Source organism: Neofelis nebulosa, chromosome 16 (genome assembly GCF_028018385.1).
Source record: "Neofelis nebulosa isolate mNeoNeb1 chromosome 16, mNeoNeb1.pri, whole genome shotgun sequence".
NCBI classification, from domain to species: Eukaryota; Metazoa; Chordata; class Mammalia; order Carnivora; family Felidae; genus Neofelis; species Neofelis nebulosa.
The window spans coordinates 13,745,310-13,802,418 of record NC_080797.1 but is presented as its reverse complement, the minus strand read 5'-3'; the positions used below and the strand labels follow the sequence as shown (position 1 = coordinate 13,802,418).

Genomic DNA, 57,109 nt, shown 5'->3' with positions numbered 1-57,109 from the left:
AGAAAGCTCCAGACCTATCCAGGGGCCAAAGCCCCCAGAGAAGGTGAGGCATGGACGTGGGGAGGCCTAAGCACCCAAATGCTGTGACAACCAGGCAGATGTTCCATGGGTGCCAGGCCCAGTGTCCTGTTCAGAGAGTGGGGTCTGGAGGGGCCCAGCGACCTCGGGGAATGGGACAAGAGGCCAACAGGGTCAGCCTGGGGTCAGGAGGCTCCTGGGAGCTGAGTAAAACCACAAGGGAACAGCTCTGAAGGGGTCCCTGGGGGCCAGGAGCCCAGGATGCTCCAGGTGCACCTGAGAAGGCATCTAGGAGTCACAGCATCCCTCCCCTGGGCAGCCCCAGGGCAGCGGAGTGTGCCGGTCCAGCCAGAAACCCCGGCCTGGATGACCAGTTGTCCTGGTCTGCCCAGCACAGAGGAACGTCCCAGGGTCCTGGTGATGAGACCCAGCCCCCACACAGGACTGACCCCCACTTGGTGTCAGGGAAGTGGCAGAACGTGGTGGGTGGCAGCCGCCTCGTTGGGTGGCCCTGGAACCAGGGAATGACTCCCAGCTGCCCGCAGAGAGCAGGGAGTCCGCAGAGAGAGCAGGGGGCCCCCCGAGAGAGACAGCAGGGGGGCCCGGAGAGAGCCTGAGCGGTTGCCCGGCTCCCTGGGCAGAGTAAGGGGAACTGCAAGGACAGAGGCCCTGGCCCTGGGGTCCCCGGGAGAAGCAGAGCCCTGGGGGGCCAGATTTGTATCCTGATGCCTCCTGAGCCCCCCTGCCCCCTGCAGTTCTGACCCCTGACCCTTGCCTGCTGTATGTCCCGGGAACCTCACAGACTTGGTCCTACCTCCGGCTGGGGCCCCCACACGTGCCCCCAGCACCTCACAGACAGCGGCCCGCTCACACCAGAGCCGGGGGGCAGTGTGGACGCCTCAGGAGCAGACCTGGGGAAGAGAGCCAGGAAATCAGGGATGCTCAGCCCTGGGTGCCAGGGCCTTCTGAGCTTGGCCCCCACATGCCCCATAATGACCAGAGCCTGACCCGCTCTCAGGCCTGGGTGGCCAGACCCACCCGGCCTTCATCCTATCGCTTTCCCTCGATGGCTCGGAATCTGGGTGTCCTTCCCCTGCAGCCAGTGCCCCCAGGGCCCCGACAGCCTGCACTGGAGGCCCTGCCTCTGCTTGTCCTTGGGGACAGAGGAAGCTGGTTCCAGACACAGAGCAGGGGACCACCCAAGCTGTGCATGGAGCCGCTTCACACAAAACCAGGGGGAGGGAGGGGCACAGGCCATCCCTCTATGTCAGTGTCAAGGTCCACTCTGAACCCATCAGACCAAACCAAGATCCTGAAGCCTGGAGGCCTCACTGGGGGGCAACCTCCTTCCTGGGCAGGGGGGCCCATGGGAGACGAGGAAGAGGAAGAGGAGGCAGGGAGGAGAAAGGGGATGGAGGGGGAGTGGCAGGTGCTCTGAGGCCACAGCACTGGCTTCCATGAGCCGGGAGGACCCCAGCCTGGGCCCAGCCTGACCTCCAGACCAGTGGGGTCAACAGTGGAGACAGGAGGAATGTTGAACTGTCTGGTGAGCACATGAAGACTGAGGGACACTCAGGGTGATGATGAGGTCCCTGGGCACTTAAATGCTATCCACTCAGCACCTTGACCTGCAAATGAAGAAACAAACCGCCAAGGTCAGCCTGGGCCTGTGGCAACATCGAGCATACTGTCGTGCCAGCTCGAAAAGCACTATCGCCCTGCCTCGGTCACCTCACCACTGCCCAGACCACTCCCACCCTGCTGTCCACCACAGGCTGCTTTGGGCTGCTCCTGGGCCTCTAGAAGCTTCCGGGACACTTTGCCGTGTTGGTTTTCCTTCTGGATGTGCTGACCCATCACCTGCCCTGATTGCCCATCCTGGAGGCAGGGTCTCTGTTCATGCTGAGCTCAGGCTGTCTGTGCTCTGGGGCCACAGGGTTTGGGACAGAACTGGAAAAACATCCCTCTGCAGTTCACCTAGAAACATGGTGACAGCAGTCAGGAAGGTGGAGAACAAAGGTGTCAGTATGATTTTCTCCAAGGCATTAAAACGTCCTCTGAGGCTGTAACCAGTCTAACAGGGTGGCCTGGGCTCAGAAATGAAAGAGCCCCGAGCTCAGGGTCACCCAGGAAATGAGGCGTCCAACACAGGATGGAGGTAAGGTCCACCGGGACTGGGAGAACATGGGCTGGGGCCCCAAGGAAAGTAAATTCAGGTGGAATTTTACGTGCAAATGTGAATCATAAAAGCATCTAAAAATGAAGAGAAAAATACTGTGAATATATTTCTAGAGACAGGAATGGCAAGGCTTTTGTAAGCATGATGTAGACCCAGAACCCAAGGAAAAGACAGATGGATTCAATCACATAGGTCATTTAAAATTTTGGGGCGCCTGGGTGGCGCAGTCGGTTAAGCGTCCGACTTCAGCCAGGTCACGATCTCGCGGTCCGTGAGTTCGAGCCCCGCGTCAGGCTCTGGGCTGATGGCTCGGAGCCTGGAGCCTGTTTCCGATTCTGTGTCTCCCTCTCTCTCTCTGCCCCTCCCCCGTTCATGCTCTGTCTCTCTCTGTCCCAAAAATAAATAAAAAACGTTGAAAAAAAATTAAAAAAAAAAAAATTCTGATGCAGAAAAATACATTTAAGGGTCAAGCAGAAATGATATCCTCAAGCATGAAGTGGCATGACTCATCAAGAGGCAGGTAAGCGTTTGTAACTCACGCTCTGATAACCCCACTTTCAGGATTTTATCCGAAATCCAAAAGCCAGATGTAGATAAAGATGCTCATTTCAGCGTTGCTGAAAGTCAAAGACCCCACGGAATGTACCACGGTTTTAAGTAATGATGACATGGCATTGAGGTGAGAAGGTTGTGGTCTCGGAGAATAGCAGTGACATCACTGAGTAGACCAAAGGCAGAATGGCGGGGAGAACAGAGGGTGAGACCGTCTAATGTAATCCCAGGTCTTCCTTCAAACAAACGGGAGCGTGCGTGTGGGTGTGTGAGCACACGTGCGCCCATTTTCGTAAAAGCTTGGCACAGATGCTTGAGAAAACCAACAGTGTTATCCCATGACCCAGGACAGGGACCCGGCGGCCGAGCCGCCCCACCCCTGTCCCGATGGGGCCCGGCCGCCCCAGAGTGCGGACCCTCCTGCCGTGGGCCCCAGAAGCCATGTCCTCACCCTCGTTTTCACAGGTTTCGCTGCTTCTCGGACTTCTCACAGAGGAGATCCGTCAGCTGGCCCGGGCCTCCATGGCGCGGTCATCGCTACTTTCTGCCGCTGAGGAGCACTGTGATGGAGGGATGGCCACCTGTTACCTCGGGTGGGCTCGTGCATCCAGTCTCGGGCCACGACAGACCATGCTGCTTCCGTCTCCCTGAGAAACTCCCAGAGACACGATTGCTGGGCGGTGCGTCACCAGCAGCTACCAGTGGTCCTGTGTCCGTGCCCCGCCGGGACTGTTTTTTGGGTGCATGTGGGGAAGGTACTAGAATCTCTGTGAAGCACGTCTGCCCGCAGATTGAATGTTTCATGAATTTGGACTTTGGTCTGCGGGGCTGGCTTGAACCTGGGTTAAGGGGGGGCCGGGGCGGGAGAGGACCTTGTAGGTGGGGGCTCACGCCCCCCCCCCCCGGAACAATGACTGGCTGGGATGGGGTGCTCATTAGGAGAGAGGTCGAATGCCAGGCCTCAGGGCTCTTCCCTGCCCTGTCTCATCCCCCAGCATCCCTCCCCAGGCCCCCCGTCCCAGGCCCCACTCAGCTCCTGAAGCAAATACAGGGAGGGGACAGTATCCCAGGCAGGCTGTGGGCCCCTGCGAACAGGACAGTGGAGGGTCCGGCACCCTCCAGTGAGGAATGAATAAATGAACGAACTATGTTCCTTGACCGGGGACCTGCTGCCCTTCCTTATTTCATTGTCTTCTGTCTTCCAGGAGGCGGTGGAGGGGGCTAGTGGGAGCCGGGGAAGAAACCAGAAGCTGGGAGATTTCACAGCCAAGCAGAGTTTTCGCTTCCCAGGAGGTGGCGGGCAGGCGTCCGGGCTCCGGAGCCCAGTGGGGATGATGGGCTTACCAGGCACAGGCGCATTCCTGCCCCTCGGTCTCCAGACAGCTCGGTTTGGCAGGGACTGGCTGCCGATCACCTCCGTGGCCGGGCCACAGGGCCTGGTGGGGTTTTTTCAGGTGCTCCCGGCCCCCGGAGGCCGGCCTGCGGGAGTCCCACAATGCCACCTCCCAAGGGTCCCAGTGGGAAGGGCAGGAAGAGCCAGCCTGGCCCAGGGAGCGTCGCCCACGGAGTCCGTGTCACCGGGAGGCACGCCCAGGGCTGCTGCACTTTGGAGGTTCTTCATCAGCAAGAAAGTCACACTTCAGAGTGCCTCCCTGAGTTCCTAATCCTTCCAGGAACTCCTTCTTTGGGAAGCGAGCTGCACCTAAACCAGCAGGCACCGCTGTTCACCTGCCCTGGCAGCTCTCTGCTGTCGGAGACCATGCTCAGCTAAGGGACCCTCGCGGGGGTGGGGGAGGGGGAGTGACAGTGCTCGTGAGGTGCCGCGGGTGGCCCCGTCTGGGAGGGCATCTGAGCGGCTCTCAGAGGCCTGAACTCACGGGATTCAACACCTGTGCACACCCAGCTGACAGGTGTTCCTGATCTGCGTCAGGTAAAGAGCCGGCCTTGGGGGACAGGACGCGGGGGCTCCTTTGTCCCCTGGAGAGAGCACCCAAAGAGCACCCCCAGCTGTGGGGCCACCGTCCCCCAACCCCCACCAGGCATGAGAAGGGAGGGGAGCGCAGCTAGCAGAAGCTGGGAGCCCTCATCCCCGTGTAGGGGGGGGGCAGGGGTGGCCAGAGTCCAGCCTGGGCCTCCGACACCCACAAACCACCAAACCAGGAATCCAAGAGCCCCAGTGCCAGGGCACATTTTTCCACCGGAATTCCAGACAGATGACGCGCAAGCAGGAAGCGATGCTGCCAGCGGCCCACAGCCAGGAGCCCAGACTTACTTCTTCCAGACCGGCCGGTGCCCGGCCCCACGTGGGGGGCGAGGGGCCAGTCCTCCCAGAACCGGCCCAGGCCCCAGAGGGGAGCCCCATGCCCTGAGCTGCCCAGGGCATGCCCCCAGGCTGGACAGCTCTGACCTGCCCCCTTCTCCCCACCCCCGGCCGGATGCTGACTGGGGTCAGAGCAGGTGGGTGGCTTCAGGCAGTCCGTGGCCTGGGGAACTCTTGTCTAGCGGGTCCGGCCCCACCCTGCCCTCCTTCCATGTGTGTACTTCCTGGTCCCCAGGGCCGCCCCCTCAGCGAGCACACCACTGCTCCCCCTTTCCATCAAGTTTTTATCCCTCTTTCACACCTGAGAAACGCAGACGTGGGGGTTGCCAGGCCGCGTGGGGCCCAGGTGGGGTTGAGCCAGGAACACCTGCCCCTCAGCCCCTCTTTGCCCTCTGTGGGCCCCAGGCCCCCTGCAGCAGGACTGAAAGCCCAGAGCCTGCGTCTCACCCCACAGCTACGTGTCAGCCTGAAATCCCGAGGCTGCCTTGAGCCAAGGGGCTTGGGGCCAAGTGGGGGCCGGGCCTGGGGCCTGACCGGGGAGGGCGCCTCTGTTTCTGCCCTCTCCCTACCAACGCACCCCCCCCTTCCTGTTCTGCGCCCTCCCTCCCCCAGCCCGTGGCCTTTGGGCAGAATGGAGGTGGACAGATTGTGCCCACTGCGCGCCAGTTTGGGCAGCATGCAGCTGGTAGCCAGGAGCCTTCTGGACAGTCAGGAGGGGGCCTTGGGGTGGGTGACTTTAGGGGTGAGGGAGGCGCTGACCGACGGCACGGGCAGGTGTGCCCACCTGTGTTGGGCAGGAGACGGAGGGGTGGCTGAGGCTGGGGTACCAGCTGGGGTCTCACAGCTGGGTCCTGACCCATCTGAGGGGTCTGGGCTTCCTTCTGAGGGGTATGTGCCCCAAGGCCCCCGAACACAGTGTGTCTGAGCCAAGACCCGCACGAGGCCTCGGCAATGGCTTGCGGACAGCCAAACCCACCCGCCCCCCTGCACTGGCCCACAGAGACAGGCACAGAGAGGCCCGCCATATGGCCAGTACCTCACCACCATGCTCCCTTGTCCCACAAAACCTGCCAGCCCCCGGCAGCCCCACAGGTAAGGAGGGTCTCGGCTGTGTGGCTGGGGTCTGTTCTGGGGACTGGGGACCCAGGACGGGGGGGCAGGTATAAACATATGGCCCACTTTTTCCTGGGGACAAAGCCTTGGTCCAGTAACCCACCCCGGGCACGTGGAGACCCTGGATGGCGCCCATCCCCTCCTCACCCTCATGGGCATTTTCCAGGAATAGGCCCCCCTCACATCTGTCTTCTCTAGCAAGGGGCACGAGAGGACAGGGAATGCTCCTGGGCCCGGGAAACCCAGAGAGCTCAAGCTGGCACCGGCCAGCTGTGTGACTGGGGCAAGATCATGAACCCCCGCCTCTTGTGTCCACAGGGATTGGGACGTCACCCATGATGCCCACCATGAGGCCTTCTCAGGATGAGGGACTGCCTGTACCTCCAGCTCTGTTGGGTCTGCTTGGCCTCCAAGGTGTGGACCCAGAAGAAAGGTCAGGGCAGGGCTGCAGGGGGAACAGGGCTCGGGCACCCGCTCTGGTCACTGGCTGCGGACCTTCCCCTGCCACTCTGTGGGGCACAGCACACAGCTGGTGGGGGTGAAGTGGGGAACGGAGGGCAGGTGGGAGGCTGGGACGGTGAACAGGAACCTGCAGAACCCCTGCCCAGGGAGGGGCTACCTGGATTCAGGGAGGGCAGTGGGCCAGCCCTACACTCACTTCTTCTGAAATTCAAGATCAAGTTGAACACCGGTATTTACGTCAGTCAGTCCAAAAGGGTCTGGACAAGCAATCAGTGACGCTCCTTCCTTCCCCGCGGCCCCCTGGAGCCTAGGGGCCTGAGGTTCAGCTGACGGTTAGTTTATTGGTGTCCTGTCCTCTGCTTGGCCTCAATCCACTGTCACGATGTCTGATCTGCTGCTTTGTACTTTGCCGGCGCTCCCCCAGATTATACGTGCCGTCTGGGGAATCGATTCCCGCTGCCCCACCTGGCCTACCCCCCACCCTGCCTTCCTATGCAGAGCATCACCGGGGCTCCTGCAGGGTGTGACCAGCTTGGTTTCTGGAAGATGCCGTGTCAGGAGGGACTCACATCACTGGTGTCTCAGGTCCTCGGCCCCCAACGTGTCTCCCAGAGCCGTGCACTCACTGGACCTTCTCTACAGGTCATGGCATCATCCACATTCAAAAGTCAGTCTTCGGCGGATGAATCTGGATGAGGCCCAGGCAAATGATTATCTGTTCACAAATGGGAATTTCCACCCAGGGCCCCGGGATCCCCTCTTGAGGAAGGGTCGCTGCTAGCTTCTGGGCCTGATGTCAACAGCACGCCGAAGCAAACACACAGTGCTTGGTGGTGAAAAGCTGCTTCCCCCTAATTTACTTACGGACGACAAATGATCGAAACATCAGGAAATCAAAATCCAGGGTGATTCATAAGGCACCTTGTTCAAAGGAAATGGGCTGAAATGGGGAGAGGAGGACGTTCTGTTCAGTGTGGCTGCTTCCCAGCGGGAGGGTGCCGTGAACAGGAGGGCTACGTGAACTCAGGGTCTGCGATCCCGTGGTCGGGGTTGCAGGTGAAGGCGATGGTGACGGCGTAGCGGGTGCCCCAGTGGACCTTCTCCACACGGTGCAGGTTCTCGGACCCTGAGGTAAAGAAGGACACCCGGCCTGGGACAGAAGAGAGAAGAGGGAAGTGACCCGGAGGCCACACACATGGCCGGCCCTGACACAGCAAACCAGGAAATAGGACAGGTGTACCCACCATGGGAACGGCTGCAGCAGGACACCTCCATGCGTGAGGGGCACCCCAGCCCCCGCCCTGGCCCTCTTTGTGGTGGGTGGGCCCAGATGTGGGGGCCAGGTCCTGCCAGCACCGTCCAGGGTGCCCCGACAGGCCACGTGACCTCCCCAGGCCCACCCCTCACAGGCTTTCAGGTTCTACTCCCATGTCAGACAAAACCAAACCCTGGAGAGTGATGGCAACGTCTTACCAAAGAATCAAGAAAGATATGTCAAGACAAAACACCCAATGCCTCGTCAGCTCCCTTCAAGTTGAGATAAATGGTCTTCACCTTTCTGCCTAGGGAAAGGCAGCTTCTGGGAGTCCAGAGTAGGGGCCCTTCCAACCTGTCCATTTTCAGACAATTCCATGTTCAACTGCTTCTTTCTTTAACTGGCCTTGCACACAGCACTATAGAATTTTCTACAAGCGAGCTGACCATTACCAATCCATGACGGAGGAACCTGAGATTCAGCAGGTACTATGCTCTGGTCGCGTGGCAAGGTCCCATGACAACCACATTTCCCTTCATAGTTACAGCTCAGCCGGTTGAGCGTCCGACTCTTGATTTCAGCTCATGTCATAAGCCCAGGGTTGTGGCATTGATTGAGCCCTGTGTCAGGCTCTGCACTAAGCATGGAGCCTGCTTGGGATTCTCTCCCTTTCCCTCTGCCCCTCCCCTGCTTATGCTCTCTCTCTCTAAGATAAAAAGAATTAAAACAAAACAAAACAAAACAAAACAAAAACCCACAACACAAAAAACAATAAAAAAACCCTACAAAGCCACTGCTGGACAGTTGACTGCTTCCATCAATACTTGCAAATTGACCGCAATCTTTGCAAAGGAGAGAAGAAGCCACCTCAGACACGCCCTGCTTTCTAGCTGTGAACAGAGAACCGGGCTCTGTTTGGAAACAACAGAGCAAAAGAAATGGTGAACACACAGGAAACCTATGAGTGTGAGCCTGGGGGCTCCTGGAACTCACACACAGTGCAGTCCCCTCCTCTGGACCAGCCCAGCCACCCCCATGGGAAGGAAACACTTTCCCAGAGCAATCCGGACCCACCACACTTTCTGAGAGTTACATTTATTTATTATTATTTTTTTTTTCAACGTTTTTTATTTATTTTTGGGACAGAGAGAGACAGAGCATGAACGGGGGAGGGGCAGAGAGAGAGGGAGACACAGAATCGGAAACAGGCTCCAGGCTCCGAGCCATCAGCCCAGAGCCTGACGCGGGGCTCGAACTCACGGACCGCGAGATCGTGACCTGGCTGAAGTCGGACGCTTAACCGACTGCGCACCCAGGCGCCCCTATTTATTTATTTATATATTTTTTTTTTTTAATTTTTTTTTTTCAACGTTTTTTATTTTTATTTTTGGGACAGAGAGAGACAGAGCATGAACGGGGGAGGGGCAGAGAGAGAGGGAGACACACAGAATTGGAAACAGGCTCCAGGCTCCGAGCCATCAGCCCAGAGCCTGACGCGGGGCTCGAACTCACAGACCGCGAGATCGTGACCTGGCTGAAGTCGGACGCTTAACCGACTGCGCCACCCAGGCGCCCCTATTTATTTATTTTTTAATGTTTATTTGAAAGAGACAGAGTGGAAGTCGGGGAGGGGCAGAGAGAGAGGGAGACACAGAATCCGAAGTGGGCTCCAGGCCCTGAGCTGTCAGCACAGAGCCTGACACGGGGCTCAAACCCACCAACCGTGAGACCATGACCTGAGCCGAAGTTGGATGCTCAACCAACTGACCACCCAGGCACCCCAAGACTTACATTTTTAAAACACATCTTGTCCTTGGTCTCTTGATTCAAACTTGAGACATGGGACAGCAGCCAGGCCTGTCTGCACAGTGGCCGCCGGCCTCCCGTGCCCATCCACCCCCTCAGCCCATGTAGACAGACGCAGTTCTCAAGTGTCTGTGGACGCACAGTAACAGTAGGGGTCTCCGTGTCCCTTCCAGCATTTCCGCACAGTTTGTAGACAGAGGTGCTGAAGAGCAGAGAAAAGGACCTTGGGACAATACAGAGCCTTCCACCACTCATGCTGTTGGAGCCTCAGAAGAAGTTAACATTGGGACAGAAAAAGAGAACTTGAGGAAACAATGACCCAAACTTTCCCCAAAGTCGTGAAAACCTGGCTTTTAATCCAATCCAATCCAATCGGTGTAGCCAATCCCGAGTGGGACGCGGAGGCCCATCACAGTCAAACAGATGAAATGAGTCATTTGGGAAAATCTTGGAAGCAGCAGAGAAAAAAGGCAGTGACCATGGGGACAGTGACCCTGACAACGACTCTCCCTCAGCAAGAATGGAACCTGAAAATAAAATGATGTTTCTACAGAGAAAGGAAAATTCTATCACTCCAGAATTTCACAGCCAGTGGAAATATGCTAGAAAAGGTGAAATGAGGGCATTTACAGAAGAGCCACAGCCGGCAGACCCATGGGGCTGGGAGTGTTAAGGCCAAAGAAAAATGGTCCCCATTGGAAACCCAGGTCTACGGAAAAGAGTGAGGGTTCTGGAAAGATCGAATGAGTGGGAAAATGTAAGTGTGTATTTTATTGTGTGTATTTTCCTGTGAATTTCCACAAGAGAGGAGAGACTGTCCAAAGCAAGAACCATAACATTTAAATTGGTCTCATTGGTGGGTGAGCTGCTGTGCGTCTCTCCAGAGTCAAACGACAGCTCCCACGATGTCTGTGGGGACGAATGTACCTCGCTGAGCCCCAGGCAGGGACAGCACACAGTCAATCGTATAAAATAGTGTGGCTGCCTCTCATCTTGTCCACCTGGAAAGAGGCCCTCAGACCCCATCAAGTGCCGGTGTGGTAACTAGAGAAAAGTACGGCACCGGCTGCACAATCCTGAGCCCCTCTGTCCTGTCCAACCAGCAGGTAAGCCCTACACTTGATTCTGACGGGTGAAAAGTCCATAGTAATTAAGTAAGAGTAGATACCACAGAAATGCTCTGAAGAACCCAGTGGCAGGCCACTCATATCAGAACCACAAGGAAATTATTAGCAGAGGATGAAGTCACCATCTGTCCAGGGACCAGCGCTGCTAACTCACCACACGAGGCAAAGAGCAAGACAGACCTGTAACATTTACACTGGTGGGTGCGGCTCCCAGGGCCACATCCCCCAGAATCTTGTCTCCCAGGGCCACGTCTCCTAGAACCATGCCTCCCAGAACCATGTCCCCCAGGGCCGCGTCACCCAGAACCACATCCCCTAGAACCTTGTCCCCCAGGGCCATGTCACCCAGGACCATGTCTCCCAGAACCACGTCCCCTAGAACCTATCCCCCAGGGCCACGTCCCCCAGACCTGCGTCCCCCAGCAGTGGGTCTCCCAGGGGAGAGTCTCCCAGGGCCACGACCCCCAGAACCATGTCCCTCAGGGCCGTGTGCCCCAAGGCCACATCCTCCAGGACTATGTCCTCCAGGGGTGCATCGAGTTGTACTGCCCACCCAATTCTATAAACACAAAACATTTCAGTATTCACAAAAAGGTACTTTCTGGCTTTTTACACTCTTCAGTAAACAACTTAGAGACTGGACTCAGCAACTGAGTAACCAAGCGTGTGAGAGAAACTCAGTGTCTGTAATCCTGCGTGTTCTTTTTCTCTGGGACAACAAGGGCACCTCTCAAAAGCATGTGCATGTAACACCCAGCCTCAGTGACAGAAGCTTCTCTGGTTCTTTATCCATTAAAGCCTTGGAACTGCAGGGTGTCCAGGGCCCCTCCTGCCCACTGACTGAGCCCAGGTCTACACCTCTTCCTGTGCTCACCCCATGGAGGGAGGAGAGCAAACCCCGAGCGGTTTAATTTCTTTTTTATGCCTTTTGATTTCCAAGCCACTTGGTGTCCAATTCAGAGCTACTACAAGGAGCAGTTTGGACCCACCGGCTTGGGGGACTGCCCCATGGCTGACAGGAACATTCTGGCCAAGCCAGGTGGGCACCCTCACTGGCCTGACCGAGCTCCCAGCCGGCAGGAGCCCAGTGAGCAGGTGAGGACAATGCCACAGGCACAGGTGAGACGCGGCAGCAGGTGGACGGCACTGGCGCTGTCCGAGGTACCTGGGCTGGAGCCAAGTGACCGGGTCTGTCTGTGAGTCCCCCCTCTTCCCCACAAGTGCCAGAGGGAGGGACACGTCATCTGCCCAGCACCTGCTCACTGGGCAGCTCTGAGTGTCCGCACTGTGTCCGGGGAGGCAAGCCCCAGTGCTCAGCGCTGTTATCAACATCGTCAGGTTGGGAGAATCACCTCACGTGAGCTGCTGAGTCCCTCTGGGGAGTGCACTACAGGGCAGGGAGGGGCGGGCTCCGGGAACCGCTGTGCCATGGCGGCAGCGACCGTGGGCGATGGGGCCCCTGGGTGTCCAGGACCAGCAGACGCATCCAGGCAAGCGCAGCATCGCTGGGCATCTGCCCATGCCTGGGGCTGCCGCGTGAGGGCCCTACCTGCTCTTGGCTCCACTGTCTTGTTGGCCCCCTCCTCCACGAACACAAATCTCCCTCCGCCGAAGTCGTCCAGGTAGTCAGAGAGGTAGAGCAGCGAGGTGTAGTCAAAGGAGCCATAGGTCACCTGTGGGCAGAGGGGAGGGAGCGCGTCACCATCGAGGTGCTCGTGGGGCACACAAGCCCAGGACACCGCTCTCAGCCTTCAGAGGTCAGCATACAACACGTGCACCTAACAGAGGCCGCTCACTGCCTTCTTGACTTCAGAAACACCTTGGTTGAGCCCACGGTCGTGTGTTTTTGCTGGGACTCTGGCACAGCTCAAACGCCCGGACAGCTGTCTTCCGGAAAGGCAGCGTGTGCAGGACGCAGGGCAGACAAGCCGGCACCATAGCGATTCCTGGGACGGTGGCAGCGTCATCGCTGACCTGCAGGGCCAGTCTCCTGCACCAGCAGCAACGCCAAGTGCTGTCGCTCTTTCAGATGCTGGGCGACTCCAACCTTTGTTCTTAACTCTAGTAAAAACACGTGCCATAAATTTACCATTTAACCGCCTCAGTGCGCAGCCCGGGGGGCAGCAGGCATGTTCTCACTGTTGTGCCACCATCCCCTGTCTGTCTCCAGAACTCCAACCTCCCACATGGAAACTGTCCCATTACAGGCTCACCCCTGCCCCCCGCCCCTTGGTGCCGACCCTTCTGACAACTCTAGAGACCTCATAGCCATGGGATCCCACGGGATCTGTCCTTTTGTGTCTGACCCTCTTTGTGTAGACGCTCGTTTGCAGAGGAGGGGTGCGTCTGAGCACGGACCCTCTGAGAATCGACCCCCACTCCCGCCTGGACGAAGGAATGGAAACAGGGGGCGGCTATCGTTTGTTTCCTCAGATGCCCCGAAGTCGGGGACGGAAGGGACCCCTGGAAGCCACTGCAGGCCAGGGCTGCCGCACAGACACGTTGTTTTCAATGTGACACCTTCAGGGTTTGGTTTAAAACCTCGGGCTGCCGAGGAGAAGCTAACTGTAATATGAAAGGAAGATGTAATTTCCAAGGGCTTCAGTGACACAGATCGGAACAAAGAGCCTTAATAATTAATAAACGGAATTAGCGAGAGATGCACTTTTTTCGTGCAAAGAATTTTAATCACATAACAATGTATTCCAGGCTGATGAACCATTCAATTAGCAAGTCTGGGGTAGGAGAGGAACAGTAACGGAAGAGTCTAAGAATTAGTCTGAAACGTCACCCCGCCAGCCCTGACGCGCAGCCCGACCCCTCCCTCTAAGCTGCTGGGTTGACAGCCAGTCTTACAAGATTTTACTGACACCTGTAGGCATCATGGGAACGGGACACAGAAGCCCCGAGCCAACCTCCTGCGACATGTCTGACCACAGCTTGAAGAGCCTTCTCCCCTGCCACCATCTTTACCCCCATCACCATGACAACAGTCATCTCCTGACATGAGGTGGCCAGCCAGCAAGGCTGCTGTGGTGACGGAGACCCCACATCACCTTGTGCCCTCTGCACCAGGCCACATGAAGCTGGGCTTGGCTCCACAACCCCACCAAGAGCCCATCTTGGCTTCGCCTTAACTGATATTCGTTCACCAAACAAACACCAGGGTGATGGGAGACCACGATCTCCCAGGGCCTGCTTCTAGAACACCTTCAGCAGTGAACCTCACATGAGTTGAAAGCATACATGAGCCACATAAGCTTAAAAGAGACCCAGGTACAGCAGGAGGGTCCAGGAGCCTGACCCTCTCATACCCACCCATCCCCAGATGCTGCACAGGAACCCCCCAAAGCTCACGTGAAAACCGGGGACCTGGGTAAGGAGGAAACTGGAAACAGCGGGCTCTGGTGGGGAGTCTGTCCTGAGCTAGAGACAGGAGCCCCGCGGATCACGAGCAGGTGCCACGGTCCAGTTCTCTTGTGTCTGAGGACGTCTTCTCACCATGCCCACGTGTGAGCGGTCCTTGGCTGCTCGCACTGCCCTGGCTCCTGCAGAGCCTTCTGTGGCCTCCTGGCTCTAAGCACCCCTCTGGAGAGCCTGCAGCTTCCGACTTGTCACCGGGGCCTGTCCCTTCCCGCCTGAAGAGTATGATCTTCGAGAACGCGGCCAGGGCGTGTTTCTCTTGAACCGACTCTTCCTGGTGTGTGGACGGCTGTCCTTCCTTTGTGCAGGAAATCCTCCTGGACTCCAGCCCACGCGTGGGGCCCCCTTCTCTGTGTGCTGGAAGTACCTGTCTGTCCTCCACATACATCGTCTTTTCCCTCAGCACCAGAACACCCTCTTCTGCCTCTGTAGTGTCTGCGATCACCTGACACCAAAGGTCTCACCCTGTCCCCGAATGATGATCTGACCGTGGTTACCAATGGGTCAAAAGCTGCCAATGCCACGAGGTGCAGGGGGATGGGGCTCCATCACAGCCGGATCTGAGCACATGGTGCCTGCCACCTGGAGGCCAGAAACCCCACACTCCCAGCCTGAATCTGGTGGAGCCCCAGAGCGGTGTGGGCCCACACGGGAGCCACTGGCCACAGATGCCACTTCTGTTTACACTGGCTTGAGCCGATTACATGTCGGGGTCCTCAGTTTCACTAACCACACGCAAGTGCTCGCAGCCATGCATGGTGCCTCCTCCATCAGCTCAGTCGAGATGAAACAGACACTAGGCGTCTGGCTGGTCTTGAAGCCAAAGCCACATCTGCAAGCGTGCATCCCAACCTGCCTCATCACTCACCCCGGTTCTGGGTATTTTCCACTTGCTTCTTTTGTTCTAGCATCTAGGGACACGAGGGGTGTCCTGGGTCACCTGAGCACATGGCAGCCCTCGGGTGTCTCCCGAGGCAGGTCTCCCCTGGCAGCATGCCGAGACCGTGGGTGTGCGGGGGGGGGTGGGGGGTGGGGTGGCTGCAGGACAGGCAGGGACAGGCTCCTCCTGCAGCTGGTCAACATCACGGATCGAGAGCAGAGCAAGGACGGGAAATCCAGAGGGTCCGGAGTGGTCAAGAGATCTTCCCATGAAGAGGAAGAACATGGGGGCGGGGCAGGCAGGCCCGAGGAGAGGCCACCTGCAGCTGCAGGGGCAACAGAAGGCTGCCTGGGGGACACGTGGTGAAGCTTATGGCGCCAGTGGAGACGGCCACAGAGGACAGAGTGTCCACCACTTCTTAAAGCACTTTTCACCATCACTTGGGGACAGGTTCCCACCCCCCCCCCCCCGACTACATCCTCAGGGTTCGGGACACACCTGAGCATCAGAGACAAAGATGTGTAAAACCCCAACCACAGAAAGGCCGCAGTGGACACTCAGAAACCCGGGCGGGCAGCTCAGGCAGCCACGAACAAGCCCCGGGGCCCATGCTGGAGAGCGGGTGCCCACCTTGTCCACGTGTGCGTGCCAATACTCGTCGTGTGCCGTCCGGGCTTGGGTGCTGTTGATGCGGGAGAAGAACGTGGGCTTGGTCAGGTGCAGCGAAGATGCGCTGATGCCAAAAGCCTGGGCGATCGTGAGCTGGACCTTCTGCCGCACGTCCCTGTAGAGAGGACACAGGCGTCACCCAGGAGCAGCGCAGCCTCAGAGGAGAGGATTCTCCACGGGGCCCACGGAGCCCACGCAGCGCCACGCTACAGAGTGACACGGCTGTGGGAAAGCAGCAAGATGGACAGACGTACGCGCGGCCCACGCACGTGTGAAGGCGCATCGTGTGCAGAGCCAGGAACCCTGAGGACCGGCTCCTTGGGGCATGGCCAAGGGCGGGGGCCCCGTCTGCGGGGACAGACAGGCAGCTGCGGGGCGAGCGGCCCTCTGCACAGGGTGCACATGCTCCCAACAGAGGCCCGGAGGACGACCTCGGCCCTGTCTGAGAGCTGCACTGTACGTGGTCAGGGGCTCGGGCCATTCCTGCCGCGGCAGAGGGGTGCTGCCCCCAGAGACACCCGCCCCTCCCTGGCACGTCCAAGGGGTCTGGGCTCCCAGCCCTACACACGCGGCTGTGTGGCGAGGTGCCACGGGGCACAATTCACCACACGGGCATTCGTGGTGGGGGCACCACCCTCCCTGGACCACTGCTGACCTGCACGGCCCATTCCACAGAGCCCCAGGGAGCGGACTCCTGGGAGGCCAGGAGGCAGGGGAGCAACGCTACACAGGCTGAGCCACACCTGTGAGGCGGACACATGCACTTGCTGTCCATCTACCTACACACGTCTACACACGTGCACACACGTACCTACCTACACACATGCCCACACACATGCGCACACACGTACACACAGCAAACACACTAACTCCCATACACATCTACGCATGCACATACCTGCTCCCATATACACATACATACGTGTACACACCCATACGCGCCTACATGTACAGGTGTGCACACACACATACATGTGCACACACAGGTACCTACCTGTGTACACATTTACAGAATATATGGTAAACTAGGTCTAGGACCACAAATGATGGAGCTCCAGCCCAACAGGACATAAATCATTCCAACATTTCCAAACCACTGATGATGATGCTTCAACATGCACACCACGTGCTCAAGGGCACTCCCACAAGGCAGGGCACTAACTGGGGGTGCGCTAGACCCTTCCTGGGGTGGGGCTCCCCCAAACTCATCTCAGTAAGTAGTTATTCTAACATTAGTGATGCCCATGGAACTTCTGCTGGACCAACAATTATGTTCAGAATTCTTCGGACTCCTCCATGGGGTAGGAGGGACATATGCATTCAGTAGCTCTTATCACCCAAGTCATAAAAAGTACTTATGAGCACATCACTTATCCAGCGGGCTCCGTTTCTTCATCTTTGTTCACCTTCAAGGCCCAAAGCATTTCAGAGTTTAGCCAAATGTCAGAGTCCGACAAACTGAAAGAACTTAGAGACTCATGATATTCTTCCATCTGTCACCAAACAGCACACGGTGTGGATGACACATTGACAATGCGATGGTGCTCCTCCGGGAATCAATCCCAGCTTCACTCCACGCACAAGCTTCCTCTCTCAGCTTCTGCAGTACTTTCTGCTTCTCTCTCCTGGTTTCCTCACTTTTATTCTATGTTCACCAACTTAACATTTCCACCTTGGAGCCAGAAAGAGCCCCGCCCACTTGGGGCACACTGGCCTTCCACTTCTTGGTTCCCGTTGTGGTGACAGTTCCCGCTGTGGTGACGGTTCCCGCTGTGGCGACGGCTCCCACGGGGCCACCAGGACAGTCCTCAGCTTTCATGGTTCTGGCTTCTGTGCATATCATGCTGCGTATTCTCCCTGATGTCAGCGCACAGATGGCGGCTGAGAAAAGTCTGGAAGCGATTTGGTGGTTTTTATCTTCGGCACATCCAGAAAAGGCGGTTTGGTGACTCAGAGTCCAGGACACGACGTGGACGTGGTCCTGAGTGTAACAGCCCGAGGTGTGGTGCGGGGAACGGTTCAGACCAAATGTTTGCCTTGAACATTGGCCAGATAGCCCATCTCAGCCACCATTCTCCTTCCAGGTTTGTGAGACCCACAGATGGAGCGTTGCATTTTCTGTGAATTATCGGAATCCTTGTGTGGGAGACAGCAGTGGAGATGTCACCCAAACCCTGCTCTGTCACCCTGCAGATGTGCTCTGTGATGATCTAGACCATAAATTAGATCACACTGGTATCTCGTGCTGGTAATATTCTGGTCATGTCTCCAAATGCTCGGTTATTTTTAACCATAGAATAGACAAGATGAGAAAAAAGATTTCCCTAAACACTGCCATCTACTTGACAACACTCTTCAACAACATATTTTGAAAAGTTTTCATTATTTTTTTAGTTATTATTATTTAACAATTGGTTTCTTGTGTGAAACTGATTGGTTCCTTCCCTCTTTCTTCATTGATAATTACCAATCTCATTTACTAAACCTTAAGCTGCACTAGAACACAGGGGGCATCGCCTGCCTCTTGGGAGCCGTCATATCCAGTGCCCACGTGCCCGGCGACAGCACGCATGCTTCTGGGTGCAACCACCGACTGGGTTTTCTCTCCAGAAATACAAACTCTTTTTCACTTGTGCAACCCTTCCTGGGTTCTGTGTGCGACCGCAAGCCCTTCCAGACTACAGAGGTGACCGACACCCTTCCTCTCTGCATGTTCACACTCAAATGAGACAGAAATCTGCTGTTTTCTCTTCATTCACGGTGTTCATTCATATGTTTCATCGACCTTATGAACGTGAAAATACCGACCCACACTTTTTACTAAATGGTAACATGGTGAACGACGTTAACTGGTCACTGGGTAATCACAGACTGAGGCTCCTGCACCACCAGTGCCCGGCTGGTTGCACCAGAAGACCCTGTCGTGCTCCAGGCCCAGACTTCACAGCCACCAAGTGAGGTCACTAGCGCATGGCAGGGATCAAGTGCACCACTCACTGCCGTTACTATTCATGTGTAGAGTTCATCCGACTCCTCGCTTCTCTCTGGACCAGTAGCCCAGCTTTGTTTTCCAGCTGTCTCCCTGGAGACGTGACCAAGGGGAAGCGGCAGCTGTGTTTCCAGCCCAGGAGGCCTGCTGGCTGCTGGCTGGGGATGGGTGCTGGAGCTGAGGGCGCACAAGGGCAAAGTGGGGGCCGCGTGGGGACGCGATGCCCGGTGGCGTGACTGGCGGCCCTTACATGACCTACACGGGGACAGAACTGCACACACTCACACAAATAAGGTGAAAGCAGGGAATCTGAACAAAAAGGTGGCATGGTGCCACATCCTGGGGGCGACACCCTACTCTCACACGAAGCAGTTGCAGTCAGGGATCCTGGGTGGAGGGTACAACAGGGTCTCCCTGTGCTAGTTCTCAAAACAGTATGGAAGTCTTGATTATCTAAAAGTTAAAAGTTTTAAGTAAAAAACAAAAACACTCCTGGGGCACCTGGGTGGCTCCGTCGGTTGAGAGCCAGACTCTGGATTTCGGATTCAGGTCATGATCTCACGGTTCATGGGAAGGAGCCCAGAGTCAGGCTCTGTGCTGGCAGCGGAGAGCCTGCTTGGGATTCTCTGTCTCTCTGCCCTTCTCCTCTCCCCAAGATAAAAAACAAAACAAAACAAAACAAAAACAAACGAACACCTTGCCCCAGCAGGGGAGCTGCCAGGACAGGAGGGCTGTGTCTGACAGGGCACCAAGTGGGGGTGGCACTGGCATGTGTGGTGTGACTGGGGAGTGGGCACAGCCCTGCACGGCAGTTACAAGAGCTGCTGGACCCCCCTGAGGCTGGATGTGCCTCCGTATCCGTGAGCTGTCATGAAGGCCAGAGAACAGCCCTGGGCCGAGGGGCACACGCAGCCTCCACTGGGTGCTGTGAGGGCAATGGCCTGGCTAGACCCACAGCTGCGGAGGCGGCTGCCCTGTGTACTACCCACCAGCACAAAGCGTGCTCGGGTGAATTCCGCACGTCTGCCCTGACTGCGCAGAGGGCCGGAGAAGAGCCAGGGGAAGAAGGAAACCTCGGAGCCGGGAGAGTAGACCAGTCCGCACAACCCTGCCTCCCCTCAGTATTTCTGCGGCCACTCGCTGGGTCTTTGGGTTCCCTGGCCTCCTGGGGGCAGAGAGGTACCACCCCTTCATCCACCTGCCTGGATTCCAACAAAGTTAACGGTGCATTTCACCTCTGGTGAGACCCTCTGTTCCCAACATGCCCACGACAAGCCAGGGGCTGGGGGGGGGGGGGGGGGGGGGCGGGGTTGAAAGGGGACGCTGCTGGGGCGTGGCCGGCGGGCGTGGATGGGTGGTGGTCTTTGAGGGCGTGGTCGAAGCGTGGATTGGATGGGTGTGACCAGTGGGCCACGGACTGGGAGGTGTGGTCAGGGGCAGGCTTGGACTAGGCCGGTGTAAGTGGATAGGCACACCACAGGGGGAAGGGGACAGGGTGATGATGGGGTGAGTGTGACCGGGACCAAGGGGGTAGGCGTGGCCTGGCCAGGCCAGGGGAATGGTGGGGAGGGCTTGGCGTAGGCCCGGGGTGGGGCAGGCCAGGGGTGGGCGTGGCCTGGATTGAGTTGAGTGGGCGGTGCTGGCGGGGTGGGTGTGGTCTAGGGTGCGTGGGGGGGGGGGCGGTGGGGGGGCGTGGACTGGATGGAGTGGAGTGGAGCCGGGGCTAGTGGGCGGGACGAGGATGGGGTGGGGTTGCCTGGTGGGTGGGGTGGGTGTGGTCTAGGTGGTGGGTGGGCAATGCCAGTGGGCGGGGCACACTTGGGTTCCACCCCCGGTTGGGCTGGGCTCCTGGGCACACCGACCCTCCGCCCTCCCCACTCAGCGCGCTGCACTTGCCTCCACATCTGACCTCCTCACCCCTTTCCTCCTCACCGGTACAACTGGAAGTCCTCTTCTGAGAAGACGGTTTGTATTTTATCTCCAAAGTATCTGCGAAAAAACAGAGTATTAACAAATGCAACATTTCATTAAACGTTTATTGTTAACGTTTTATTATAAAACATTTAAATCTTTTCCTTATTTCCTTTAAACTCAGTGTTTCCTCCAACTAACCAGTAGGTCCCTGAAAACTAGCTTGTCCTAACTGCTCCCTCTACAATGACAACTATGTGATTAAAAGGCAGGGAAGTCAATACCAGCAGAGTGAGGGTGACATTCAGCAAGGCTGGGAGAATCCCTTTCCTTTCCTGGCCTCAGGGAGGATCAGAGTACCCCTGACTCTTTCCAGCTCCCCTTGGCCCCAGAGCCTGGCGGGTACCGCTGCCCCCCCACTTCCTTTAGCTGTCCCTAGGCCTCAAGTAGGTCATGCTTTCCCAAGAAGCGCTCCCTGGGTGTAGCACTAGACTATTCCCTGCAGCTGGTGAACAGGGACCCTGCACATGAGAAGGGCCACACCTCCCACTTCCCAGATAAGAACTGCACAAGGGTGCAAGGTCATACCGCACAGAGAGGGTCGCAGCCCCTCTTGGGCTCTCACCTGTACAGGTTCACAAAGTGCTTCCCAACAGACAGGGCTCCTGAGTGCAAGTCCAGGATGGACGCCTGGAAAAGACGTGCACAGAGCACAGGGTGACAGGGTTTGAAAATCGCCAAAGGTAAACGCAGACCACTGAGATCCAGCCTATGCTCGCCCTGGGCCAGGGAGCAGTGCTGGGTTTCAAGAAAGTTGGGCCCAGGGTACGTATAGGACATCTCGTTCTCTCCTGCCTAGTCCGATTTTCTGAAAACAGTCCACAGTCTGTGAACTCCTGCAGCTGAATCACACCCCACCCACCCTCCCTCCTTCAGCCCTGTTGAGGTGTAAGGGGACCACACATCACACGCCCATGAACCACCATCAATCACCAAGATAACAACCACATCCCAAAATGTCCTTGCACCCCTTTACCATCCTGCTCCTGCCTCTCTCCACCCACCCCTCCCCAACCAGGCAACCACTGATGTGCTTCCTGCCATGACAGATTCACGCTTTCTAGAATTATCTGTGAATGCAATCATGTGGGATACGCTCTTTTTGGGTCTGGCTCCTTCCACTCAGCATCCCCTCTCTGTGGTTTGCTCATGCCTTCGTGTCTACAGACGTCCACCGTCCTTGTTGCTAAGGAGTACTCCGTGGTCCGGGATGCCACAGCCACGTGGCCTGTTTCCAGTTTAGGGCTATTACAAATATGCTCTGAGCACTGGCGGACAAGATGCTTTCATCCTCTTGGGAAATCCCTAGGAGTGGAATTAGTGAGTCATACCTCTCTACAGGATGGCCAAAGTGTTGTGCACTCCCTTCTGTGGGCCCTTCCCCATATCTAGGAGAAGTGGTCACCAGGACAAATCATCTTTATGCTGTCTGGGAAGCTACTATATCTTTCCTCATTGATACAGCAACCAGCCCGGAGGTTTGAACATAATTTGAGCTTAGTAAATGTTAACTGAGGGGTGCCTGGGTGGCCCAGTCGGTTAAGCATCCGACTTCAGCCCAGGTCATGATCTCACGGTTTGTGAGTTTGAGCCCCGTGTCGGGCTCTGTGCTGACAGCTCAGAGCCTGGAGCCTGCTTTGGATTCTGTGTCTCCCTCTCTCTCTGACCCTCCCCTGCTTGTGCTCTGTCTCTCTATGTCTCTCAAAAAATAAATAAATGTAAAAACAAAAAATTTTAAAAAAATAAATGTTAACTGAGCTTAAAGACATCAAATCTGATAATTTGCCACAAGACAATTTCCTGGGGGAATGCCCAACAATGAAGAAATGAGTTCATGCACAAATGGGTTTTTAATAAGTGCTCCCTCTGAATCAAATCAAACAGAAATAAAAGGAGCTTAATTTCCAGGTAAAAGTTTGCAGAATAAAATAACGCCATGCAGATCATCAGAGAAATACTTAGAAATTCTACCAAAGTCTGGAAACTAATCTTCCCAGGACTTTCAAACATGTAGACTGATTCAGGTCCGTGTAATGGCGATAATCCAGGGATCACCAAACAATGCAGAGGGGACTGATCTTCCACAGCTCCACTCACTGGGTGAGGAGACCCACGTTCAGGATGCCACACAGGAAGGCAAGCTGACGTGCAGGGTTCGCAGGGACAGAGGCTGCCCAGGAGGCAGATGAGACACAGTGCTGGCCGCCTGTTCCCAGCAGCTGTTGTAACTAATCACCACCAACTGGGGGCTTGAACCAGCAGAACTTTATCCTGTCACAGCTACTGAAGCCAGAGGTCCTAAATCCAGGTGTGGGCAGGGCCACGCTCCCTCCAGAGGCCCTAGGAGAGAGTGCCTCCTGCGTCTTCCAGCTTCTGGTGGCTCCAGGCGTCCCCTGGCTTGTGGCAGCATCCTTCCACCTCTGCCTCTGTCTACCTGTGGCTTCTCCTCTTCTTCCTCAGATCTCCCTCTGCCTCTCTCGCCATTGGACTTAGGGCCCACCCCAGTCCAGAACCACCTCCTCTTGAGTCCCTTAACTTAGTGGCATCTGCAAAGACCCTTTTCCAAATAAGGTCCTATCCCCAGGTTCTGGGGGGGTGAGTCGTTCATGTGAGCCCTGAGCCCCCTGCACCTCACAGATGACGGTGGCCCACACCGTGTCTGTGGGCACCTCCTGCCTGGGGCCTGGGGAGTGTGTCTGCCACCATTTCCCAGCAGCCCTCCCACTTCAGCCTCTCCTGTTTCCAGGGCTTGTCACCCTCCTCACTGGGCTCCTAACTCACTCCCCCTAAGCTCACTGCCTGCGACCAGATCCATCTGCCCCCAGCTGGGTGTCTGAAATACGAATGAGATCTGGAGCAGGTTGCTGTGACTCACCCTGAAGAGAGGGGACACTCCCATGTCCACCAAATGTGGCGTGGGGGGAGGGGGTACCCAAGAGCCCTGCAAATCCAGTGCTGCTGTCCCTCGGATGGTGAGCAAGTTAAAGGGGTAGAAAGAAAACTAAAGCAGGAACTCACCCCTCCGTCAGATCCTCCCAGGGACAGCCCCTTCTCAGCTATGCTGTGGGGAAAGGTCATTGTAAGTCAGGATTTAGTCGGTAGAATAGTCTGTGATATAGCTGGGCAAGTAACAACCAGCACGATTAATGCAATGTTAACAGATCATTTACTGTTTATGATATAAACACACATTCAGACCAAAGGACTCAATTTGCAAAGCCAAATGAGAAAATGGCAATATTTCATCATGGTCTTGTTAATTATATATGACACAGTTTAGAAACTACTGAGCTTAAATTTAATTTCCACCTTTGGCACTGAGAGCTGGTGCCCACTAAAATAGGCTGAACTACCCCCACTGGGTCCCTCTGGGCTGACGCGTCCCCCCCCGGTCATCAAAGGCTGGGGGGACACCTTTGCAATCCCCAGCTCAGGAGGTAGAGGCCCCATGGTGGCCTGTGCTGCATCTGACAGGACCATCCACATCACTGGAGACACAAGAGCATTTTACTGACCAATCACAGCCTACCAGGAAGCTGTACTGGGGACAGATCGGCCCCTGAAATATCGCTGACTCCTGCCCAACAAGTCCCTACACTGTTATGTAGAAGCATGGGGACCGTCTCCCTGCTGGGACCCTCAGCTGGGCACACCACCGGCAGAAGGCAGCTGGGACCCTGGGCCAGGCACACGGGCAGAAGGCAGCCGGGATCCTCGGCTGGCCACATGGGCAAAAGGCAGCTCGAGGGTCAGACTCTGCTCCACTGGGCACTTGGCATGTGTGTCTAAACAGCTTTTGTGTCTGAACAAGTTGTTGGAAAATCAAAGCCTTAAGATCTTGTTGTTAGGAGCACCTGGGTGGCCCAGTCGGTTGAGCGTCCAACTTCAGCTCATGTCGTGATCTCACAGACACTGTGAGTTCAAGCCCCGTGTCGGGCTCTGTGCTGACAGCTCGGAGCCTGGAGCCTGCTTCGGATTCTGTGTCTCCCTCTCTCTCTGCCCCTCCCCCACACGCGTGCTCTCTCTCTCTCTCTCTCTCTCTCTCTTCCTCTCAAAAATGAATAAACAATAAAAAAATTTTTTTAATCCCAACAAAGGAAAAGCCAGTGTCAACTGTACCTGAGTAAGACTTCCTGCCCCATCCTGAGTCACAGCTAGTTGGCCAAAGGGCAGCTAGCCAGTCTCGGCACAGAGACTGAACTGCTCTCTAGTGACCACCTGCTCTCCACAGGTGTCCCAGGGCTCCGCCAGCAGCTCATGGAAGCAGCACTGCCCCGACCTCCTCTACAGGTCAGAACCACTTCCCGTGAAGAGTGGTTAGGCTTCTGGCAGCAGCCACGTGACTGAGGGCAAAAGCCTTCGCTCCTGGAAATTGGAAAAGCCTACCTTTGCCCTTGGAAGCATACAAGAAAATTCTTAGGGAGTTCTAAATGAATTTCTTTAAATCATCTTTTTCGTAGTAATTGTCTGCTTCCTGTCCCCCAGCCCCACTTCCACACTTGTTCAGGACAGAAAAGGCTTGGGTACCTGCGAATCCTCCGGGCTTCATCCCTGGTGATGACGGTGTCGGTGATGCCCCGCCCACACTTCCTAGGGGAGCAGCCTGGAGACAGATAGCCAGAATGAGATGCTGACCCCATGCTGAATCCCAACAGAGCCATTTGCATTTGTTGAGGATTTACCTGTAGCTGGCCTTCCCCAGGGACAGTTTTGTGGGGTGGGCTGTGCCTTCCACAGGACTGGGGGGACAGATTTGGCAAATAAAATGCAAGACACCTAGGGGTGCCTGGGTGACTCAGTTGGTTAAGCGTCCAACTCTTGATTTCGACTCAGGTCATGATCTCACAGTTCATGAGTTCAAGCCCCGCATTAGGCTCTGTGCTGACAGTGCAGCCCACCCCCCACCTCAATAAATAAGTAAACATTAAAAAATAAAATAAAATAAAATAAAATAAAATAAAATAAAATAAAATAAAATAAAGGACACCTAAACAGGTATGAATTTCAGAGAAGCGACAATGATTCCTCAGCGTGAGTGCATCCTGTGTAGGACACGCTGACATCCCACTGGGCACAGCACACTCCTGGTGGTCCCACACCAGGCAGGACGCTGGGAAGCATCTGGCTCATTGCTTACCCTTGGGAAGAGAGCCCTGAGCCACCCCAGAGGCGGCATCCATGACAATCCATGACCACAGACCCAGCCTTCCTAAGCCCCTGTGAGAAAGTCCTTCCAGAACAACTGAAGTTGTGCTTGTAATTCTAGTCACTGTCCTATCCCAGGGACCCAGCAAAAGCTGCCGCCAAATGTGCTTACCACATGTCCCACCCTGAGCTCCCTCTGCCTCTCTGCAACCAGGAGGTGCAGCTGCTTAGGGGCATGAGGATAAAGAAGCCCAGTTGGGGATGGAGCCAGGGTCAGGTGGATGAGGCCAGGAAGAGGCAGAGCATCAGAGGCAGACAGGCTCTGCAAACTCCTTGTGTTTCAGCACTTAAGGTGGGCCCAGCTCCCTTGTACTAGGTGGGCCATCAACAGGTCCTGGCCAATGAGATGGAGACTTGGGACACTCAGGACCTGTTGGGCTGACCTTTAACTTTTCATCTTTTCTCCCCCCCCTTCCTGCCTGGAACATGAGCCTGGTGCCTGGAGGTCAGAGAATGTCCTGAGACCATGTGAGCCACACACTGAGTACAAGTGGTGAGGGGCTCACAGAGCACCAGGCCAACCTGGGGGCGGGGGGGGGGGGGGCTCTCTCTAGGCCTTGTTGTGTGGGGAAAATAAACTTCTACTTGGAGGACCATCGGGGGAGGGGTGCTTCAATTCCAGAAGGCTAAATACAATCCTACTGACACAGGTGTTTTCATTATAAACAAAAGCCGGATGTATGCTTTTCATAAAAAATGTAAATATGAGACACAGAAAGGTTAATAATAAAAGAAAATACAATGATCACCAAAAGAAAAGTTGGAGAGTGATATCTGTATAACTAATGCACTTTAAGGCAAAAGAATCATTACAGGGAAAAAGAGGGTCATATTTAGAGGTGATAGAACAGTTTACCACGAAGATGAAGGTGTGACAAACAGCATTAGATAGTCCCATCTCAAACGCGAAACAGTCAACATGACAGAAGCTACCAGACCCACAGTCGAAGTGGAGATTCCTGCACACTTCTCTCAGTACTCGATGGACAAAGGAGGCAGAAATCCATAGGATATAGATGGTTTGTATACATGGTAGGAGACTAGGAGAATTACATAGAACTTTGCACGCAACCATTAGGAAACATTTTTCCAGGTGTATATGGAACATTTACAAAAACACAAAATGAAAGTCTGAGCCAAAATCAGAGGATCTATATCATACACATTATTTTATCTGCCTACAATGCAATTAGGTTAGAAATCAATTTTTTTAAAAAATCTAACCATTTTTTAAGTTCATTTATTTTGAGAGAGAGAGAGAGAGAGCACGCACGTGTGAGGGGGAGGGGCAGAGAGACAGGGGGACAGAGGATCAGAAGCGGGCTTCATGCTGTCAGCACAGAGCCTGACACGGGGCTCAAACTCACGAGCCCTGAGATCATGACCTGAGCTGAAGTGGGCTTCGTGCTGTTAGCAGAGATCCCAATGCGGGGCTCAAATTCACGAACCGTGAGATCATGACCCGAGCCAAAGTTGGACACTTAACCAGCTGAGTAACCCAGGTGCCCCCAAAATCAATTAAAAAAATTTTTTTAATGTTTATTTTTGAGAGAGAGAAACAGAGTGCAAGCTGGGGAGGGGCAGAGAGAGAGGGAGACACAGAATCTGAAGCAGGACCCAGGCTCCCAGTTGTCAGCACAGAGCCCCACATGGGGCTTGAACTGACAAACCTCGAGACTATGACCCGAGCTGGATGCTCAACCGACTGAGCCATCTAAGCACCCCAGAAATCAATTTTTAAACAGAACCAAAACCCCATCAATTTTGAAATGCTGAAGTCCATCAGCGACACAACGTGTTCAATGTGAGTGTGAAGAGCATCATTTGGGTGAAAAAGTGAATTTTGAATGGCTGACTCATCTGTACACATGCATGAGCACACACTCCACATATACACAGTGCAGCAGCCTGTCCAGACACCCCCCAGGGGGCAGATCCTCCCACATCAGGAGCCCCCTGCCCCAACTAGAAGCTTTATTTTATTTTTTTTTTAATTTTTTTTTAACGTTTATTTATTTTTGAGACAGAGAGAGACAGAGGATGAACGGGGGAGGGGCAGAGAGAGAGAGAGGGAGACACAGAATCGGAAGCAGGCTCCAGGCTCTGAGCCATCAGCCCAGAGCCCGACGCGGGGCTCGAACTCACGGACCACGAGATAGTGACCTGAGCTGAAGTCGGACGCTTAACCCACTGCGCCACCCAGGCGCCCCAAGAAGCTTTAAATACACTTTAACTATTCTTTGTATTGTGGTAAATATACATAACACAAAATTTACCATTTTAACCATTTAAAAAAATTTTTTTGAGGGGCGCCTGGGTGGTGCAGTCGGTTAAGCGTCCGACTTCAGCCAGGTCACGATCTCGCGGTCCGTGAGTTCGAGCCCCGCGTCAGGCTCTGGGCCGATGGCTCGGAGCCTGGAGCCTGTTTCCGATTCTGTGTCTCCCTCTCTCTCTGCCCCTCCCCCGTTCATGCTCTGTCTCTCTCTGTCCCAAAAAAATAAAAAAAAAAAAAATAAATTAAAAAAAAAAAATTTTTTTTTGAGAGAGAGAGTGGGGGAGGGGAGGGACAGAGAGAGAGAGAGAGAGGGAGGCAGAGGATCAGAAGCAGGCTCTGTGCTGAGTGCAAGACAGACCACTGCTGGGCTCGAAATCACGAACTGAGGGTTCATGACCTGAGCCAAAGTCGGACCCTTAACCGACTGAGCACCCAGGCGCCCCCCATTGTAACCATTTTTAAGTGTACAAGTTCAGGGATATGAGGCAAATTCATACTGTTGTGCCAACATCACCATTCATCTCCCGAATGCCTTCATCATCCCAAACTGGAACCCCGTGCCCCCCCCCCCCCCCCGCAAACTGTTTTAATGTGGCTAAATTATTAAATGGGCAAGAAGAAACTTCACTTCTAACTACTTGAAAAATACTTTCTCAAAAGCTGGGACACAGGTTAAGAGGGAAAGGCTGAGGGAGTCAGGGGGAGGTAATCCCCTCTGGTGTGCGTCACCACAGCGCCCCTCAGTGGAAAGACTCGGCAATCTTCTTCCAGTTCAGGTCCAAAGCATTGCTCCGAATTAAAAAATTAACTGAATTTTGTCCTTAAAACCCAGTGGCGCAGGCTAGGTTTTTAAAACTGAGAAAGCATCCAGGCAGCAATGAACGTGCAGGAAATAAAGCCGACAGTGCCCAGTGCCGGGGCAGGCGCGGGGCGGGGCGGGGAGGGGAGGGGGAGGGGGAGGGGGCTCTCCAGGGTGCTGAACTCCAGGGCGGCCGCTGCCTCTGGGCAGCACTCCCCTCCTCCCCTCCAGAAGGGGACACACAGGGACACACTACACGACACCAGGAAGGGCTTCTGGTAGGGACATTTTTCGTTGCAACATTTTCTGCAGCAAATACACCTAATGACACTCTACAGCTAATGCCTTTTCTGGCTTCAACTTTCTCATCCCTGCCTTTCCAATTCTGTTATGTCCCTTCAGGCAGTCTCCTCCAACAGATAGTACCCACAGTGTGGGGCACCTCGGTGATCAGCAGGCCTGCCCTTGCACTTCCCAGCCCACGTGTGGGTTAACCGACCTGAAGGAGGGAAAGTTTCACTGTACCCCCCTGACCCCCACACCACGTCGCTGCAGCGAAAGACCCACGCATCTCAAACGCATCACGTTTGGTGTTCGTGTAAGGCTCTTTCCCAGACCAAGGCTGCATCGCCTACCTTCAAACCTTCGGTGACTGTCATAGTCCTCCGAGCAGGGCACCTCAATGAACCTGCCAGTCAGGATCTCCCCACGGTGAGCCAGGACCTCAGTGACGCCATCATCACCCCCCAGGCTGCTCCAGAGCAGGAGCCCAGTAAGCACAGCACAGGCCCCCAGGACGGTAGTTCTCAGCCACTTCCTTTGCACCTCCCAAGGTGCCCGGACATTCTTTGTGCTGAGGACAAAACACAACTGCACTCACATGTGCTGAAAAGTGGGCCACGATGACCAGGGAGCATGTTCACACTTAATCACAGGGAGCCTTAAACTATTCCTGCCTTAACAGAGGTCAGAGCTACTCCCAACCAATCCCGAAGCACTCGCCAGCCTGGAAGGATATGGTGGGGAGTGTGGCCCCCAGCCCCATCTGACCAGGCAGGGCTCAGTGTGCCCTGTGCTGGCAACCAGATGAGCTGCTGGCCAGTGTCCCTCCCAGCCCAGCCAGGCTCATGGAGAACCTGAATCTATGTTGCCAATGCCAATCACGTTCCCTGAAACCGAAAGTGACCCTCCAGAACCACACATGTGCCCCTGGTGGACGTAACTAAGGTGTGAGTCCACCCACAAGCCAGCCAAGAGGACAGTACAAGCAACAATGAAAATCATTCATAATTAAGACACTTCTTGCACAACCTGGGTTAACTGTACGTCTAACTAACGTAATTACTGATGTTGCATGCATGTGTGTGTGCACGTGTGTAACTGAGAAACTGTGTGCTCTGTTGTCTAGGAAAAACTTGGTGACTGTAGGGCTTAAAGAACTTGCAAAAAATAAGAAAAAAGATCAAGGCACCCTTGCTTTAAATATGTAATTAATTCTTGAAAAGGAGGGAATCTGACTTATTTTTATATGTGCCTCCCCCCTTTGCAGTGCTATATGAAGAAAACGAATTCCAGTTAAATAAATCCCAAGGTGGGCACAGCATGGTCAGACCATGTTGAGTGGACACCTGATTATTTTAAACAGGGATCATAGATATCCCCGGGGCAGGGAGGAGGAGTCGACCCAGCTGCGCAGCACGCGCTCCCGAGGCCCCGCCCCAAGCAGACCACGCCCACCACACGGCCCCGCCCCGCCCGCCGCAACTCGCCCCTCCCGACGCTGCCCTGTACCTGCACGGGCGCCGGCGCTCTGACGCCCCGCTGCCCTCGGGCGCCCTGAGCGCACCCCTCCGCTGAGGCGCCATCGGGCCAGGCCGCTGCGGAACCGGGTCGAAGGCGGGAGCCGCCCCGAGCCCGGGACGAGCGCCGCGAGGGGAAGCGCGAGGCCGTCGCGGCCTGGGACGCAGAGCGAAGCGCTCGGCCGTCGACCCCGAGCCTGGCGGCCAGGCCCGAGCAATCGGAGGCCGAACGCCGAGCAGGGCGGGGCGCCGCGGACCTGGGCGCGCACCTCGCCGGACACCCCGCCCACCCGCGGGCCCCCCGCCCTCCTCTCCGTCCTCGGAACGCGCTGAGCCTCCGAGCCTGCAGTCAGAAGTGCGTTCTCGTCCGCGTGCGCGCCCTCCTGCCGGGGTCTCCGGGCCCTTCTCAGAGGTCTCCAAGCCCTCCTCCCGGGGTCTCCGTTTCCTTCCCTGGGGTCCGCGCCACGCCTGGGGTGCTGGGTCCGGCTGGTGCTCCGCGCACGCGTACCTCGCGAGGGCCCAGCTGGTGTGCAGCTTTCTGTTTCCGCACAGGACCTCGTCCAGTGGGTGAGAAGGCACCGCTCACCCAGCCCCGCCAGCAGCCTGGTTCCGAAGGAGCGCAGCTGCCAGAGAGGTTCATGCGCGAGGACGGAGTCAGGAGAAGGCGAGCACCCGGAGGGAAAATGTTCACACACTTGCTGGTCTGAAAGGCCTGCCCACACTCCCGAAACTGGGCAGCGGAGTGCAGCTCGGGTGCCATTCGGGGTGCCATCAGCGTCGGGTGCACACCCAGCGGAGAGGCTGATCAGTGACCTCCTGCCCCGGTCTTCGGGATACTCTCATTTCTGCAGACTTCGTGCAGGAGGGAGCCGGAGCAAAGAGAGTAGCACACTCTTCAGAGATGAAACACTGACTTCTGTTTCTTTTCCTTCAGATTTTGCGGAGATTTCGCGTTGTTAAGCCACCGTGTGTGTTTCAGGTGAGACGTCGGTGCTCGCTTACCTCGGCTTGCAGGGGCGGGAGCAGGGCTTGTCTCTGAACTGGAGGGGATGTGCACACCACCAGTGCACACCCCTCAGCCTGGAAGTGTTTCTTTTAAGTCTGTTCCCTGGAGAATGGAATTGGTCTGTACGATTTTAAATAATTCAACTTTAAAAGCGGATTTCAGAATGCTTGTTCACAAAACTCATCTACCCGGCAGCTGGTAATTTAGGTAATTGCTTCGAAGATTTTGTCATTGCGATTGTTTTGAATATAATTTCTTAAAAAAAAAAAAAAAAAAAAAACCAAACCGGTTTCTGTTGCATCTATTTTATCCTGCCTGCTTTATAATAGATTTCTTGAGGTTAGGGGTTTGTGAATCCTTTCACAGAATGGGTAGTTTGAATTAGTGGACTGTAAAAATGACCACCATGTAAAGGTTTTCTTTCACTTTTTGCATCTCATCCTTTGTGTTTTTATATTCACTGGGGGGAAGATTTCAGTCTTTCCCAACTACTTCATTACTCTCTAGATCTTTCCTGTACTTTAATGTAAACTAGTCAGCTCTAATATACTTGTGGCTCACTTATTTTTCAAATTATCCATGGCCTATTTTAAATCCTAGATGGTTTTCTCTGACCTAGACTTAATTTTTACAGTTTCTTCCTCCGTAACCAAGTTCACTTGGGCTCTAGAATGTAAATGATTTTTAATGCTCTTCAAAGTAAAATAAAATTGAAGATAAATTTTCCACAGAAACATTATACTGTAGGGCCTGAAAAATGTTTACGCCTACCTGCCTGTTTTCCCCGCGTGGTACATACAGCTCAAGACAGTCTTTCAAACAAAATTATTTTGTGGCCACTTGTGTTATTATAGTCATCTTGTAAGGAAACGAGTGCTGTTCTGTGTTAGGGGCAAATCACGATTAAGTGGCAGAGGTCCCTTTATCTGAACATGAGGTAGATTTCTTGATTCGTTTTCACGTTGGTAAAATGAGTTTCCTCCTAGTGGATAGCGCACACCTGGGCGTGTCAGGACAGAAACACAAAGTGTGAGGCCAAGGGGCAAAAAGGAGCCTCCGCCGCTTCTAACTTTGAATTTCTCCACTAGGAAGAAGTGCCCAGACCAGAGATTTTGTCCTATGACTTCATGACAAATAGTGAAATGTCAGGTTCTTCACCATTTAAGATGCGATTAGTTCATCTGGACCTTAAAGGAGCTCCACCAAAGGTCTCCTACCTCTCTGAGGTAAGAGCCCCTTTCCCTCTAGTCAGTCTCCCTTGCCTTGGCTTTGGTCTCCAAAGTGGTAAACAGTATTCTGTAGAAATGTGTATTTAGAGCACAACCACGGGGTTCCAGGCTGGGGCATGATGTTGGCAGCAGCACAGGTTTTGAGTTTCCCCCAAATCCCTTTGTGAAACTGAGCAACTAGGATAGCAAAAGGGGGCAGGGGGAACAACAAAAGAAACCCACAGCTTCTTTGCTGTGGGCTGAATTGTGTCCCCAGAAAAGATATGTTCAAATCCTAACCACTTGTACCTGTGAGTGTGACCTCATTTGAAAATAGGGTCTTTGCAGTTATAAGCAACATAAGATGAGGCCTTGCAGGAGTAGAGTAGTACTAATCGAATGAGTGATGTGCTTACAAGAAGAGGGAAACGTAGACGTGGGGCACCCTGTGAAGACAGAAGCAGAGATTGGAGGGATGCATCTACAAGCCAAGGAACACCAGGACTGCCAGAGACACTGGGAGCTGGAAGAGGCAAGGAAGGGTTCCTCCCTGGAGCACCACCCTGCCCACACTTTGATTTTTGATTTCTGGCTCGTAGAACTCAGAGAGATTAAATCCTCATTGCATTAAGCCACCTAGTTTGTAGTGATTTGATACAGCAGCCCTAGAAAACTAATACCCTCTTCAACAAAAGTAGGTGGGAGGGTGTCCCCATGAGCCCCAAGCGGTATAGCCAGACCTCAAAACAGTGTAACACCCATGTGAGATTAGTAACCAGGCAGGCAGTGATGGAGGACAGAGGAAGGAATTCTGACAGGGCCAAGACCAGAGAAGCCAGAAAATTGCCCTGCAAGTACAGGTCCTCCGTGAGAGAAGAACTGAGGAGAGGTTTCACTGGCTGCAATTTGAGAGTGAGTGCAGAAAGACTCAGAAGAAGATGTTGCAGAGGCCCAAGGCTCTCAGAAATACCTTCCAGAAACTTCTAGAAAGACAGCCCCGCATTAAAGACAGCAGCGTTGGGAAGAGAATCCACAGTGAGCTGGGCAAGAACATTGAAAGTGGAGCAGAGGAAAGGTTCCAGTGCCAAGAGAAGGGATGCAGAGGCCAAGTGCTGTGGAAGTGGCTGCATGGTGTCTGCAACTCCTGATTCTTCTTGTAACCACAGAGAGGGAGCCCTGGACCGGCCCATCTCCATTCCAAACACAAGAACCTGTTCTTAGGGGCACCTGGAGGGCTCAGGTGGTTAAGCATCTTGGTTTTGGCTCAGGTTGTGATCTCGCAGTTCGTGAGTCCGAGCCCTGCATCAGGCTCTGTGCTGGTGGCATGGAGCCTGCTTGGGATTCTCTCTCTCCCTCTCTCTGCCCCTTCCCTGCTCACGTTCTGTCTCAAAATAAACTTAAAAAAAAAAAAAAAAAACCACCTTAAAAAAAGAAAAAAAAAGAACCTATTCTTAAAAATACAAGAAAACACATCTCATTTAAACCTGAGCAGTAGTGGAAAAAAAAATTTTTTTTTTTAAAAAACGGGGGGTTTGGGGCGCCTGGGTGGCGCAGTCGGTTAAGCGTCCGACTTCAGCCAGGTCACGATCTCGCGGTCCGTGAGTTCGAGCCCCGCGTCGGGCTCTGGGCTGATGGCTCGGAGCCTGGAGCCTGTTTCTGATTCTGTGTCTCCCTCTCTCTCTGCCCCTCCCCCGTTCATGCTCTGTCTCTCTCTGTCCCAAAAATAAATAAAAAACGTTGAAAAAAAATTTAAAAAAAATAAAAATAAAAAAAAATAAAATAAAAAAAAATAAATAAAAAACGGGGGGCGCCTGGGTGGCTCAGTTGGTTGAATGTCCGACTTTGGCTCAGGTTATGATCTCGCAGTTCGTGAATTCGAGCCCCGTGTCAGGCTCTGTGCTGATAGCTAAGAGCCTGGAGCCTGCTTCGGATTCGGTGTCCCCCTTTCTCTGCCCCTTCCCCGCTCGTGCTCTGTCTCTCTGTCTCTCTGTCTCTCTGTCTCTCAAAGATGAATAAATGTTAAAAAAAAAAATTAAAAAAAAAAAAACCTGAGCAGTAGTGGGGCGCCTGAGCAGCTCAGTCAGCTCAGCATCCAACTATTGATTTCACCTCAGGTCATGATCCCAAGGTTGTGGGATCGAGCCCTGCGTCAGGCTCTGCACTGAATGTGTAGCCTGCTTCAGGTTCTCTCTCTCTCTCTCTCTCTCTCTCTCTCTCTCTCCCTCCCTCTGCCCCTATCCCTTGCTTGTGCTCTCTCTCTAAAGTTTAAAAAAAAAAAAGGGGATACAAAAATAATATAAAAACAGAGGGGGGAACAAAACACCAGAGACTCATAAATATGGAGAACAAACTGAGGGTTGCTGGAGGGGTTGTGGGAGGGGGGATGGGCTAAATGGGTAAGAGGCATTAAGGAATCTACTCCTGAAATCATTGTTGCACTATATGCTAACTAATTTGGATGTAAATTTTAAGAAATAAAGAAAATTAAAAAAAAAATACATAGTATAAATGTAAAAAAAATTTTTTTTTAACTTTTTAAATAAAAAACATGAGTAGCAGAAAAGGATTGTGGTTAAATATCATACACAGGCATTGTAAGAAAAAAGAGAATCATGATCTCAGGAACGCCATAATGACAAAGGTGCACCAGGAAGATGTGACCGCAAAGCAGATGAAGCTGTATGTAATATTTCAAAATAAGATAAAAGACATTAAGAAAATGATAGGAGCTATGAGCAAACAGTGTAAATCAGAAGGAGAGAAGCCCAGCAAGTAATAGCCAGACAGAAGGGTACAGAGCAACTGCTTACCAGGCTCAGGAATGAGTTATGACAAAAAAGGAAACAAAGTCAGAGACTAAACTAGAAGGACAGAAGTGAGCAGACACCGTGGAAAGCATACTCTTGGGAAGTAAATAACAAAGAAGAAAATGTCACACATGAAGAGATAAAAAGCGTTGTAACAAATTGATAAATACAGAAGATAAGCAAAGAAGGTCCAGCTCCCCTGCTGCCGGAGCCACTGCCTCAGTGACCTGCTGCTGGGGGGTCGACCACCCCAAAATCAGAGGCTTCAGACAGCAATTCCTTCCGTCTGTTTCTTTGGTCTGGTGGGTGGCTCTGCCGGTCTGCCCCGGTTCCCTCCTGTGTTTGCAGTCCCCTGACAACTAGGAATGCCAGACGGTCCCAGATGGCCTTACATGTCCAGCAGTTAGTGCTGGCTGTCCGCTGGGCCCCTCAGTTCTGCTCCACGTGGGTGCCTGGCCTCACGGAGGGTAGGCCAGCCTCCGGTCTGCACGGCAGTCACAGGGCAGCATTTAGGCTCCAGGGTTGCAAGCCATCCTGGGCCTTGCGTGATTCTTGGTAAAGCAAGTCCATGTCAGCCCAGATTCAAGGCTGGGGGTAGACCCCACCTCTTGATGAGGAAGACGCTGTATCTCAGCCATGCTCAACAGTCCTCAGAGCAGGGAACCAAAGCAGTGCTCTAGGACAAATGCTCAGAAACTACAATTCAAAAACGCTTTTGTGAAATTAAAGAATACTTGGGTCTGCATGTGGAAAGGGCATACTGTATACCTAGGATGACGGGCACTAAGGCATCCTTTGGTAAAGGTATCGGATTAAAGAAAATGAAAATGAACAACTCCTTTGGGCACACAGGAAGAAGGCCCAAGTTCTGTATGAGGGAAGGAAAATTAGGCTGGCACCAGATATTTGACAGCAACATTTTATGACAGAAGACAAGGAAGAACATATTTAAGGTACTCAAGAAAATGAAACATGAATCAAGGATTTTGTATCCAACCAAAATGGTCTTCATGGTACAAAAGCTACAGACCAGCTATTGTAAACATCCAAGAGAATTTACTGAAGAACCACCAGCGGCAGCAGTGGCAGGGCTGGAGTAACCAAATAATTGCTGAGAGAAAATTCTGCCCTAAGGAAGCATTCCAGCCAACAGACATGAGGAATGACGTCATTGGAAAGTCACCACCTCACAGTTCCTGTTCAGGGTGCCCTAGGTAATGTCAGTGGTAGTTGAAACCATTGGGCAGAAGTTCAAGGCATGGGTCTGGCTGATGCCCCTGAACCCACTGATCAGCCTGACATCACTCCAGTGGAGCAGCCAGACTTGTGATTTCTAGAAGCATCTATGAAGTACTCTTGCAAAAAGAATGAAACCTGGATCTAATCTCACCTTCATGTCTAACCGCCAGCACACACGAGAACAGGAAACACACGAAAGGACATCTTAAGAATACCATCCATCAAATCCAAAATTTGGGAAACCATGCGAAACAAGGGACTCGATTTCCTCAACAAATAAATTTCAAATTAAAATTTCAAATTCAAATTTAAAAAAGGGTACCGTTAAAAATCAGAGAACCTTAAAAAATCTGTTAAAACAGTGCAGTGTGTGGGTGTCGTCTGGACTGGGCTTAAGGTGCACGTGAAAAGATTCTAGACATGGGAAAATTTGAACGTGGATAATATTAAAGAGTGGTTTGATTAGGTGGGATAGTTGCTATAGTTGTGCTTTTGTGAAAAGTCTTTGTCAGCGATATGTGTTGAATTACTTATAGGTGAACAATTGTGTTGTCCGGGATTTGCTTAGAAATATTCTAGTCAGAAAAGTGGAAATTAGGTAAAACGATTTTGAGTCTTGACAGCAGGACACAGGGGCCTAGTCTGTCACGTGTGTGCATGCTTGTGCGGTTTCACAGTGAAGACCTTCTCCCCAGCTGGGTCCAGTGCCGGACGGAGTGTGTGCTGGGGACAGCCAGGCCGCCCGGCCCCACAGCCTCCCCACCACCCACAACACAGAGGATCACCACCAACCCCAACGGTCGAAGTGCCAAACGGCTGTGGTGGTCAGATGGCCACGACAGGCTAAGAAGGAAACCGGAGGGAAAAATGCCGAGGAAAATGGAAGATACCGAGACCATTATGTTGCGTTATCCACACGCCTGACCTGCATGAGCTCTTTCCTTTCCACAATCTGTCTACCTCTCTTTGTAATTTGCAGGCTACTACTGATTATGAACTTTCTACAGCTAAGTTTTAGCCCCAGGCTCCTTTGCTCCTTCCATCCAGCTTGCGTCAGAATGTCCCCACACTTGTGGAGAGAGAAAGCTTGACAGATACATCAACAGGAGTGTTAAAATCTTGTGGAACCCGCACCGACCATCATCCAGGGAGGGGCTGCTATTCCAGATACCTGCAGGAGGCCCCTCCAGCAGCACCCAAGATGTGTTCTTTTCCACCCTGGCCTTGACATCAGACCAGAAAGAAATCTCAGTTCTGTGTATGGTAGACATGAACTAGTCCTGAAAATCCTTGAGAATAGGAAGTCATACCCTTTGAAATAAAGGTAGAGGAGGAGGTGGGAACATTTCCTGCCACGCCCTCAGCCCCTCGCTGTCCACAGGCTGAGCTGCGCCTCTGCTCCACAGGTGCAGACCCACCCTGTGTCAAGTGAAGACTTGATGTGGTAGAGAGTTCGATTCGGTGTAACACAAAGTATGCGTTCTGATTAAACGTTTCCAGGAAAAATGTGAATCTCAACTACAACCATGCCCTCGAGCAAGAAGGCAGACCGCATGGGGTACAGCTGTCACCTTCCTTCAGATAGTCGCATCCTCACAGCATCCCTGTTCCCCCAGGTCTTTCCTCTGTTCCATGCCCTGGGCGCCAATGGGCTGCTCCTTGAGTATGAAGACATGTTTCCCTACGAGGGCCACCTGAGGCTGCTGAGGGCCAAGCACGCGTACAGGTACCCCAGCCACGGAGAAAGCGGCTGCTTGGGGCCACCCGGAGGTGTGGGCAGGGCAGGCGAGGGTTTGGCAGTGGTGGGGCAGCCCACGTCTGGCTTTGAAACGCCTGTCTTAGTTACGAAAGTAAAACACACTCACTGAAGAGAATTTGGAAACATTTAGGGGGAGGGTGGAGGATTGGGGGAGGCGGGGGGGTGGGGAAGGGGATGCTGCTCTTTAAGGCCATGGTTGGGACCCTCATCAGGAAAACAAAGATCAAAGGAAAGGGGGTCAGAATCCGTAAAAGTAGATACAGTGGTTGTGGGTGTACCTTGCCGGGCTTTAGAGTTATGGTGTCCATTTTATGATTTTTTTAATGTTTATTTTTGAGAGGGAGGGAGACAGAGGATCTGAAAGCAGGCTCTGTGCTGCCAGAAGACAGCCCAATGTGGAGCTCGAACTCACAAACCATGAGATTATGACCTGAGCTAAAGTTGGATGTTCAACCGACTGAGCCACCCAGGCGCCCCTAGAGTTACGGTGTCCATGTAAATCAGTAACAAATAACCCAAAAGGAAAATGAGCAAAGGATCTTAACGGGCAGATCCCCCAAAAGAAATTAAAATGTCCGATAAGCATACGATAGTAGTAAAGTAAATTAAAACAACAAGTCAAACACCATTTTGGCTATCCAATTGGTAAAACTTTTTAAAAAGTTCTAATGCTCTGTGTTCACAAGGTCAGAAAAAGCAAACCTCCCACTGGTAGGCTCTGAAGCACCCCACCGTTCTGGAGGGAGGTTTGGCTCTATGTCAGAACTCCCCAAAATGTCCATGCCCCATGCGCATGCTCAGAGTGTTAACATTGCAGTGAGGTGTCTTTTCACACTATTCTGTTTTTCTTCATACAGTGAACACCTTTTGTTTATTTAGTGTGTTTTTTCAAGTGGAAAAAGTGCTGGGGTACCTGTGAAGCTTGAAAAAGGTCTATTTAAAATCAATACATTCAGAGAACTGATTAACTTAAGAAATGGTTCAAACACATACAGAAACTGGAAATAATTTTGGTTTTGAGATAAATTCATGAACAACAGCTGGTAACGCAGTGGGCAACTAGCCCTCCTGCGTGCTGTCCTCACCACCTGGAGCATTCCTGCCCTCAGGCGTGCTTAGACGAAAGCTAACCCCCACGGGGCTGAGTCCCGCCACTGCAACCTTGAAGCTCTTTTCTCTTTCCTCCATTAAAGGGGTCACCAGCTTTTCTGTAAAGGGCCAGACAGTCAGGACTTTAGGCTGTGCAGCCCACCTGGCCTCTGTCACAACCATTTGTGGAGCACAGGCAGTCATGGGTGATAATGTAAATGAGTGAGCACGGCTGTGTTCCAATAAAGCTGTCTGTGGGTACTGAAACTCGACTTTCATATAATTTTTACATGTCATAAGATATTATTCCGCTTTTGATTTTTCGCAACCATTTTAAACTACAGAAACCATTTTTAGGTCATGGGGCGTGTGAAAACAGGCAGGCAGATTTGTCCTTCAGCCCATCTACCATTCCTGCTCTAGGATATGATTTCTAATTTCTTGTAAAATGACTTGCTTCTTATAGTTTGGGTAAGAATAGCAAGTAAAAAGCAAACTGTTATTTGAGAACATAACAGCATCATTTTCCAAAATCCTAGAGAGCCCTCTCTGAAACCTTAGGCATATCTTTTGTACTTTTTGGAATAGTGACCAATGGTGACCATACTAGTTTCCCAAGGAGAGTCCCCCTGGAGCCTGACAAGGGAGAGGGAACGTGAACAGGAGCATGAGTGTGTGTGTGTGAACGTGGGCCGGGGTGTGAATAGGAGGTGGTGCGAACTGGAGCTCTCGTGTGAACGGGAGGTGTGAATGGGAGCTCTCGTGTGAATGGAGGTGGTGTGAACCTCTCTGGGTGATCGATGTTTGTCTCTCTAGCCCCCCTGAAATCAAAGAGATCCTGCATCTGGCTGCACTGAATGAGCTAGAGGTCATTCCATTGGTACAGACATTTGGACACATGGAGGTAAGTGGGAGGAACAAAGTTTCCTGATACCCAGGTGTGGGGCTCAGGGGTACACAGGCAGGGAGCAGCTCTTTCTTGCAAGCCCCTGCCCTGCAAATGACCGGAGAGCACAGGACTCTAGATCAGAGTGACTTTGTCCAAGGAATGGTGGGAAAGAGCCAGTGGGGGATGCATGATTCCCATGGAGCCCTGAGGGCTGAGTTGTTTTACTTTTTAACTTATATTCATCATTCAATACTGAAAATATTTCCCCAGGCTCTTGTGTGATCTTCGGAAACATTTTTCACGTCTGCATCAAAAATGAAGAGCAAATTAAACAGTTAGTGGCTGCAGGTTCCGTTTTTCCCTCTAACAGATACACCTACTAGACCCATGGGCAGCCCTTCCCTTCTCGAGCTGAGCACCCGGGACCGCCCCTGCGCCCCCCCACCGCCCAGGCCTCTGGCCTCTAACCTTCCTGTCGCAGCTCCGTGATGCGCTCTCTGTGCTCCTCACTTCCCACCACCAGGGGCCACAGAGCATCTCCACAGCACCCCCCACCCCCCACCCCCACCCCGTCCTCCGAGTCACTAAATGCAGCCACGGGTTCTCGTCCCTTTAACTTGAGTCTCGGGCTTTGCGTGGCCCCAGCTGCTCTCTTCCAGACCCCACGCTGTTCCGGCCCCCCACTTCTGGCTGTGACGCCACTTCTGCTGGCAGTGTGCTGTCCTGTAGCTGCCGCTGGATGTGGCGGTCCCCACAGCTTCTCTCGAAATCCTCCCTCCTCACCTCACGCTCTCCCTAGACAATGCGGTGCCCACTCCTGCCTCCCCTCCCCGTGCTCCGTGACCCCCAGACCCAGTCTCCGCTGCCCTGTTCGGCACCCCTCCCACCCCTGCAGTTCGGGCCATCGTGTGCTTTTGCTCCTCAGGCTCTTGAGTTGGCACCTGCTATCCCTGTCTCCACCCTTGTGTGAACTACCGCCTGACCTGCTGGAAGGCCCCCCTAGCGGTGCCCTCTGCCCCTTTCTCCGTCGTTCCAGAGCACAGCCTGGCCTCCCAATCCTGCTCCTTGAGAGGGCCCTTACAGGGCTCTCAGGGTGCATTTGTTTCCGGGGGCCACTGCAGTAAAGTGTTTCAACCAGGCGACTTGAGACTACGGAAGCGTGCTCTCTCTGTGCTGGAGGCCACAAATCCAAAGTTAAGGTGTCCTCAGGTTGGTTCTTTCTGGAGGAGGTCCTTTACCTGTGTTTACGTACCATCAGGACACCCCCTTTGTTTTTTGGGGTTTAAAAAAAAATTTTTTTTAATGTTTATTTATTTTTGAGACGGAGAGACAGAGTGCAAGCAGGGCAGGGGAAAAGAGAGAGGGAGAACAGAATCCGAAGTAGGCTCCAGGCTCTGAGCTGTCAGCACAGAGCTCGATGAGGGGCTCGAACTCACAGACCGTGAGATCATGACCTGAGCTGTAGTTGGCCGCCCAACCGAATGAGCCACCCAGGCGCCCCAGGATACCCACTTTGTGACATAGCTGTATGAGTATTTGCACATTTTGTCTTCTGAGCTGTTCAGTTTTTAACGTTCTCTGGACATTCTGGATACAAGTCTGTTAGATGTGTGATTTGCAAGGATTTGCCCCCAATCTGTACTTTGTCATCATCGTCTTAGTGTATCTCAAAGAACAAAAGTCTCTAATTTTGATGAGTCCAGTTTCTCAGCTTTGCTCTGATGGGTCGTACTTTTGGTGTCATTTCTCTGCCAGTCACCAGATCATGAAGATTTTTCCTGTTTCCTTCTAAAGTTCTACATTTGCACACTTCCCACTTGCTGTTATGGTCCATGTTGACTTAATTCTTGTGTAAGGCCTGAGGTGTAGGGTGAGGTTTATTGTGTTTTGCACATAGCCTATGACCCCTCGAGATGGCTGGTCATGCCAGCACCACTGATTGGAAGATTATCCTTTCTTTGGAATTTGAAATTTGGAATTGCCTTTGTATCTTTGTCAAAAATCAGTTGACATTATTTGTGGCCCATTTCTGAACCACATATATATTTTTAATGTACATTGATTTATTTTGAGAGAGAAAGAGCATGGGGAGGGGGGCAGAGAGAGAATCCCAAGCAGGCTCTACACGGCTGTCCTCAGAGCCCAGCGCGGGGCTTGATCCCACCAACCGTGAGATCGCGACCTGAGCTGAAACCAAGAGTCGGACGCTCAACTAACTGAGCCACCGAGGCGCCTCATGCTTCTCCATATATATTTTAGACTAAGTTTATCTGTATGTCTTTAAGAAACCTTGCTGGGATTTTGATTGAAATTGTATTAAATCTGTAAGTCAACTTGGGGAGAAATTACCTCTACTCTGCTGACTTCTCCAATCCGTGAACAGGTTCTGTCAGCCTTTCCTTATGTTATTATTTCCCAAAGTTTTTTCTTTTCCTGATGCTTTCAGGACTCCCTGTGTACGTTTGCCTTGCTGTAGTGGTTTGGTTAGTAGGACTTCTAGGTCTGGGTTTCTGTGCATTTATCCTGCTTGGGGCTCGTCAAGCTTCTTGGAACTGTAGATTATTTTCACCACTTTTGTGAAGTTTTGGGCCACGTCCTCAAGTGTTTCTGTGTCCATTCTTTCCTCTTGGCCAGGGCTCCCTTCACATGTGCGTTAGGGCACCTAATGTCACCGCACGGGTCTCCGAGTCTCTTTGTTCTCCCCACCTTTTCTCTGTGTTGTTGAGCCTGAGGAGACCCTATTGGTCTGTCATCCCAATCACTGTTTCTTCTGATGTTTCAAATCTGTGGAGCCTATGAAATGGATTTTCATTTTTCATTATTATAGTTTAATTCTGGGAACATTTTCATAATGGTTTCTTTGAAGTAATCGATAAATCTGACATTTGGGCCCACATCAGTGTTAGTTTCTATCCATTGGCTTTTTTCCTGAGTCTGGGTTCCACTTTCCTGTTTATTTGCACATCTCATGATTTTTTGGTTGAAAATTGGACATTTCGGATAATATGTTATAGAGAATCTGACTTTTTCCCCTGCAAGTGGTTGGACTTGCCTGGATTTAATCTGCAGGCCTGTCTCCCCAGCTGTGTGTGGCTACTGATGCCTCTGTGTGTGTGTGTGTGTGTGTGTGTGTGCGCGCGCGCACGTGCGCACGCGTGTTAACGCTTATTTATTTTTGAGAGACAGAGACAGAACATGAACGGGGGAGGAGCAGAGAGAGGGAGACACAAAATTTGAAGTAGGCTCCAGGCTCTGAGCTGTCAGCACAGAGCTCAACATGGGGCTTCAACTCACAAACCATGAGATAATGACTTGAGCTGAAGCTGGACGCTTAACCAACTAAGCCACCCAGGTGCCCTATACATTATTTAAAATTCTTTTTTTAACAGTTTATTTTTGAGAGACTGAGAGACAGAGTACAAGTGGGGGAGGGGCAGAGAGAGAGGGAGACACAGAATCTGAAGCAGGTTCCAGGCTGAGCTGTCAGCACAGAGCCTGACACAGGGCTAGAACCCATGAACTGTGAGATCATGACCTGAGCTGAAGTCAGATACTTAATCAACTGAGCCACCCAGGCACCCCATAGTGTTTTATTCTAATTTATATTTTTGGCCTGGCTTCCTAGGGGCCACCCCTCTGTCTTTATGGCTGGTGGTCAGCCAGGGCCCAGGAAGCCGTGTGCTTGAGCCGTCAGGACCCACCCTGTGCTGCAGGCACTGGGGGCTCTGGGAGTTCACCCAGTCCCCTGCCTCAGCCGTGTGTGCACGGCTCTCCTTTCCACGGTCACCCATCACATTTCTGGCTGGTGGTAGCCGCCACCCCCCCACACACACACACCATGAGGACCGCAGAGTTCGGGGACTTTGCCGCTTTCACAGACGGTGGCCCCAGGGGGTCTGCGCTCAGCCAGCGCCGGGTGGTGGGGGGGGGGGGGGGGCCGCAGACTCTCTGTTCTTACCACAGTGCTAGCAGGCTTCAGGTGTGGTGTTCACCTTTGGTTCACGTCCAGAGCCCTGAAATGGCTGTTTTGACCAGTGTTCCGCTCTGCACGTGTTCAGGGGAGGACGTGCTGACGTCTGTACCGTACTGAACAGCCCGTGCAGCCTGGTTCTCATGTTCTTCTCCCAGCCCGGGCAGACTGGGAGGAAACAGGGGCTCAGCCCAGCCCGCCAGCACCCTCTTGGGGACCTGGAGCAGGCCCTGCCTGTGACTCCGCAGGGTGGCTGCAGCGTCTGTCACCTCCTGTCACCTCCTGTCATCTCTCCGCAGTTTGTGCTGAAGCACGAGGCTCTCGCTCACCTCCGAGAAGTGGCGCTCTTCCCTAACACCCTGAACCCCCATGAGGCGGAGTCCCTGGCTCTGGTGGGAGCCATGATCAGCCAGGTCATGGAGCTGCACCCGGGCGCCCGGTGGCTCCACGTCGGCTGCGACGAGGTGGGTCCTTCGACGGTTCTTCTGCCTGAGCCTCACCCACCGGGCGTCCCTCCTGCCGCAGCCCCTGCTCCTGGTCCCACTTTGTGGGTTATTCTCTTACGTACAAAAGTAGTCAATGTACGAAAGGACGAAGGATAAAGCCAGGTCATCCCTCCCAGCTGACCCGTGACCTCATGCGGGCAGAGCCACGGAGCTGGACGAGGGATGGCCTGTGGCCTGAGACAGCCGTGCTGTCCTCACCCCCGGCAGGGGCAGAGCCAGCCCCCATGTGCTTTATGTACCCGTTGGCTGGCAGACACTCAGGTTAGCTCTGCCTTCGGGCTGCTGTGAATGTTCAGAGGAAATCTTGAGTGGAAGTTAGGTCTCGGTGTAGAAGGAGGGCCCCCCTCACCAGCTCCTCCCCACAGGCAGCTGCCACTGAGATCCGTCAGACATGGCATGAGCGTGGTCTCTCTCCCAAGTGTGTCTGCAGTGAGGCCCGGCGATCCGGAGGCGGGCCTGTGTTTCCTTCCAGGTCTATTATCTTGGAGAGGGTGAGGCCTCGAGACGGTGGCTGCGACAGGAGCATAACACCAAAGCAAGACTGTGTCTGTCCCACATGAAGGCGGTGGCCTGCCACGTGCTGGCTCGGCACCCCGCCACGACGCCACTGGTGTGGGACGACATGCTGCGGGCCATCCCCGAGGACCAGCTCTCAGGTTGGCAGGCCCATCCCCCAGGCTTCTGGTGCCAGGAGTAGGGAGTAAGGAGGCCAGCGGCTCCCAGGACCCTGGTCTGGGGAGGGGGGAGCACTCTAGGACCCCTGCCCCGAAGTGCTCTCTCCAGGCAACCCCCTTAGAGCCACTTTCTAGATTTTCTCACACAAAAGGGCCATTCCTCCAGAAGGCATTTTAGAGTCTTGTAGGCTTACAAAGTGATGAGTCTGAATGGAGAGTAGCCGTGGGGCCCTAATGGGGGATGGGGGCGAAAGGGTCCCACTGGGCCTTGAGTGTCTGGTGCCTCTAACCGCCTCAGCCTCACACAACCCTGTGGCCAGCCCTGCAGGGGTCATGGCTGAGGCTCTGGGATGAGACAGAGACATACCCCATGGTCACAGCCTCAGCCTGGAGCCTAGCCACTGCCCCCACTTCTGCAGGACTGGGGTGTGTCCGTGGCAGCAGCCCTCCCCAGGTGTGGCCACTTGAGTTCTCACTAGGACTAAGTAGAATTAAATCCAAGTAGTAATGTGTTCCTACTGCACTAGTCCTAGCGCCCCCACCGTCACACACAGACAGAGCCTTTCCCCCTCGTAGGAAGCTCTGGGACCCGAGACTGGGGGTTTGCTTTTTACAGAACTCCCAGAGTCTGGTCATTTCCAAAGTTGGCTGGCTTCATGGTTGCGACATTTACTGTCAAGAACTCAACTGTTTCGAGTCTGTTCTCAAAATCCACACCCCGCTGGGGCGCCTGGGTGGCTCAGTCAGTTAAGCTTCTGACTTGGGCTCAGGTCATGATCTCACAGTTCGTGAGTTCGAGCCCCGCGTAGGGCTCTGTGCTGGCAGCTCAGAGCCCGGAGCCTGCTTCGGATTCTGTGTCTCCCTCTCTCTCAGCCCCTCCCATGCTCGTGCTCTGTCTCTCTCTGTTTCTCAATAATAAACGTTAAAAAAAAAAAACAACTCACGCCCCCTAAACAAGACAGCCTGTGCTCCGTTGTAATGCAACGCCTGTGGGCTGCCAGGATGTGTCCAGACGGGCCTCAGCTCACAGCCTCTCTCTGCCCCCAGCATCAGGGGTGCCACAGCTGGTGGAGCCCGTGCTCTGGGACTACGGGGCCGACCTGGACATCCACGGCAAAGGTCAGTGACCTGGCCACGGCCTCTGAGACCCTGGAGCCCTGGCGGCCCAGGGGCTTCAGGTTCATCAGAATCCTGCTAACCGCCTCAGCTTCCACTCAGACCCCTCCCACGTGAGCCCCGGGAGCCCCCTGGCACATGTCCCGCCGTGGGTCACACCGGGATAGCCTGTCCTCTGTGGTATTTTCCACGAGTCTCTTCTCTCACTGAGATTTAAGCCTGCCCGGTTGTGGGCTCCTCCTGGCTTCTCAGTGTCTGGGCTCTGCGGCCACGGCCCCTCGGGCCCCGGGCCGGTCACACCGTACACTCTCTCACTCAGCTCTCCTCATGGAAAAGTACCGCAGGTGTGGTTTTCTCCGGCTGTGGGCCGCCAGTGCCTTCAAGGGGGCCACAGGGGCGAGCCAGGCCCTGACCCCTATCGAGCACCACCTCAGAAACAATGTGCAGTGGCTGCAGGTGGCGGCCAGCGGGCCCGCAGACATGCTGCAGGGCATCGTCCTGACCGGCTGGCAGAGGTAAGGCCACCCAGGCCCCGGGGAAGCTCCTGGGCCGACCTGCTCGGAGGGTCGAAGCAGCGCTGCTGCCCCGGACGACCACCCCTCCGTGGCCCATCCATTCTGGGCCTCAGTCAGAAGGGAGGCGCCTGGGCGCCTCACACCCCACGGCCAGCCAGCCCCCAGACTCTGCAGAGGGCCACTTCGGCAGCCCCGCCTCCAGGGGGCCACACGTGACTTGTCTCACATATGGCGGGCACGGGGACAGATTTTGGCTCCTTGGGGATTTCACACCATTTGAAAAGCGGAGCGGCACGTGAACCCCTCCTCCGGACCAAGGCCTGGTCCATTGCTGCGCCCGGGAGGGCAGAGGCGGAGGCAGCTGCGGGCCCCCAGGCAGGGCCTTCTGGGTGGGATGTTTCCAGAGGCAGCAGCCAGCTCTGTCTCGTGTGCAAGCAGGAGCTGAGCGCCCCTCTCCCCTGCACTTAGGTACGATCACTTCTCCGTGCTGTGCGAGTTGCTGCCCGTGGGAATCCCGTCCCTGGCCGTCTGTCTGCAGTCGCTCCTACACGGTACGGTCTCCTGCTCCTCCCGGGTGGCGGGAGTGCCTGATGCCGCCGACTGTGTCTCCTTGGGGCTGGACTCTGGTCTTTCACACCAGCAGAGGGGGGCTCAGCCACCCCCCTCCCCTGCTGCCCCCAGAGAGCCCGTGAAGGAAATTCACCATGGGCGAGGTGCAGAAAAGGGCCCTTGCTACGTAAATCCACTGAATGCCCGGGCTGGCCCCAGCACTTGCCACTTTGGCAGAGACGGGGACTCGCAGATGGCACAGAACCATGTGCACCTGAACCACAGGACTGCTTGGCGCACGTGGTGCTGGTGCAGAAAGGTGTGGGAGGCCCTGGGGGGAGCAGGCCCGGCTCCCAGACTGCGTGCAGGCTGCATGCAGCAGGAAAAGCACAGACACCCGCCCTCCGCTCTCTTCGATGGCTTCTGAAGCGGTGGTTGTGAACCGCTAGGAGGAAGGCACAGGGACACCCCAGCGGACACCCCGTTCGTGCTGGGCGCTGGCTTCAGCTTCCCTGCTCCGTGGAGGGCACTGCTGCCGTGGAGCCCTCCACCCTCCGCGGACACAGGCCTCCTGCCCTCCCGGCTGGCGCCCTCCTGCACCAGTGGCATGTGTCCACCCACACTGACGTGGAGCCCGGCCCACAGTGGTGCTTGCTGGCCTCTCTAGTTCTTTCCAGTTGCTCGGGACGGCTCCACGTGTGAGAAACCACACTTGCCAGGTGCTGCGTGCACCCGGGACACCGTGGGGGCGCCGGAGGCACAGCCGGCGGTCTCCCGAGGGGTGTCGCTGCTCCTGATTCTCTGTTTTCTTGTTCTTAGCATAATGAGCCCGTTTTCGTGTGTTTAATAAGAAGCCACGGGCCCATCTGTCCCCGAGGTCTCCTTGGGGCTGGCACCTGCATGCTGGCCTCCTTGGCCACTTTGCCCACCACCAGGCCAGCACCGTGGCACAGGGCCCCTGCCTCGCTCCCCTCCAGAGGCCCCTCCAACCACCTCCATCTGTGGTTGGTTGCAGGAGGCTTTACCGAAGACGTTAAAGCAAGAGTGGAGAACTTTCTTGGGATCTCAAGCCTAGAAATAACTGATCTTATGAGGTAACCTGCCCACCCCCAGCCCTGCCTCTGCCCTCACACTCTGTGGACCCGTCTCAGCACGGTGGCTCTCCGTGCAGCGAGGGGGCCGGCTCCTTCCCTGGCAGCGACATCCTGGCCCTCATCACGCACGTCAGCCTCCACCTGCGCAGCTCTGTGGACACGCTCCTGGAGAGGGACAGGTGAGCAGGCAGGGGCTGAGCCCCACCCCGCACTCCCCCCGGGACAGGGTGAGGGTGGCCACAGACAGACTTCCGGGGGCAAGCGACTGTTTAAAATGCCTCCCAGACTCCTAAGTTTCTTAGAAGTAGGATCTGAAAACCACCGTGAGGCAGACACGTCAGCTGCAGCGGGTCTGCCTGTGCGGACTGCCTGCAGGTACGTGACCGGCTGGTTCAGCCCCTATCACCGCGGGCGGAAGCTCATCCACCCGGTCATGGTCCAGCACATCCAGCCCCAGGCGCTCAGGTAGCCGCCCCCTCCCTGCGGTGCCCACCCCCAGGGCTGCGCGTCCTCTGCCGCCCGATGACAGCTTTCTGTGGCTACTGGCTTTGAACTAAAACAAGCTCTGTAGGTATTGCGGCCACGAATTCCTAGGGGAGTCAGCTTTGCTGACTGCTGTGCCTTCAGTGTTAGAGGCTAGGCCATTCCCACCTGAGAAGGTGAGGGCCCAGGGCTCATCATGGAGCCAGACCTGCTGGAGACCTGTCCTGGCCTTGCTGCTGGAGCATGCCCCACATCTCCTCCCCTCCCACCCCCCCCCCCCAGCACCATGGGGACAGAGTCCCAGCCAGCCAGCCAGCCCCCCTGCCCCCGGGCTCTCCTGGCTCACAGCTCTGAGCCAAGGCCAACTCAGTGTCCACGGAGGGTTAGATGCCATCAGATGCTGTCAGGTTCACACATAAAGAAAAACCCTGCCAGCTAGATGTAAAGAGCATTCCAGTTTTAGACGTGAAAACACAATAGTCACTCATTTATCCCCAACAACACTGTGAGGTGGGCACTAATAGCCATGTTTCATGGATGGGCAAACTGAGGCACAGAACCATACCGACCTGTAGGGTTGTTTGGAATGTGAGCGTGGCACACAGGCTGGGAGCTGTCACCCAGGGGTGCCCGGCAGGCGGGCTCACCACGGGCTCTGGTCCTCAGCCTCCTGGCCAGGTGGAGCACCTTGGTGCAGGAGCTGGAGGCCGCCCTGCATCGTGTCTTCTACCCGGACGCCGTGGAGGAGTGGCTGGAGGAGAACGCGCGGCCCAGCTTACAGCGGCTGCAGGCTTTGGTGCAGGACCTCAGGGAGGCGGCCGGCGCCGGCCCCAGCCCCAGCCCCAGTCCACACTCGGGTCAGGACCCCTGAGGGGAGGGGCCGAGCCTGAGCCATCCCCTGGGGCCCCCCTAGGTCTGCCAGGCGCCTGGGACTGCCGGCCACAGGCAGCACCCATGGCGCGGACCGCCGTCGTTGGAAAGGCCAATGGAAGGCATGATGTGCCGGGCCTACTTGCTAGTCTGTGTGGGAGCTTCAGCTCTTTTGAAATAAAGGGAGTGGAAGCTAGAACTGCCATGGGTCTGGCTGGCTGCAGTCAGGCCTGCACAGGGGTCCGAGACCCTCCTCACCCTGGGGGCCCAGCAAAGGCGGGGGGGGGGGGCGGGGAGCTGCCTCCAGAGTACAGAGCATCTATCGTCTGGGATGAACACACCACAAACCCGTTATGACATTTCATACTTTATTTTAGAAAAAGGCTTTCAGACTTAACGACTTAAAAACCTAACTTTGGCTTGTATAAATGACTATGTTCTCAAATCAGGGCTAGTTGGCGGCCACCATGGAGAAGAGGGAGTGTCTCGTTTCTCTCGCTTCCTAGAAACTACTGTCCTCACTCACCCAGGGCCTGGGGACACTGCAGTGCTCTGTGTCCTGACCATTCCTAGACACAGCCTCCTGAGGGCCTGCTCAGAGGTGCCCTTGCCGCCCTGCGGCCCTGGGCCCCACTGAGGGGCAGCTGTGGGCCCAGCCCACCTCTTGCCTGGGTTCAAGAAGCCAGGACCTGATTCTTAAGGGAGATGCCCTGGCTTAGGCCCACCGTGAAGCCAAGAGAGCCTCCTCGTGACCAGCAGGCTTCGGCTAGGCTGAGGCCTTCTCTGCCCTGTGACAGCCCAGCCGTGATCCTGGGTGGAGACTGCTGTCTGTGGGCTGGGGAGGTCTCAGGCGTGGCCACAGTGCACACAGCCAGACAGGACCCTCGCCATCTGCCCTGGGCCCTGCAGACCCTGGGCAAGGAAGGACCTCTCTAACCAATGAGGACATCCAGCCGGGGAAGGGAGGTTGTGTGTAGGGAGCACTGGGATTCCTGGGGGACAATACGCCAGCATGGGCATCCTCAGAGCCTGATCCAGCTGCTGGCCCTGTGCTCACCTGCTGCACCAGGGGGTTGAACAGCTCAGGGGGAGCCAGTGCTGGCAAACCTTCCTCCCCACCCTGGGGAGCCTGGGCATCCTTCCCATTCCAGAGACCCGGTCCCCACGCTGCCCAGTCTGGAGCTGTCCGATGCCAGGAAGAGGCAGATCTGAGGCTCATGCCCTCCCCGGACACCTCAAAGCCCGCAGAGCAAGTCCAGCCTGTGGCGTCCTCAGAGGACAGAAGCAAGCAGCAGGAATGGCTGAGGGTCCCACCCCGGGGCTGCCAGGGACACAGCCAGGCGCTGGAGGAAGACTTGCTGGTGGCCCAGGAGGCCCACGAGGGTGCCACCAGAACCAAGGCCAGGGGCTCTGCGGGCATCAGCTCTGGCTCCCTGGACCATCAGCCTCACTGTCACTGCTCTGAGACAGCTCCACGGGGCTCTCAAGGCGGTGCAGTTCCAGGAAGGTTGCAATAAGCTTGGCAATGGCTTCCACGTCACTGGGCCGGGCAACAACAGGAGGGGTAAGTTACCCCGGCGGAGGTGCTGGCCAGGAAGACCACACCTACCTCCTGCCGGACCGCCCGCTTCCAGGACCTGGTGCCTTCTGGCCCCGACCCTCACTTGACCCCAGACCTCTGTCCTCAAGGAGACCCTTCTGTCCCTGTGGGGACTTCCAACATTCCCCTAGTGGCAGGGACAGTCCATGTTTCCCCAAGTCCCCTCCCTGTGCCCTGCCATGCTGGGCAGTCCACTGTGAGGGCCACCTGATGGGGGTGAGGGGCACAGGCAGCCAGCCCTGGCCAAACGAGTCCCCTGCCCACGGCTTACCTGCGGTGACCCATGATGGCACTCTGGGTGAGAGGGTGGGAAAAGCCCGTCACAAGCCGCAGCACCACCACGTAGCCCTTCCCGAAATAGCGGACCTTCTCCTCCTCCACGTTCACGTCCCGGATGTCATTCAGTAGGACCACCACTGCGGGGGAGCTGGTCAGTGTCTGCATTCTGCCCACCTCCCGCCTGCCCCTCCTGCCTGTGTGCTGGGCACAGCCACTTCAAGGCTACCGTACAGAGACCCTCATCACTGGTCAGTGACCACAGCGCAGGGTTGGGCCACTAGCATTGTCTGGGCGTCTAGCACTCCTGCCGGCCCCTTGAAAACTACCCGTGCCCTCAAGCGCATCAGGGAGGAGCTGAGCTCTATTTTGCCCATCTTTCTGCTTCATCTTCCCCCAACTGCTGAAAAATGCCTTCCTGGTCCCTGATGGCTGGCCACTGAGCTAGGGGTTACCCGGCAATGTCTGGGCGCACCCTGTGTCCACCAGGCAGGGCAAAACCCCAAGTCACTGAATGGCCAGCCTGGACCCACCCCACTTCCAGGCCTTAGGCCTGGTCTCGGTTTTCCACTCACCACCCTCCATCCAGCCTGGGGCAGCCGGCCTCCCGCCACACCCTGGGTCCTGTGCACTCTCTGCGCCTCACCTTGGTCGTGACCAGCTCGGAAAAGAGTCAGCAGCTTCTTATACAAGCTGAACGTCTTCAGCACAACCTTCCCGGTGCCCTTGTTGAAGACAGCTTCCTGGAAAACCGGCCAGAAGGTGATCACCTGGCTGCTGGCCTCTCTGCAAGCCAGCCACACACAAAATTTCCAGAGAGGAGGTCCGGACTCGCCAGAGCAGACACTCAGGAAGACACCCAGCTGAAACCCAACCCTGACAGCCAAGTGCTCTGCCAGAGCCAAACACCTGCAGCCAGATGCTCTCGTGCTCCTGTCTGTTGGGAGCACGGGACCAGGGTGTGTAGAGAGAAAGAGGGGCATCAAAGCAGGTGCTCTCTGCAAGCAAAAGAGAAGCAAGCACAGCAGCTGAGGTTGTCAAACAAAAGCATGGAGGTCAAAGCTCAGAGGTCAGAGAGCAACACTGGGTCATGTGGGTCCTCATGAAGGGGACAAAGGCACAGGGGAGGTTGTTGGCCACTAAGGGAGACAGACATTAGCCACCGAGGGAGCCCATCATTCTATTCCGTGCTATGGCAACACTCAAGAGTAAAGAATTTCGGTGCAAACAGTCACGAAGAGCTTCTAGGAGAGAAACAGCTTCAGGAGATTTCCCTGCCCAGGAGCCGAATGCCACTAACCAGAAACCACTAAGCTAAAAGTTCAGGCCTCAGAGCCTCTCCGTCTGCTGTGATGCCCACGTGGGGAAGCCTGGAGCAGAAACACCTGAGCGCCCTTGCCTGTGCTGACCTTACCTCCCAGTCCTCCAGGTTCTGCACGGCCACGAACAGGCAGCCCGTAACGTAGAAGAGTTTCCAGCCCAGACTATCTGAGGAGCAAACACAGGACGCAGCCAGGTGAAGGGCAAAGGCCATGAGGGGCCCCGCCCCAGTGGACACTGGGCAGGAGTGGTGTCTGGGGCTGGCTGGGACTGGCTGGCTGGCTGCCCGTGCCTGCAAGGAACCCTGGCCCAGGACGGCCAGCCAGCTCTGGGTGCCCTCAGCTCCCCCTCCAGTGTCTACTGGAGACAGAGGAGTTGAGCTGGCATAGCCTGTGACAATGGAAGGGCAGGAACTTACAGGGAGGCTGCGAGTATGGCTCAGCCTGCACCGGAACATCAGGCTGGCACAAGAGAGCACCTTTTTGCAGAATATTTCATGATACAGGAAAATGCTCCAGAAATAAGGGGAAGACACAGGCTTCACGGCACAGGCATACTAGGAAAACCACGCCAGTGCACAGAGCTGGGGCTGCAGAGGCAGGGGCGCCAATTCCTAAGGCTATGCCTCAGTGGGTCACGAATGAAGGGTTTTGTTTCTTTGCTCTGTTTCCCAAACGGCAGAGGAAGTTACTCTGCGGGGCAGGGGGTGAGCAGATGAAGCACCTCACCTCCACTGTAGTAGGCGGCAGCCAGGCCAATAGACAAGATTCCTGCAAAGAGAAAAGAAAGCAGGTGCCTCAGTATTGGGCCACCACCAGCCCAGAGCCCCCTCCTCCCAGGAGCCCCAGGCCCAGACAAGCAGGCCTTTCGGGGGTCAGGGATGGCTGCAGGTGGGGAGCAGGGGGACAGAAGACCACAGGCTCACAAGTGGGGGAAACACACTGTATGTTAAGTAACTAGAATTTAAATTTTAAAAAAAAAATTGTTTTTAAGTGGGGGAAACATCCAGGAAGTACACTCGGAAACATGGCAAATGCCATTCACAGTGTTCCCTGGACACGCTTCTCTACTCAAGTTTCCAGGGCTGAGTGGGAACCAGACAGAGGAACCTGCCAACAGCATGTGGTGTGGAACGAACACAAGACGTATATAAAGTTCACCACATGGCACGTGAGGCAGAACAGGCAAGAGGCCACATGCAGGGTGACGGGAAAGATGAACCAGAGACCACTGCTGATGGCACAGCCATTCCACCCCTCACTCCTCGGATCCCACCAACGCAGCACAGTCGGGTGCAGGACCCTCGGAAAGATGGCGCCAGGGACAGAGAGAAAACAGGAATTAACTGTGGCCCATCACGTGAGCCTGCAACATACACCTGCAAGCAGGTGTATGAAAGCAAGTAAAAGGGGAACGGCAAGACCTCAAAAGAACACACACAGTAGGAGAAGCTAAGTGGTGAAAAAAGGGCTGTGGGAATTCTCTGCAAAGGCATGCACAGAGCGTAAAGGCTGGGAAGATACAAAGCAACAAAATAGTTGCTATACTTGGGGGTAACGGAACAAAGGAAGCACAATTTAGTTTCATTTTCATCTTTTTTTAAGTTAGATTTTTAACTTGAGGGAAAACATGGAAATTCTTACCAACAAGCAGAGACCAGGACCTGATGCCTGGAGCCCTCTTCAGATGGAGGCAGGAGCTGGTGCGTGACTCCACCTGCATGTACATCCCTGGACCGCGAGGGCACCACTCTCAACAGGAGACGGGCTGCGGACGGGCAGACAGAGACAACTGGAGTCCTCCCGCCACTGTCTGCACACAAGCGCCCAGCTCCTCCCCAGGAAGGAAGCCTGGGCACCGGTGGAACCAGTCAGCTTGTGCCCACGGCCATCTCTGCAGCCCCCAGAGACCCTTTCTTTTTCAAGGCCCTTCTCTGCCCAGTTACACCGACTGGACTGGGGCTACCTGCTCTCCTCAGACTCGCAAAGCGTCAACAGGCACCTGACCGCCACCCGCCCCCGTCCAACTTGGAAACCGTTAGCCCTCTGCAGCGTGCATTCAAGCTTCTGACACCGCAGCAGAACCCACCAGCTCGCCCTCATTTCCCTGTGCCGGCCTCCACCAAGAAAGGGAACTGAAAGGCTCGCGGTAGCTTGAGTGAGCCCTGGCGTTGGCCGAGAAAGCCACTCTACGATCCCCTCCGGCCGCTGGGACAACAGGCTATGCAACGGAGGGTCAGGACGAGCACAAGCATCTGCTGAGTAAATGCTGCGCCGAGCGGCCTAACTGCCCCGAAGACCGCAGCGCCCGCAAAGCACTGCTCGAGGGACCCAGCTAGGGAGTGGCTTTGCAGAAACTCCAGGAAAGTCAAATCAAGTATCTGACAGTAAAGGGTGCATTCACTCGACACACCCAGGTCCTAGATCTTGGCCCACCACTGGGCTGCTCCCGACCCCCACAGCCAGGCCCTGCGCGCTCGGCCCGCTTCCCGCAGCTCCAGGACGCCCTGGAACCCAGGCGTGGCCAGCCCGCGCCACCTGCAGCCCGCCCGCAGCCCTCGACGGTGGCCCGACCCCCGACCCTACCGAGCGCACGACCCGGCGGGCGCGAGCGCAGGGCCGGGACCTCGCGGCGGACAACCAGCCGCCGACTTCCGGGGTCGGGGGTGGGGCGACTGACTTCCGGACTGCCAGGGGCGGGGCGGCACCGACTTCCGGACTGCCGGGAGCTGGAGTACCCACTTCCGGGCTTGGGGGCGGGCTGGGGGTGGTTTCCGGGGCGGAGGGCGGAGCGGCTGACTTCTGAACTGCCGGAGGCGGGGAGGCTGACTTCCGGACTCTAGTGAGCGGGCGTCGCTGACTTCTGACATTTGGGGGTCGGATTGGGGGTAATTTCTGGACTGCCCGGGGGCCGGGCGGGGTGGCTGACTTCCGGACTTAGGGAGCGGGAGTTGCCGACTTCCGGGGTTGGGGACGATCAGGGAGTGGCTTCCGGACTTCCGGGGACGGGGCGACTGACTTCCGGTATTTGGGCGGGAACTGTGGGAGGTTTCCACCCTGCGAGGTGCGGAACGACGGACTTCCCTGACTGCCTGGGGCGGAGTAGGGCTGCTGACTTCCCGAGCTGGGGTGGGGCTGGGGTAGGCCTTCAGGCCCTCTGGTTCCTCCACCGCTTGGAGGGAGAGTGAAAGGGGTGCCATTAGGGCACCTTGGTGTTGTGCCAGAGCAAAGCTAGCAAATGCAGTCAGGAAGCAGGTCGCCTATGCTGTTGACAGCCACGTGCTAAGGACGCCACTCT

General features: G+C 54.9%; 3 protein-coding genes across 6 annotated transcripts; 1 reads left to right on the top strand and 2 right to left on the bottom strand.

The window, feature by feature from the left end:
• Positions 1 to 7,471: 7,471 nt before the first annotated feature.
• Positions 7,472 to 30,967, bottom strand: OGFOD3 (2-oxoglutarate and iron dependent oxygenase domain containing 3). 3 transcript variants are annotated; one of them, XM_058704541.1, is made up of 9 exons: positions 30,835 to 30,967; positions 29,679 to 29,896; positions 25,292 to 25,367; positions 23,783 to 23,825; positions 21,330 to 21,394; positions 20,726 to 20,782; positions 15,766 to 15,919; positions 12,382 to 12,505; positions 7,472 to 7,794 (listed from the first exon to the last, which is right to left on the bottom strand). In XM_058704541.1, the coding sequence occupies exons 1-9, from the start codon at positions 30,906 to 30,908 to the stop codon at positions 7,658 to 7,660; spliced, it is 948 nt and encodes a 315-aa protein (XP_058560524.1). In that variant the 5' UTR covers positions 30,909 to 30,967; the 3' UTR covers positions 7,472 to 7,657. The 3 variants fall into 3 exon arrangements, with proteins under 3 accessions (XP_058560524.1, XP_058560525.1, XP_058560523.1); XM_058704542.1 differs by lacking the exon at positions 7,472 to 7,794 and adding an exon at positions 9,516 to 9,907; XM_058704540.1 differs by lacking the exons at positions 7,472 to 7,794; positions 12,382 to 12,505 and adding an exon at positions 13,925 to 15,479.
• An 87-nt stretch (positions 30,968 to 31,054) lies between these two features.
• HEXD (hexosaminidase D) lies at positions 31,055 to 50,815 on the top strand. Of its 2 annotated transcripts, XM_058704531.1 has the most exons (13): positions 31,055 to 31,821; positions 32,937 to 33,074; positions 38,719 to 38,828; positions 40,767 to 40,854; positions 45,109 to 45,273; positions 45,788 to 45,971; positions 47,037 to 47,108; positions 47,425 to 47,620; positions 48,089 to 48,171; positions 49,185 to 49,263; positions 49,341 to 49,442; positions 49,639 to 49,728; positions 50,413 to 50,815. In XM_058704531.1, exons 2-13 carry the CDS (start codon positions 32,976 to 32,978, stop codon positions 50,615 to 50,617), a joined length of 1,473 nt encoding a protein of 490 aa, XP_058560514.1. In that variant the 5' UTR covers positions 31,055 to 31,821; positions 32,937 to 32,975; the 3' UTR covers positions 50,618 to 50,815. The 2 variants fall into 2 exon arrangements, with proteins under 2 accessions (XP_058560514.1, XP_058560515.1); XM_058704532.1 differs by lacking the exon at positions 49,639 to 49,728.
• A 152-nt stretch (positions 50,816 to 50,967) lies between these two features.
• On the bottom strand, positions 50,968 to 56,546 carry LOC131497877 (cytochrome b-245 chaperone 1). Its single transcript, XM_058704548.1, has 7 exons — positions 56,398 to 56,546; positions 55,456 to 55,579; positions 54,541 to 54,582; positions 53,907 to 53,980; positions 53,139 to 53,235; positions 52,488 to 52,632; positions 50,968 to 52,156 (listed from the first exon to the last, which is right to left on the bottom strand). Exons 2-7 carry the CDS (start codon positions 55,538 to 55,540, stop codon positions 52,036 to 52,038), a joined length of 564 nt encoding a protein of 187 aa, XP_058560531.1. The 5' UTR covers positions 55,541 to 55,579; positions 56,398 to 56,546; the 3' UTR covers positions 50,968 to 52,035.
• Positions 56,547 to 57,109: the final 563 nt, after the last annotated feature.

Excerpts from the sequence above, each read along its gene's own strand:
- OGFOD3 (XM_058704540.1), bottom strand. The coding sequence starts at position 30,908 with ATGGCGCCTCAGCGGAGGGGTGCGCTCAGGGCGCCCGAGGGCAGCGGG. Across the intron at positions 29,897-30,834 it reads GAGCGCCGGCGCCCGTGCAG|CACAAAGAATGTCCGGGCAC; the intron begins GTACAGGGCAGC and ends TTTTGTCCTCAG. Across the intron at positions 25,368-29,678 it reads CAGTCACCGAAGGTTTGAAG|GCTGCTCCCCTAGGAAGTGT; the intron begins GTAGGCGATGCA and ends ATCTGTCTCCAG.
- HEXD (XM_058704531.1), top strand. The coding sequence starts at position 32,976 with ATGACAAATAGTGAAATGTCAGGTTCTTCACCATTTAAGATGCGATTA. Across the intron at positions 40,855-45,108 it reads AGACATTTGGACACATGGAG|TTTGTGCTGAAGCACGAGGC; the intron begins GTAAGTGGGAGG and ends ATCTCTCCGCAG. Across the intron at positions 49,443-49,638 it reads ACGCTCCTGGAGAGGGACAG|GTACGTGACCGGCTGGTTCA; the intron begins GTGAGCAGGCAG and ends GACTGCCTGCAG.
- LOC131497877 (XM_058704548.1), bottom strand. The coding sequence starts at position 55,540 with ATGTACATGCAGGTGGAGTCACGCACCAGCTCCTGCCTCCATCTGAAG. Across the intron at positions 53,981-54,540 it reads TGCCGCCTACTACAGTGGAG|ATAGTCTGGGCTGGAAACTC; the intron begins GTGAGGTGCTTC and ends TTTGCTCCTCAG. Across the intron at positions 53,236-53,906 it reads AGAACCTGGAGGACTGGGAG|GAAGCTGTCTTCAACAAGGG; the intron begins GTAAGGTCAGCA and ends CCGGTTTTCCAG.